Source organism: Poromitra crassiceps (assembly GCF_964638095.1).
Source record: "Poromitra crassiceps genome assembly, chromosome: 2".
NCBI lineage: Eukaryota > Metazoa > Chordata > Actinopteri > Beryciformes > Melamphaidae > Poromitra > Poromitra crassiceps.
In genome coordinates, this window is record NC_139624.1 from 18,482,525 (window position 1) to 18,554,613 (window position 72,089).

General features: G+C 43.7%; 1 protein-coding gene across 1 annotated transcript; it reads right to left on the minus strand.

The window, feature by feature from the left end:
• Nucleotides 1-4,170: 4,170 nt before the first annotated feature.
• Nucleotides 4,171-53,320, minus strand: braf (B-Raf proto-oncogene, serine/threonine kinase). The gene is made up of 20 exons (XM_083632047.1): nt 53,140-53,320; nt 35,686-35,787; nt 33,273-33,533; nt 31,685-31,788; nt 29,146-29,248; nt 27,449-27,597; nt 25,975-26,094; nt 24,930-25,089; nt 24,617-24,656; nt 23,316-23,438; nt 17,205-17,341; nt 15,204-15,321; nt 14,776-14,860; nt 10,532-10,708; nt 10,299-10,345; nt 9,283-9,401; nt 8,371-8,502; nt 7,321-7,455; nt 5,756-5,909; nt 4,171-4,295 (listed from the first exon to the last, which is right to left on the minus strand). The coding sequence occupies exons 1-20, from the start codon at nt 53,299-53,301 to the stop codon at nt 4,273-4,275; spliced, it is 2,451 nt and encodes an 816-aa protein (XP_083488173.1). The 5' UTR covers nt 53,302-53,320; the 3' UTR covers nt 4,171-4,272.
• Nucleotides 53,321-72,089: the final 18,769 nt, after the last annotated feature.

The following is a 72,089-nucleotide window of genomic DNA, read 5'->3' on the forward strand; positions in this document are numbered from 1 at the left end:
CCTCCGACAGGGAAAAGTGCGATGGAATTCCGAGTTTATAACTCAGGCATGGTCCACCAAGCTTCGAGTTTGCCGAGATAAACACGTCATAATCAACATGGCGGCGCACAGAGACATTACTTTTTCACCAATTTTTCACTTTATGTGGTGTTTGTGTTATGAAACAACTTTTAGTTGCCATTTCGATTCCCATACAGTTGATTTGTGCTTGATAGAAGCATGCGGTAGCCTACTAGCCGTCCATGTTTGTAGGCATCCCTGTTTTTTCCACGCACATGCACTGGAATGCATTTAGAGCGGAACGCGGACATACTGCGTCAGAACTTCCGAACACCCGACTTTCAATGGAAGGCAGCATTACTTACAAAAATTGCTCACGTTAGGAGTAATTCCTGTAGTTCTAGGGAGAGGGCATGACTGACTCCTGTGTATGGTGGTGGTGGACTGCAGCAAAACTGTAGGTGAGAACCCAGAGGCTGCATTTTCTTTCATTTATTACTGCTTTTACATTGTAATAAAACATCTTCACTTTAACTTGCATGTAAATAATATCTGTGGTGCTGGAAACAGAAGTTTTTGGGTGGCCAAAATGTTCCATGCCAGCAATCGCTGACAGCCATTTTGGAATACGGCTGCTATGGTCATCAGAATGCCAAACTGCAATATCTAGATTTGCTCTATATTAAGCTACACATGTATCAAATGTGGCGCTTTGATCACAAAATGAACAATAGGTTAGCTATGCCGGCCCACTACAGTATATACCTCTGGGACACCATTCTCATAGAAAATAAAGCTTTCTAAGGGGAATAAATACAGCGCTCTGAAAGACACCACTGTTTAATTCCTCAGTTCTGCATCATTGTGTGAGTCAGGTCAAATAACTGTTTAATTCCTCAGTTCTGCATCACTGTGTGAGTCAGGTCAAATAACTCAGTTATTCCAAAGTATTGTAATGGGAATAGATGAGGGATGTAACAAAAGGTGTAACATAGGTGCGGCTGGGGGATGACCGGGCGTTTAGACGGACGCACCAAGTGTGTGTTCCATGCCAAAGCCCTTGGATGTGCCCACAATGCCCATACTCCTACGATATGGTTTTGGATGTGTTCAAATAAGCTTATACTGCTGGAGGCTTTATAAAACGGGCTTAAATCCCTAACATCGATCTTACATAGATCTTCCTTAGCCCACACTTTGGCCTTCCCAGCAGAATTATTCACAGTTCAGCTCCTGCAGATGAACCTTGCATTGGAAATAGAATGTTGGGTCATCAACTCAGTGTGACTTTGTGTCACAATTTATTCTTCAATAAGAAATAAAATAAAAATAAAAAGGCATGTCGCTCATTTGTTTCGATCCATCTCTACAAAGTGCAAGTACACGAGTCACAAAGACCAAACAAGCATCAAAACAAAGACTGATAGCTCAAAATAACAAACTAAACTAAAAAAAAAAATCAATCAAACAAAAATTCACATAAATAAGTCGATATCTGCAGGCCTGCCTGTACAGAAAAAGGCAAACGACGAGGACAACAACAAAATAAAAAATAACCTTTAAAACACCTACGACCCTTAACACACACACTGGAATGAGAAAGTACAGGTGCGTGTGTATAAGAAAGTAAAAGTGTGATTGAAGGAACACTTTACAACCTTCAAGAAACAAAACCTCATTCTCTTGAGGACCACCAGTCTTTTCAGCAGGTAAGCTGCAGCCATTTTAGTTAGCAGCTGCAACCATCGATTTCTCCATTTTAAGCCAAGTGCAAATATTAAAGCCGCAAGAAAAAGCAACCCATCAAAAGAAAATGAAAGAAAGTAACAAGGTGACAAAAATAAGAACAAAGTGGGATGGCGTGCACTTGCTGTCAGTGAAGAAAAGAGGCAAAGGAAAGGCTTTGCTGCAGTGATCATATCAAAAATGTCGTGTAACAACTCCGCTCAAGCAGCCGAGCTTAGAAAGCCACAAGTGCACACACTAGGCTACTTACTGTATGTCATGACTGAATGCAATATAAACCCCAGGCTTGGTGGGACGAAATCTAAAGTAAAGAATAGCTTCTCCTGCTCTCAAACTAGTGATGTTAAACAGTTAAACACATATATATATATATTCAACTCATGGGGGCCACACATGGTACATAGTGTGTCATCCTCTTCAATTAAGTGTCCGCACTGCACTAATTTAAACTTTTGTGCATTGCGTAAATTGTCCGACTGAAAACTATCAAAGTTACTCTTTACCGTTACAAGTGAGTTCAGAGAAATTGTGGAATTTTATATATTTTTTTATATTTCTTTCGAACCCGATTAACATTTTCAGAATGGGAGACGGACTGCCGGGGTGAGTTACAGAGCTACTGCATCGTCTAAGGACATGCATCAGGTCAGGGATGGGCAACTTTGATGATAGAGGGGGCCACAAAAAAATGTCCTCGCTACCATGACCCTGCACTTCCACCAGTAGCCTACTGTAACACCATCACTCCCAATTATAGCTACTAATTTGATGAAAAGGACTGGTAATCAAAGTTTATTATACCAACATTTATATTTTTCATATTTAAATTGAGTAATGCTTACATTCAGATGACACTCGAAACTTTGCTCTAGCTTTAAAACAGCCCGCTACAGCAATTTGATGGGGTACATCACCCAAATATGTCATATTAATCAGATTAGTGCATGTGCAATGTGCATCCTGGATATAGTTTGTTACAATAGCGTTAGCTCAAATGCTAATGTTAAACAGTATGTGGATGAACAATGCTAACACCATTAGCACCATGTTCTGTGATGAATGAAATTGGAAATTGACCCAGGGGCCACACTGTGAGAGGCCGGGGGCCGCAGGCGGCCCGCCAGTTGCCCACCCCTGACATACATGATGTGATGCACACGTTAATCGCATTACTGAGCCATTTAGATCCATTTGTATAGAACCTAACTTTTTATGTTGTGGCACTGCATCCGCTGAAACAGCTGTCCCGGGTCAGGAGGCACAAATAGTGTCGCGCCAACTTCGCCAGCCAGGCACCGTCCATTTTAAATGTTTAATGAAGGTCGGCTATTGGTCAGAAAAAATCAAATCAAAATTAGCGTCCCTATTTCAAATGAACTTTTTAAACAACCTTTTTAACAAACAAGCAAAAAGAAAAAAAGCTTGTCAAGCTCGTCAAGCGGGCCTTTCTGTGTGGAGTTTGCATGTTCTCCCCATGCTCCCCTGGGGTTTCCTCCCTGCTAAAAGCACGAAAAAAAAATGCAGAAATAGAACAGTTGACATTTTCGTCATGGTGTCAATTTTGTCTGAGGCAAAGTGAGAAGGCAAGATACAGTACTGTAGAGTTTGGTCAGCGTGGAGCTCGCTTCATTTCAAAAGCAAAGAGCTACGAGCGAAATACCTGTTTGCTCCTGCGCTGCGCGAGGCAAGTCAATTCCGTGATGTGGTTCGCAGTTCGCAGGGAGGAATGCGTTCTCCTGAAAACCATCACAAACTAGCTACTGTCTCTTCAAAATGAAATCAACATAAAAAAAAACACACACACAAAAAGCTCGGAACGTCAGCGTTCCCCTGCTAGCTGAAATCGGAAATATGAGAAATAAGAAATGGAGAAATAAAAAAATATCTATCTTTCAAGTCATCTTCCTTTTAAGGGTTAACCCCATGTGACCTCCAGCTCATCTCGGGGGACTGGCTTAAGTAAGCCGACTCTCCATCTGATGCAACCAACAAAGCAGCAAGGGGGGAGGGGCCACTTCTTCCACAGCGCCCCCTTTGGCCGTTGGTCAAAGTGCAGTTCCCGGCTGAACCGAGCGCCTCCCTCTTCACCGGAGAGGAGATGGTGAGAAAAGTCTCGACCTCTCCCGACGTGTTCGTCTCCGCCTCCCGTTCCCTTTATCCGACTTGCTCGCTCGGTCCATCTATGCCGCTCGCAGTCTGGCTCCTCCTCCAGTCTGGCTCCTCCTCCAGTCTGGCTCCTCCTCAAAACTGCTTCGGTTCAGATATCTTTGTGTCTTCCTTTTTGTTGGTTTTTTAAGTTGTATTTTTCTCTCCTTTTGTGTCATTCAAGTTTTTTTATTTGATTTTTTGTTTGTCGGCGTGGCTTCATCAAAAACGGAGGCTGCCTTCTTCAGGTTGAGAGAGGAAGAAAACAGCACATTCTTTGAGACTAGATGTTTTTTTCAGTAATGAATGAATCCACCGCAGGAACACAGACTTGTTTTTGTGAGGTGACGAGGGATGGACTGCTGGAATCTTCCACAGCACTTATTTAAATGCCGAAAACTCCGCTGGAAGATAATACAGATTAAGAAGGAATTAGTAAGCAACTTTTTAACATCCTAATTACTGCTTATTGATAGATAGGAAGGAACAAACAAAGAAAATACATTTAAATTACAACACAGTGACAGCGTAGCTGCTACTTAACAAGCAAATATATAATATAATATAAGCTTTGAGTCTTGATCTTTACAAATCAAGACTCAATAGTCGAACAATGTCATAGCCATCTGTGCTGGGGGGGAAGTTTAAATTGAAAGTCAAATGGAATCGTGGATTTGAGGAATCATGACACCATTAGTATAAAGTGTTACCATACTCATATTACTGTGTGTGTGTGTGTGTGTGTCAGAGATGGGCACAAACTAAATACAAATACTTTGTTACTGTACGTAAGCAGGATGTGCAGGTTATCTGCACTTTACTGAGCATTTATTTTTCTGACAACTTTTCCACATTTATTCCCTACATTTTAACACAAATATCTGTACTTCTACTCCTTACATTTTCAAAACAGGCTAGTTACTTTAGTTTTAATGCACGGCAGACAAAAATGATGTAACTTTGTTTGTCTCTCTCGTCTCACGCTCTCCCAGCTTTCAGGCATTAAGTGCACCTTTTTGTGGAAGAACCCTATCACACAAATTATTAAGCAAAGTATAGTTTTTATACATCTTAAAACATGTTTGAGCAGGATTTTTTTTAAAGTTGAATAGTCTTCGAATTATATTACACAAGTTCGAGTTAGCTTTGCACAGAAACAGACGGTAGAAAAACGTTTGACTTTTATACTTAAATTTTTGAGAGTAGGGGTGGGAATCACCAGAGTCCCCACGATACTACGATATTATCACAATACCTAAGCCATGATACATTATTGCGATTTAAAAAGATATTGCGATATGTTGAGATTTATTACCTTTTTTCAACTGCAAATTATGTCCCCAAAGGAAACACGTTTTTTTGTTTTGATCATCTGTTTGATCGAATGAGATAGTTTCCAGTCTGTTCATCTCACTTCAATCATTTTTATTGCAGCAAAATGGGATTGGCAAGCAGACAGACTGACCAACACTGTCATAAAAACATGTAATAAATGTGTGTACGGTATACACCTGACAATTTATATAATAAAATATTGCGATACTTCCTATTTGTGTGATACGATATAATGCCACACAAAATATTGTGATACTATGCTGTATCGATTTCCCCTCACCCTATTTCAGAATGTCTACTTTTTTTTTTACTTTTACTTGAATAAACAAGTTGAATCAGTACTTCTACTTTTACCAGTTTTTTACACAAGTAGCCTCACTGTACTTCTACTTAAGTAATGAATGTGTGTATTTTTCCCATCTCTGCTCATGGGATCAGCACAGTGTGTGTGTGTGTGTGTGTGTGTGTGTGTGTGTGAGTGTGTGTGTGTGTGTGAGTGTGTGTGTGTGTGTGTGTGTTGTGAGCTGACCGTAGCCTCCGGCCTGGATGGGAGTTTTGGGAGAGGCGCAGGCGTACAGGCTGAAGTCGTCTGTCTGGAAGCCGGCCCGGTTCAGCGACGGCTCCGAGGCGCTGCGGTGGATCTTAGGTAAGGAGCGAGCCAGCAGCTCAATGGATGCCAAGATCTGACACGACACACCACAAGGTCAAAGGTCAAATCCGTCGTCATTACAAAAACAACCACACGCACCCTTCTATCGGGAGGCCATTGAGAAGTCTGTGTCTGTTTCTTTCCATTTGCAAAAGTCTGAGGCCATCTGGTGGCAAAGCCAGGTAAACGCTACCATGAGAAGCATGAAGAGAAGCCATGAAAAGACATGCTTTAAATCACAACTTACTTATTGCAGTTGACTATGACAGTAATTATTCACACTGCTGTATACATTATAGTACTATGTGTACACACCGTACATATTTGTCATTTCCTTATTCTATAGTACAGTTGATATACAGTATATTGTAGGATAATGCACATTGAGCACTGTTCCTTAGCCTAAATAAGCCGTCCACCTGACAGGTGTGACAGATCAACATGCTGATTCAACAGCATGCTTATTGCACAGGTGAGCCTGACAGGTGTGACAGATCAACATGCTGATTCAACAGCATGATTATTGCACAGGTGAGCCTGAGGAGGATGGCCCCTCAACTTACAAATCGATCGCAAAAAAATATTGTTAAAATATCGTATCGTTATCATGAACCCAATATCGTGTATCGTAAACTGAGTGTATCGTGACACCCCTAGTTGACAATGTATAATGTTAAAAAAAAATGTTTTAATCAAATTGGCCTATTTGTTCAAGAAAGCAGCCTTCTGAGTACCTTTACCTCTTTACGCATAGTCACAATCCACATAGAAAAGGTCTATGTCCAGCTCAAAAATTCACTATGTCGGCACTCGGCAGCCATATCAGTAATGGGTGAATATTGGCTGTAGTACCACCTCTGCCTCATCTTGAGCCAGGAAAAAGCCTGAAAATGTGCAGTTTGATCACACAACACAATGCTGCACATGTCCAACTGCTGAGGGAGGGTTCAATTGGCATGCTGACTGCAGGAATGTCCAGCAGAGCTGTTGCCCGTGAATTAAATGTTCATGTCACTCGTACTACCATAAGCCATCTCCAAAGTGTTATGCTGCCTTCTAATGCAACTGGTGAGCTTGTGTTTTTAACATGCTAACAACATGCTTACGACATGGGAAAACTTGTGACATCTGTGGCATTGAGTTGTGTGACAAAACTGTACATTCTAGAGTGGCTTTTTATTGTGACCAGTCCAAGGCTCACCTGTGCAATAATCCTACTCTTTCAGCATCTTGATATGCCACACCTGTCAGGTGGATGCTTATGTAGGCTAAGGAGACGTGTCACCAACAGATTTCAACACATTTGTGAATAAGATTTGAGAGAAATAAGCCTTTTGTTTGCATAGAAAATACATAGATAGATCTTTTATTTGAACTCGGTAAAGATGGGAGCAAAACAAAAGTTTTGCGTTTATATTTTTGTTCAGTCTGTTTGGAAGTCTCACCTGAGGGAAGAGGGGGCGCTCCTCTCTCTTCTTCTTCAGGCAGTCGACCATCAGTCTCTTCATGGCCTTGGGACAGTTGCTGCGCACCTTGCTCAGGTCAGGACACAAGTAACCTCGACCCACCATGAAGATGATCTAGAGGGGAAAGACGCTCATGGCTCATTTCAATATGCTTTGTAGGGATCCACATTATGGGCAAAATGATAATCACCATTATTTTTGATCAATATTGAGATTACAATGACTTAAAACGATTACTCTTTGACTTTGGGAACATCATACATTTATTGAACTAAAAAAATAATAAACTATATATTTTTGTCCCGGCCACAGCTATGCCGTTTTACATGCGATCGGGCTGAAACTTTCAGGGGGTGTAAAGAGCATACATATTTAAAGAGCATACCGTATTTTTTAATAGGTGATTGCCCTAATTAGCTACAGTAATGATCACAGATTACATCACTGATGACATCATCAGTGAGGTCACAATGCACAATTGCTCAAGTGACATCACTGGAATCACTGGAACATCATCAGTGGGACAAAAATTGAAACAGAACAGAGAATCATCAGTGATGTCATAAAGTCCCGGAAGTTATGTCATCAGTTATGTCACTTGAGCAGCATTGTGACATCACTGATGATGTCATAGGCATTGTGACATCAGTGATGTCATAAGAGCAAGGTGATGTCATCAGTGATGTGAAGTTGTGACATCATCAGTGATGTCATAAGAGCAAGTGAGCCCACATAGCGGGCGAGCTGAGCCCGAGCAGCTTGACCGCAGGGTGGCTACGTATGCGAGCTGCAGGGCTGAGCTGCAGGGTGGGCGGGCCCGCGCAGTGGGCGAGCCTAGGAATCAAGCGCAACGCGCTCGATGCCTAGTAGTGTAAAAGGAAGAGAGACTGACGATTGACAAGGATCTTGTGGTCTGTACGTGCCATTACCTGATCTCTGTTGTTGATGTTGGAATAGGCTGAGTGTTAATGCCTCTCTTATCTGATCTGGTGTTCATGTTAGAATAGGCTGTCTTAATACCTCTCTTACCTGATCTCTGTTGTTGATGTTAGAATAGGGCAGTGCTCCCGACATGAGTTCGTACAGCACGATGCCGAAGGCGTAGACGTCTGACTGGAAGCTGTAGGGATTCTTATCCTGCAGCCGGATCACCTCTGGTGCCTGAGGGAGGCAGACATGTCAGACACCTTTCCTCTATAGCCGTGTTTCTCAAAGTGGGGTCAGGGGACCGCCAGGTGTCCTTCTCTTTGGTTCCAGGGGGACCCCAGCAAAAAGGGGGATCATTTATTTTCACTACATTTCCATCCATAAGTAACACAGTGACATAATGTATCACTGTTTTGGGTCATGGGTTTCATACACTTTCTGAAATCTTATCAAATGCGGGTCCGCGGTCTAATTTGTATCAGTTTAGGGGTCCTTGACATGAAAACATTTGAGAAGCACTGCTCTATAGGACACTAAACACTCAGAGAATGGGAAGGGTGTAGCGGACACAGGGAATGTGTACGGTGCACTTTTGACAAAAAGAAAATCTGTCCCCTGCACTAGTTTTCCATAATTCCATAATTTATTATAACACACACATTGATTTGACAGTTCTGGGCACTGGCGTTGGCCAATCCTGGCTTGTTCCACCCCCAAATCGATTGTGTTCTGGTGCAAAGCGAGTGGGTTTCAGGACGAAACAGTCTCGAGCCACTTACGTTATCTTTAGAGCAGCGCGGTAAATACAATATTTCTGGAATGCGAGTTTAACTAAACAGTTACATGTCCTCTGCATTCTACAACAAATAAAGACAGTTTATTCTGCCAGGGTACAGAAGGGTACATCTTGCCTGCAGAGTTTTCAAATCAAGTAGAATACCGTTTTGCAAGAAATCTGGGGGGGTCAGTCCCCCTTTAAACAAGAATTGGTGAAAATGCATGAAGTCTCCTCACCATCCACAGTATAGAACCAGACAGCTGTTCAAACTGGTGGGAGCCACTCCAGCGGGACTTGACTGTGGCCAGGCCGAAGTCTCCGATCTTCACCGTCAGATCTTCATGGAGGAAGATATCTGGAGGGGCTGAAGTCAAGAAAAACCACCTCTGGCTCTTTCAATCGCCATCCACAGTTCTTTGTGCTATTAGGTTCTATTTTCTCCCTAACTGTCTACTAGAAAAATATCTCAAAAGGTTTTGGTCCGGGTGAAATATGGTCTCTCCTGATTCTAAATATGGCTGAATCGATTGGTTTGACCAAGTAAAACTATTTTTATAAGCATTTTACAAAATGTCTATGGAAAAATGAATGGCAAATGAAATCCCTTGTTGCTGCAGGTGGGAGAAATGGTGTATCATTAATGAGGAAAATTAATATTAATTACACTCTCTAGTCTATGAACATATTTTAAGCTTAATTCTTCGTCAGGCACTATCTTGGGACCAAGCAAGTTCTAAGATTCAGGAAATGGTAGCGGTAAACAGGGATGTGATTGGGATGCCTATCATGCCTTGAGTTCTTGGTCCATGTAAAGGCAAATGATGTCACCAGAACGTCAACAGGAGCAGGAGATTCCTTCGTTCTCCACTGATGGCGACAATGAGGACTACGACTAGGCCAATCCAGTCATGATAAGTATCCAGTGTAGCGTGTTTTAAGCTACATGAGGACCAGTCAAGTGCTGGACAAATAATCTGCAACAGCTGCCAAGTTTAGCCTACCTGCACTGCAGCAATCCCATGGCAGCAGAAACAGTAAGTTTGTCTTCCCAATGCGAGACTCGCTGCTTGACATAATTTAAAAGCAATATAGAGGTATGAAATGTCAGGTGCGCGGCGGGCGCAGATCTATAAATAGCAGAAGATCATTTGTTCGGATGGATGGGGGGTGGATGGTGTATTCATACATGCGGATTAGGATGGCGTCGAAAGCCCATGCACGCATTTCTATGATATAGTTATTGCAAGGATACTGTTACTCTTCAGATCTCTGTGGATGATGGATTTGGCGTGCAGGTAACTGGGGATGAAAATCCAAAACAGTGAGTCAAACCATCATACCAACAAACAACATATCTCTCTCTCTCTCTCTCTCTCTCTCGATATATACAGTATAAATATATATAAAATTATATATTTCAGTTCAAGGCATTTTTATGGTGATATTTTGTGTTGATTTGAGGTTTTGTGAAGCATAAGCACTCACTCCATGCCCTGAGCGGTCTGCCGGGCGATGTCGATGAGTTTGATCATCTCAAACTTGGTCTCGATGATGTGCAGGTGGTGATAGAGACTGGAGCCTTCACACCACTGGGTGACGATGGCCAGCTGGGGCTTGGTGGTGTAGCCCATGAACAGCAGGATGTTGACATGACGCGTTTTCCTGGTACCAAACGGGAAGAGGATACGATGTCACCACAACAACATGGATAGACTGTTTTCATGGAATTGTGTTGCTAGGGAACAGTTTGAAACCAAGCTTATTTCCTGCCAGCTATTGTATTAGCAAACACTGAAACAGTGAGCTAGTGGCAATTTAGAATGTTTATGTTGTCAAGTTAAAGGGATAGTTCGGTTTGTTTGAAGTTGGGTCCTATCAGCTAGTCACATACACTAACGTAATTAGGTACAGTGTTCTGGACGCTGAGCGCAGTGTCTAACGAGATCCGGCACCCAGAGGAGCAGCCTCGCGCAGCCTCACCAGCTTTTTCTCTCTCAGTACTGGGGGTCAACAACTAAAACTATAACTGTAATTTAGCCACCTAAAACACCTAAAACAACGCCCACCTAAACAAATCGATATCCGTGTACATGCACGCTCTATTTGGACAATTTTCAGCGCTTTACTTTTCCGCAAAACAGCAGTTTCATTCGGCACTGCTTTTTCTCCAAACCGTACAACTACCGTGTTCCTCCGCTAAAAGCCAGGTCAGAGCCGCAGCACTGGATTACTCCGCAGTTATTTGGGGGTAGGCTATTTTATTTCTCCCGGTTTGAAGACACAACAAATAGAATACACGGACGAAAATATGAGTGATTTTGATAGCGAGGATGATATGCCATTCACCTTGGTGACAAGAGGATACAATTATGAACCAGAGAGAATACAGAGGAGAGGAACTTTTGCAGAGAGTGAACAGGCAGAGAGATGCGCCTGCTGTCTAAATGCCTGGGTGCCCTGGCTGCAAACCTTATTCACCATTCCCAGGATAAATTGTGGAAAACGACCCAGACCAGAGAGGCCAGGTGACTTGTTGTCTCTAAAGTAAGTCAGTGTTTTATCTCTCTTCTTCCTGTTTTGTAAACCGCGGCTCTGTGCTCTGTGCTGGCTTTAGCGGAGGAATACGGTGGTTGTACGGCTGGGAGAAAAAGCAGTGGCGAATGAAACTGCTGTTTTGCGGAAAAGTAAAGCGCTGAAAATTGTCAAAATAGAGCGTGCATGTACACAGATATCGATTTGTTTAGGTGGGCGTTGTTTTAGGTGTTTTAGGTGGCTAAATTACGTTTTAGTTGTTGACCCCCAGTACTGAGAGAGAAAAAGCTGGTGAGGCTGCGCGAGGCTGCTCCTCTGGGTGCCGGATCTCGTTAGACACTGCGCTCAGCGTCCAGAACACTGTACCTAATTACGTTAGTGTATGTGACTAGCTGATAGGACCCAACTTCAAACAAACCGAACTATCCCTTTAAAACAGTTTACATTATTTATTTTTTTGTATTTAAAGAGTCCCTAAAGTCAAAACTGTGTTTTTCTTCTTGTTCCTTCAGTTGGACGTTTGAGCTTCACTGTGCAGAATGATGTGTGTGCAGAGCAGAGGCATCATGCCCATTGAATTGCCCCCTCAGATTTTTGGCTTACATGATGCCCCTGGTGCAGAGTTTGACACTGGAAGGTTGTTTTCACATTCATCTGCTGCAGTGTTAATTTTGACAGCAAATTTTGATTTAGGTTTAGTCAGTCTTTTGACTAAAATGCCATTTAGTTTTTGTCATATTTCAGTCATCTGAAATTGTTTTAGTTTTAGTCTAGTTTTAGTTGACTAAATAATAATATGATTCTAGTGGACTAAATCTATGCTAGATTTAGTTGACTAAAATCTAACAGGCCTGTAGTTAAGGTGTAATGCATTATTTAAATGTTTCTCTAGAATGTCCAAACTCATTGAAAATATCTATTAATAATCTGTTATTATGGAGTGGTATTAAGGTTTGAATGTGCAATACAGACACACATTCAACAGTTTAACTTATTCTTCTTCTCTTCTTAGTGGATCTCATCCCAATTTGTCCCTCTCCAACATGTTCATCTAGATTTTATTTGTTGACGAAAATGTCAATATATTTCCTCATAGTTTTTGTCATAGCATCTTTGTTTCTATTTAGCTAACATCTAGTTTTTGTCAGGGAAAAAGGGTAATTTTGGTAAAGTTTTAGTTTTACTCAAGTGTATTTTGGCATTTTTAAGAGATTTTATGTGTTGGTGAGTCATGACCTGGACCAATCGGAGCGTCAGCTGTACCTCCTGAGCTAATGCCGCCCTCAGTGGCCACTGATGCTGCAGTGGAACAAGCTATTAGTCCTTCGGTTTTTATCAATGCAAGTTCTTTGACGCAAATGATGAGGTGCGTTGATACAGCGTGCTGTGCACTCATGTACGTTTTCATAGAACACCCAACGGTTATACAGGGAGAAAAACTGACTGGAGTGGGCCTTTAAGTCGCGCACACAGTGACTTGAGACTTGACAAGTTGAGACTAGTCCTCAAAAGACTTTAGATTCAACTCTGACTCGAGATTTGGGACTTGTGAACAATCTTTATTTTTTAGGTGGATTAACATTGAGGGAATGTCTACTAATAATAATGTCAACTAATCAAAGCTGATACTGTATGCTAATAGATAAATGAGTGAGGATAATACAGTACATGCTTTGAATTTCTTATTTTTAGCTATGCAGTGTTCTAAGCAGACCAGATGGCATCCAGCAGATGATAGAACTCTTATCCATAAGAGACTTGACTTAGACTTGTGATCAAAGACAAGACTTGGACTCTAGCTCAAAGACTTCAGACTAGACTTGGACTTGCAAAAAATGACTTCTGAGCATCTTTGTCATTGAAAATCAGATTTTTAGGGGGTTGGCCTAGGGGCATGATTTGTGACATTAATAATAATAATAATAATACACTTTATTTATATAGCACAATTCAAACATAAGATGCCATTCAAAGTGCTTTACAGAAAGATAAAACAGTTGGATAAAGATAAAACAGTAAAGTAAACAGTTAAAAAAAAAAAAAAAAAAAAAAATGAGAACAAATGGGGCCCAGGATAGATATAATAAAACAAGATACAGATTAAAATAAAAAGAAGATAAATGTTAAGAAAATGCCCTTGTAAAAAGATAGCTCTTAAGATTTTTCTTAAAAGCATTAGTGGAAGAGGAGTTCTGCAACTCTAGGGGAAGGGTATTCCACAGTTTAGGGGCATAAGAGCTAAAAGCTTTAGCATTAGGAATAGTTTGGAAGCCAACATCATATGGACGACGTGTGGACTACAATTATGGGGCCAGATAATGTATTTATTGATTGATAAAAAGACAATGTAAATAGGGATGCACCGATATATCGGCCATACATATATCGGCAGGTATTCGCCTTGTTGACTGCCATCGGCCTATCAGCAAATAGCATGACATTCACCCATGGCAGTAGCCGATGTTTATCTCTCATGCAAAAGAAGGTAATATTAACAGTTGATTCATACATTTGTTTGAGGACCACAATGGAGTCCCTGGACTTTATTGTGTATTAATTCCTCGACAATTGTAATACTGGTGTATGGATTTTATCTGTTCATTGTGTATTTTTTAACATATGTCATAAGATAATAATAGAACAAGTATTCAACATTGAACAATTACATTTTTGCTTGTTCGGATAGTGTGATGAAGGGCTGAAATAGTTTAGTTATTTCTTTAATATAAAGATTTCTTTGTTTACCTGTCACGAAAGGGGGAAGCATCTCGTGGCTCCTTACAAATGCCGGTGCTTTGATTAAAAAACTCAATTTGTAACTTGAGTTACCGGTACTTGACAAAGTAACTGATATAATATTACTGAAATCATATAAGTAATAAGTTATATTACTGAGTTACTGCTAAAAGTAATATATTAGTAATATATATTATGTTACTTTTGTAATGAGTTACCCCCAACACTGGTCACAAATAAACAACTAAATAATAATAACAATAAGTATTGGCATCGGCTATCGGACAAATGATTTTAAACATTGTATCGGCCCAGAATTTCACCAGCAGTGCATGCCTAAATATCAACCCAAACATACAAATTGATAGATGTAACCCTAGTCATGATGTTAATTTGTACTGACTTGTAAATGAGGAAGGTACTGAGATGCTCCTGAATAAAAAGTCGATGCCAGAACTGACCTGAGGACGCCCACTTCATTCTTGAAGGCCTGAAGTTGCTGAGGCGTGGGAGCAGTGACGTTCAACATCTTCACAGCCACATCCCCTGTGAGGAGATGCCAATGTGATCAAGTTCTACACAAGAAACTTAACCATGTATGGGATGAACACATCTAGGAATCAGCTATGTGATGTCGAATGATTGACAGGAGAATCTACACTACTGCCCGACCCTAGCTGCTAGCCGTCTGCACACACAAGAGTATATTGGAAGCAGGAGGACAATCCAGGCATTCCAAAAGAAAGAAAAAATCAAAGAGAGGAAGGAGTATCAACTAAAAAACCTTTATTGTAGTGGCTCATAGATTAAAAACTTGCCAACATGTTTCCACCAATACATCAGGGCTAAAAAACCCCAAAAACAAACAAGAGTATATTGTTGGACCTACCGTGCCATTTTCCCTTGAAAACTGTTCCAAAGGATCCAGAACCTATCCTCTGGCCCAGAGTGATCTGACCCTCTGGTATTTCCCAGTCGTCACTGGAGTCTCTTCTTCCCAGGGTTTTCTGTTGCAGAGGAACTCAGTCAGCCAACCAGATTTCACACCACAGCAATGCTGACTACCCTGAGCTGTAGAAATGCTGATATCTGAGCACAAGAGCTGAAAAGTCTACCGTATTTACTCTAATAGATGGCAGTCAATTCTATTATTCAATTCAAATTAAATTTCAATTCCGCTAGTTAATTAAGCCAGGTCTCCGATAATGGCCTAGGCAGAGAGAAAAACAAAACAAAAAAACAAAGGTGAATACCAGTAAACTCCTGGTGCCTGCTATACAATGTGACTGTAGTTTGTAGTAACATATAAGTGCCACAAGATGGCAGTATGTCACAAGATGGCTCGCCCCACAGAAGTCTCTGGAGCATGCAGTCGTCATGATGCATCTCATCGCAAGAAAAAAGTCGGCTCCCTAACAAACGCCAACAGAAGCAGATCAGAAAACAATATCAGCAAAATACTTATCAAAGAGGCAATTAGAAATAAAGGCCTGGTTCCCTCTGCACTTGAGTTAAATAAAGGCCAATATTAGGCTGGTTTCACACAGTCTGCAGCGCTATGCAGTGGCCTCCCCACGCTCCAGTCATAGTGGATGGGGGAGATGCATCAGGCTGTGACAGTAGTAGGTGCAGCAGATGTCTGCATGAAAAACATGCACGCGGTCACGCAGCGAGAGAGTACAGATCGATCCTACTTTCGGGGGATACAACCCGAAATCACGCTCCATACTCCATACTCCATACCTAGCGCCGATCTCATTTCTAAAGGACGTCGATTCTGCCGCATTTTCATTCGGGACATCTGCTGCAACAAAACAAGCGCTCCTACTTTGGTGACGAAGTGAGAAGACGCTTTGCCGCGAGGAGGGCGAGCAGTCAGCAGAGACCGGGCAGCGACACACAGTGACACCGGGGCTGAGAGGAGAAGTTGAGTACCGGTAAATAATAGTAGGGCAAATAAAAACGACAAAATGAATCCAGCAGACCACCCGACCCGGGCAGGTCTGTCAGACCCTGGGCTCGTAGCGACAAACGGTTCACATTCCGCCGTGGTCTATACCAGGGGTTCCCAAACTTAAGAATGCCGCGACCGACTTTGAAATGTGAAAATCTTCCAGGGCCCACCCAACGCTTTAATCACAACTCTGATCAACACACCAGACTAAGATGATGTATTTCCCCATCATGTTTTTTATATTTATATATTGTTTATTTGATTAACAGAGCATGTGAACTTGGGCATAAGAGAAATTAATAATTCATCCACATACAAAAACATTTTGGCAAAATACCCAAAAGCAGATAGCCAACATTTTCTCCCGCCTTACACATCAGAAGTATTTGCATGCACAACACATTTGATGAGACAAAATGTGATGAGCAACAACAGAAGAAATCAATCCACAAGCTATTAATGCTAGGCTGTGAAAAATGCTACCTTATCTGTAAAGCGGAGACTCCTGGGTACCCATTGGACCAACTTTCATTCGGATAAATTGAGCTGAAAATTGTACCTAAGTTTGGAGCGTTATTTAGCCCGCTTCCCGACAAGGTAGCATAATATGCTTGGTACCAATGGATGCCTGTCTTCTAGTTTCTTCTGATAACAGGATCTCCTCTGTAACTTTAAAAATGACCCTGCTACAGCCATTTGATTGCCCGCGAAAATTGTGTTGACAGACCACTCGCGGCCCACCTGCAGTACCTCCACAGCCCACAGTTTGGGAATCACTGGTCTATACAATCAGCAGCCGATGTGGGAGTCCCCCATCAGCATGCTACAGCTGCACTACACGCAGCGGCCACTGCGTCTCACTGGAGTCTGTCTGTATGTACCATTAGAGGAAATCCAATATAATATGTAAGTTGCCCATGCTGTGTAAGGTCTCACCATCTTATTGCGGTCCTCAGATGAGGACGACGACTTGCGCTCCCTCTGTTGGCACGGCGACTTCTGCGGGACCTTCACATTGGTCAGTGAGCCAGGTAAGGAGGCGGGGGGTGTGGCCGACAGCCCTGCCGTGGACCCTGGGGGATGAGGGGAGGGAGAGACACACAGACATGAGAGAGGGGAGGTGGAGAGGAAGCGGCCAGGGCTCAACACTAACTTTGAAAAGTGGTTGCCAGGCTGGCAACCAGGCATCCGCTTTTGGTTGCCGAAACTGAAAATATGCTTGCCATTTTTAGTAACCTTATATTTAGAGTAATTAAGATGCAACATAAACTTGAATGTAAATGTCGGGTAATTTGAAAATGCAAATAAAACAACTTGGGTTATGTTATTCACCTCATGTAGTAGAGACAGTCTGGCTTGAGAGACTAACAGGAAGTGTAAAGACAATCGGAAGTTCCGATTGTGTTTACACTTCCTGTGACTCATAAACCTGAGTCAGACTAGTTTGAGTAGGTAAAACAGCCGGCGTTTTGAACATGAAGTCATGACACAATGGGTCAAGTGGGCAGGGCTACATAAGGTGAATAGGCAACTAAAACAACTTGGTTAAAGGTTTGCATTCCAGCATGCTCAAAGTAATTTCAACCATGACCCAAACCATAAGCCTAACCTTAACTCATTCAGTGCCAGCCACTTTTGGAGAACGGATGCTCCCAGTGCCAGAGTTTTCAGAGCGTTTTCAGTGATTTCTCGAGGCCCACAGAATATTGTGTGATATTACTATGTAAACACCGAACACGCACAAGAACGAGCTGGCTCTATTGTATCATCAGCAAAAAAAAGTTTATTGATACCATTTTCCGTTCTTTAGTTATGAGCCGGAGAAGATAGGTTGTTTTCAGCGTTTTCAGGCTTTTCAAATTATTAGCTGAGATAATCCGCCTTTTGTGAAATGCAGCATTTCAAGCACATTCACTGAGTCTGAAGATAATATTTTCTGATGTAGTGACGTAGTTGTTGTGTGATGCCCTGCGTGCACCACCCCCCTCCCCCCCTCCCCCCCTCCCCCCGTAAACTCCTCCCCACACTGCACACAGCCTCACGCAACCATTATATTTTCGGAGTGCTGCGTTTGTGTGCTGCTGTCGGCTCTCAGCGCCACAGCAGGGAAGAGCCAACCCGGATTGCTGAATGGTTTGGCGTCAGGGGCTGCTTTCCTGGCTGCTAATCGGTTGGAGAAACTATACAGACAGACAGACAGACAGACAGGGACAGAGGGGCTCAGTTGTGAGCGCGGATTGACTCCTGTTCGGAGCCAATTGTCAGCTCCCGCGACAGAGCAAATGGCTCTGGGAGCATGCATCGGGTTGTCTTTGATCCACGGCTTTTAGGCTGTTTCTCGGACCTGTCTCTAATCTGGACTGCACCGAGCAAGCACTGTCGCCACCTAATGAGTCCGTAAAATAGGTTATACACCTCCAATAGCTACTATAGTTGTACAGGAGCTGCGGAAGGCTTTGATCGACGTCCCACCGTCAAAAAACGCATTGGACGTCGAAGGACGTCCGTGGCATTCTACGTCACTATTTAATTGGACGTCGAAGGACGTCCATGGCATTCAATGAGTTAAAGGTATACTCTTTCATTAAAAAACATTTTTTATCCTTATAGAAAAGTTTCCCCTCAAAAACATAAATGTTCACGCACACAATACTGTGGCAGTGTGTTTATGGACAGACGCTGCCCCCTGCCTGATTTTGGTGCAGTTTACATTTGTTTGGCTCTGGCCGGGACGTTTTCAGGCAGCGGGCATTGTAGAGCTCCCACGTGGGGCCCAGCCAATAACATCGCTCACAGGTAGGAGTGGGAATCACCAGATGCCCACGATACGATACTAAAACGATACTTGAGTCACGATACAATAGTATTGCGATATCGCCGATATTGCGATATATTGAATATTGCGATATATTGAATATTGCGATATTTCGATATATTGGATTTCTTACTTTTTCAACTGCAAATGATGTCACCAAAGGAATACTTTGTCAACATCTGGTTTATATAAGAACAATTTTTCAGTCTGTACATCTGACTTCAACCATTTTATTGCAGCAACATTGTCAAGTAGACAGACCAACAACTTTCATAAAGTCATGTCATAGTTGCATGCACCTGACAAACTGAACTGTTTGTTACAGTCTACTTACAGTCCACCTTAACTGGATGTGTGTGTAGACTACTGTACTTAGGTAGTTTTTGAACAATGCAACTTCACTTACACAAAACATCTTGTGCAGCCCATTCAGTAACTGGGGAATTTGTAAATTACTGTTATGACAAAACTGTTACTGTTAAAACAAAATGAAAATATGCTACCGTTTGTTTACTGCTGGCCTTGGAACTACCGTAAATTCCGGACTATAAGGCGCACCGGTGTATAAGCCGCACCTTCAAAGTTGACTATTTTTTTTCTTATATAAGCCGCGGCTGTTTTAATGTTTTTTTTTTTTGTGTTTTAATGTTTAATTACCATATGTAATGCTCCCATTTATTAACATTTCAACAAAACAACATAACACAACACCACCTGTGTTGTTATTTACAGTGCACACAGTGTCATACAGTGTCATACAGTGTCATACAGTGTGGTGAAAAGAGGGCAAGAGAGGAAATTAAAACAGAAGTGGCTTTATAGTTAGAAAGAGTGCTAAAAAAAGAGAGATTTTTTTTTTTTTTTGGAAAAAATCCATAGATAAGCCGCACCGTTATATAAGCCGCAGGGGCCAAAAAAGGCCAAAAAACGGGAAAAAAGGTGCGGCTTATAGTCCGGAATTTACGGTAATGTTTATAGTAGCCCGGTGGCATGGCCTGCAATTTTTTTTTTTTTTTTTCAATAATCGATACAATATCGTCAGGCAAAATATCGCGATACTATGGTGTATTGATTTTTTCCCCCACCCCTACTCACAGGGCAACAGCCCACCCAATAGCGTCGCTGAGATGTTCTGAGGGAGATCAGCGCGGACTAAACAAGGAAGTGCAGCACCTTTGTAGAACACTCCAAACTGCTGTTTGGAGATATCTCCATGCTTTGAAGGTAGGTGTGCGTTTATTTGTGCCTTTATAACATAACCACTGTGAAACTATCAGAAAAAAACTTTTAATCCCTGCTTTTCTGGTGCAATGTCTAACCATGAAAATACACACATGGGGCTGTGTCTGACCACATAAACACACTGCCACAGTATTGTGTGCATGCAAATTGATGTTTTTGAGGGGAAACTTTTATATAAGGATAAAACAATGTTTTTTAATGAAAGAGTTGCATAGTATACCTTTAAGGTTAGGGTTGTGGTGGTTTGGGTTATGGTTGAAATGACTTTGAACATGCTGGAATGCAAACCACAGTCTCCAGTGTCAGAGGCTAGTGTTTTAAGACTGTAATAGCAATATGGTTCAGTAACAGCAATATTTAAATGTCACTAATGCAACAAATATGATACAAAAAAAGCAAATATATGCATTTATTTATTTTGGGGTACATGTTTTGCCGTTTGCTGTCCCTATATTTTACCATGTTAAGTGGTTGTCACTGATGGCAACCAAAGGCCAATAATTGGTTGACAATTTCTCAAAATGGCAATGGCAACCCTTAATGTCGAGCCCTGGCGAAGAAGGTGACAGGAGAAAGACAGGAGAAGGAGAAAGCAAGGGAGTTCAAAGAAAGAGGGGGAACAGGACAAGGACTGAGGCACCTGTGGCTGTTGTGTCTTTGCGTTTGGGTGAGGTGGGTCCATTAGAGACCGTGCATAAAATAGGCCACGCCCATTGTGTGGTGGTGGGCTGTACAGCCAACAAACTTAAGAACCGTGAATTCGTTATTTTTAGAATGAGAATTTCTGTATTTTTCAACCTGGACATTATTTTCTTTTTTTATGTTTAACTAGGTGATCAGACCAGAAATGTTTGAAATTGATGCAGTACTGAACAAGATCTAGCCTCGCAACGGGCTGGAACAGAGGCAGACGGGCCATCGTTGTACATCCTGTAAAAAGCGTATTTTTTGCCACGCACAAGCTCCTATTATTTTATTACACGTCCTAGTTGAATGCTCGATCCTGATTGGTCAATCACGGCATTCAGCATGGGTGTTCTGGATAACACACCACTGTGAGGAATATCAGACTGGTTCCATGCACACAAGCCACGTGACGTCAGTCATATCAATGCGCACAAGGCAAGGGAGTCCAGTCAATTTAACAAGCTCATTGCGACACCCTGTGGCAAAAAGGTTTAGCTAGCAACAACAGTCATGTTGTTGTTGAAATGGCAAGGTAACGTTAGCCTACCAAACAGCTCTCTCTTCGATAATATTGCTTTCTTCGTTAGAAACATCTCAGACGAATCCAGGTAACGTTAGTTGTTGTTTCTACCCAGCTGGTGTGTTAACATGTAGCATGTCCAAGCAACGCTGGTTAGCAAATCCATCTTGTTTCCAGGTGTGTCAAGTAAGTTAACTGCAATGCAACGCCGGCAAGCAGGAAACGGGATTTTGTTTTTGTTGGTAGAAGCAATGAAATAGTTTTCAAATCAATAAAATCATTGTTGTGGTTATATTTTGTGTCAAATAATTGATTTATTTAGTAGGTAGCCGTGTAATAAGCGGGATAATGTACAGCGAGCTGGTGATTACTGGAAAGTAACAGCCCGACAGGCTGACAGATCACCTCCGCTGTGATCCGTCAGCCTGTCGGGCTGTTAGCTGATCAGAAAAGCATGTCAACAGACCGTGTGATTAGTGAGAAAGTCAGTAAAAGAAGGAGAGAGCTGCAGGCGCTTATGCAGAACTACCGCACGTTTAAGTGTACAGCGGGTAATGAGCAACTGTGATGAAGAATGTAGCGAGATTAAGCAGATTGAGAGCAGAGAAAACACTATTGCAGCTGAGCTGCAGCAGCACCTCTAGGCTCCTAGCCAGACACACAACGCCTTCAGGGTCCCTCGATAAAGTCTGCACGTTACCTCGCATCTCTCTCAAAAAAAGAAGAGTTACGTGAGTGTGGCGTTTTAGGCCATCTGTAATCTGTCGCTACAAAAGGAAATAAACTGGGTGTGTGTTACTCATTGTATTACTGGACACGGACATATAACTAACTTTGCAGTCTGAGCCATCTTCTATGTGCTGTAACACAGTGCTGCAGTTTCTATTTTTCTGGTGTTTCTTTTTTCTATGTTTGAGACAGGCAACATAGACTGATATCACAGGATGTGGTGAAGAGTACATGGCTAAATAATTGGTAAAGATTTGATTATAAAAAATAGATATATGCTGTATTGTATTCTTAAAATGTTTTTCTAAGATAATTGTATTTCAAATTGTTTTATTTATTTTTAATATATTTTATATTTTAATATATTTCACGTATTTTAGTCTGTGATACGTGAAACCGTGGTATTTTTGTCCAAGGTTATCATACCGTCAGAAACTCATACCGCCACATCCCTAGATACTTTATTATATCGCAAATCGCAATATTGTCCACAATAATCGCCAATCGCACCTTTTCCCCAAATCGTGCAGCACTGATCTCAATAACTATCAAACTAAATGAATGTCTGCAAAACCGTTTAGTTTTTGGATATGAGCGAGATCATGTGGAAAATAAATCAGCATCCTGTTTTTGGTGAAATTATTTAACCACAAAAAGCTGAAGAATCAAATGCAAACAACTGTTACGGCTTAATGTGGATATTGTTGCACCATGCGTAGGCAGTTTAATGAGTTGATGCTCGGAAGCATTTTCAATATTCAAAAAGGCATACATGGAACCTGTCAGGGGACCAGTGAAGAAGACCCCTACAATCCCTCCCAGAGAGTGGCAAGCCATCATTGGGTGTGTGGTAGAGAGAGTATGTGAGGACATGGAGGGGGAGAGAGAGAGAGAGAGAGAGAGAGAAAGTGGCAAGCCATCATTGGGTGTGTGGTAGAGAGAGTATGTGAGGACATGGGGAGAGAGAGAGAAAGGGACACAGTGGATGTGAAACAGGGCTAGTGGGTGGTGAAGGGGGGGGTAAGGACACAGGAACACACAGAGGCCTAGCTACCTCGGAACACGGGCTCGGGCTCAAAATCAAACACTATGTCATTGGGGTAGGAGGAGTATAGGAGGGGGCTTGAGGTCCGGGTTCGGTGCTTCCTCAAGCAGCGGGCGGGGTGGGTCAGGGGGGCTGCAGAGCAGAGAGAGACAGACAGACGATCACTGCTACTCACCCCTCCCCACTCGCTCACCATGACTCATGTCTATGGTTTACAGCATACTGTAGCTCTCGGATGGCGTGTCCTACCACACTACACCGTTATCATCACGCTATCATTTCTTATCCCACCCACCTGGGGAGCCGGGGGGGGGGGGTGGGGTCAATATAACCGCAGCACTGGACCTCCTCCCCCACATGTGACATCTACTAGACATAATGTTCACCCTGACCCCCAAAGACCAAGATGTGACAGTAACATGACCAAGGATCGAGTCAACAATAACTAGCTGACCCTGCTTTAGTCTGTCTTGGTTTAGATTAGCTTTTTATTCGTTTTCGTATTTTACTTTATTGCTCGTTATGTAATGTGTATTGTTGTCTTGGACCCCAGGAAGACTAGCTGTCGTCTAGGCGTCGGCTAATGGGGATCCATTCAACAAACAGATAAACACATCTCTACCAGGCTATCTGCAGGTTTCAGAAGGCCAAATCCAAGATCTTTTAAGACCTTTTTAAAATGCGACCAGGAATTTAATTTATGACCAATTTAATTCCAAAATAAAGGGGGGGGGGGGGGGGTACTGGCAAAAGTATTTCTAATGAAAGAACTAACAAACTAATGAAAGAATAAGGGCAGAATATCAAAAATGAATCCCAACTGTGTGCGGATGCATATTTTACTAACCCTATTCTGCATTAATCTAAAAGTGGAAATGTAGTGCAAAGAAACCTGTCCTTACATGGAAAAAAGTAATCAATTAACTAATTATTATTTGAATTAATAAAATAGAGTTTCGGATCCTTTCAGACTTTTTAAGGACCCGCGGATTCCCTGTGTATGCAATGCAATTAATAACGATTGTGCTTGCAAATTCACACATTATTGCTTATTGTCCTTACTCGCCTTGCCATCTTTACATGATGAGGACCACAATGGACTGAAGTCCTTGTTTTTTTGATTTACACTTAAGCGGGTTAATCCAGGGTGTGTCTGATATGCTGTGTGATTGGTAGGGTAGAGAGATGGAGGCAGGACTAAAACAGAACTTCTATATAGCGCCTGAACTTCACAGACACAAAGAAAGAGCACGCAGACGCAGGACGGTGGGAAGAAGCTGTAGAATGAAGCAGGCTGCCACCAATCTTACCTCCATCTGACCTCTGTAAGGCTTGATCTCGAATCAGGTCCTGAAATGGAGAAATGGGAGAAACAAGCAGTATAGGTAACATGACTCTAAGACCTAGGATACCTAATTATCAGAACTGGACAAATTGATACAGCCTAGAGGGCTTTCGTGGACGTAGCACCCTCTCTGGCAGCCATATTCGAGGTTGATTTCTGTGCTGCTTTTTACTGGGTTCTGATCGTTAGCATATCGGATTGAATGTAGATATGGTCAGCGTGTTAGTTAGCCAACTATAGTTTCAGTTCAGCTACTGCAACCATAAGAAAAGACTCACGTCGATGTTGACAGGCTCGATGGTGTTGATATGGACATTGGGGGCAGAGGACGAACGGTCCCGCTGGCCAAACTGGTTGCGGTGGTCCTCCTCACCGGGCCGGAAATTCTGCGGGATGGGAATGGACTTGGACGGGGACACACTGGCATGGCACAGCGACCTGGAACGATCATCACAAACGGGTTATTGAGGACCAAAAACACAATTATAACGTATGATGCAAGACACTGGGAGGTGCCAATGTTGCCTCTCCTTAGTAGTATACTGAGAAAAACGCACAGAGTGTGCGACACAGACCCCGCATGAGGAAACCGAGGCAGCCCGGAGGAGACTAGACGGATTCACGTTCATATATGGACGAGATATTATAAGGATATGAACCGCTACATTGCAGAAAATACGTTATTTACAGTGTGTACTACGTATGCCCCGTTTTCTGCCGTTTTGGCCAGTTCGGACTCTACTCGGACCTGAATATCTTCTATGGCGAACAGAATGAAACCAAAGTTATCTGGGTGAGTAAAACATCATATTTTAAGCTGGAAATAAGGTCTGGGGTCTAAAAAAAACTGAATTTCCTTTAAAAAGCATAGTTGAATAGCATTGAGAGCATATACATTGCTGCTCCTAATTTTATATACTTAGCGACATTCAATTCAGTTCAAATTTGACTGGGTGGCTAATAATAAATCTTCCTGTGGTGTGACAAACTCAAAACACACATTTATGTTTGGTTTCCAGGGACTTTAACTGCTAATCGCTACTCGCTTGGGTGTTGTAAATTGTGGACTATTATTCTTATGTTAGATCGATGTAGATTTTTATTTGGTACTCAAGTAGTCTATAATAATTGAATGCGAGTACTCAATTATACATAGAGGAAGACCTAATCTGCTGTGGTGTTTGGTTGGAAAGAGAGCCTGCAGACTCATGGTTGAGAAGCATGGGGAAAGCACTTAAGGGAGTCAATGTAGCAAATTCAGCAGATGGTATGTTCTGTATGCTCTTGTTCCACTTGTGAGGAGCGAGAAGGTAGAGGACTCACCCGGTAGAGTCGGACGGGGGGAGAGACGGACAGGCCTCGGACACGAGGGTGGTCCCCTCCGAGTAAACCTCCTCCTGGGTGAGCGGGTGATGCTCGAAGAACTTGGACACGAGCAACAAGCTGAAGAACAAACATTTGCCCAAATTAATTAAGTCATTTTCTTTAATGCAGATGGACAGACATGGGGGGGCATTAACACTTCACAAGAGAAGCTGGACCAGATTATAACAGAAACAGAAAGATATTATCGATGACCATACCTGAAACACAAAATAAGTCTTCACAGACAGTCAGACACGGTGAGAAATTATCTGTACCCTGCGGAAGTACGTAAGTCAGCCATGTTTATGAAAGGGGTTTTCAGGGGTTTTCCTGGCTCAGAATGGGCCTTTGGGGAGTGACTATGCACGTCACTAAGCATCATCGGACCGATCATCATGCTTACCGTCATGTGTATGTGTAGGTGACGTTAGCAGTGGTTCCCAACCTTAGGGTCGCGACCCTAAGGTTGGACCTGGACCGAGCGGAGTAGTGGAAATCTGGTTGACTTGTCACCGTTGGTTATAACTGAACATGTTTGACTAGCATATATACGTTTTACCCAGGATAACTGGTCATAGTTAACACACATCAGAGGGACCTCTGTGCTGCGGCGCTGGTGGAACTTATAGGATGTGGACTTACTCTAACTGGTCGTAGTTAACACACATCAGAGGGACCTCTGTGCTGCAGCGCTGGTGGAACTTGTAGGATGTGGACTTACTCTAACTGGTCGTAGTTAACACACATCAGAGGGACCTCTGTGCTGCAGCGCTGGTGGAACTTGTAGGATGTGGACTTACTCTAACTGGTCGTAGTTAACACACATCAGAGGGACCTCTGTGCTGCAGCGCTGGTGGAACTTGTAGGATGTGGACTTACTCGAACTGGTCGTAGTTAACACACATCAGAGGGACCTCTGTGCTGCAGCGCTGGTGGAACTTGTAGGATGTGGACTTACTCTAACTGGTTGTAGTTAACACACATCAGAGGGACCTCTGTGCTGCAGCGCTGGTGGAACTTATAGGGTGTGGACTTACTCTAACTGGTCGTAGTTAACACACATCAGAGGGACCTCTGTGCTGCAGCGCTGGTGGAACTTATAGGGTGTGGACTTACTCTAACTGGTCGTAGTTAACACACATCAGAGGGACCTCTGTGCTGTGGCGCTGGTGGAACTTATAGGGTGTGGACTTACTCTAACTGGTCGTAGTTAACACACATCAGAGGGACCTCTGTGCTGCAGCGCTGGTGGAACTTGTAGGATGTGGACTTACTCTAACTGGTCGTAGTTAACACACATCAGAGGGACCTCTGTGCTGTGGCGCTGGTGGAACTTATAGGGTGTGGACTTACTCTAACTGGTCGTAGTTAACACACATCAGAGGGACCTCTGTGCTGTGGCGCTGGTGGAACTTATAGGGTGTGGACTTACTCTAACTGGTCGTAGTTAACACACATCAGAGGGACCTCTGTGCTGCAGCGCTGGTGGAACTTATAGCCACATGTCTGACAGCGGAAACCCTGGAACAGCAGTTTCCTGCAGAAGTCACAGAAGGCCAGCGTGAAGAAGGTCTTCCGCACCTATCAATCAAACACAAACAGACAAACAGCCTGTCAATCAAACACAAACAGACAAACAGCCTGTCAATCAAACACAAACAGCCTGTCAAGCAAACACAGACAGACAGCCTGTCAATCAAACACAAACAGCCTGTCAAGCAAACACAGACAGACAGCCAGGGATCAGGAGCAAGTTGAATGGATGTGGAAGGACCCTGTGCTGACAGGTGTTAGGAGGACTCCTTAAGGCTGGAACCACTGACCTAAATAATATGGACAAACTAGGGATGTCACGATACTAGAATTTCTACTTCGATACCGATACCCAGGAAAATATCGATACTCGATACCATTTTCGATACCACGGGAAGGGGGGATGATGACACATCAAGAGGCATACAAATAAAGTGAGACAGATGGACGGACAGACGCACACTTCTCCATAATCTAGGCCTGATCAACCTTTGAACTTGGACAGCATATTACCCCTGCTCTAGCCATCAGAACATGTTTAGCTTGTTGAAGCAACAGATACCCACCAATGATAGGGAGGGACAAATGTGTGATTTTTCATCAAAAGAAAGCACTTACGGTATCAAAACTGTTGAAATGAGTATTGTATCCATTTACCGTAAATCTTTTAGTAGTGATACTTTCGATACTATCGATACCTGTTGCAAATGAGTATTGTATCCGATTCAAATTTTCAGTATCGATACTATCGATACTTTTGACAACCCTAGGACAAACCCATCCACTATTTTTTGGACTCATGTTTTGTAGCAGAGTAATCCAGCACCGCGGCTCTGTGCAGGCATTTAGCGGAGGAATACGGTAGTCCTACGGTTGGGAGGAAATGTAGTGCCGAATGAGAGGGCTGTTTGACGGTAAAGTAAAGCGCTGAAAATTGTCAAAATAGAGCGTACATGTACACTGATATTGATTTGTTTAGGTGGGCGTTGTTTTAGGTGGCTAAATTACGTTTTAGTTCCTGGCCCCCTTAACTAGAGAAACAGACCTCTGGAGGCTGCTGCTTCAGAGTGCCGGGTCTCGATACACGGTGTGCTCAGCGTCCAGAACGCTTTACCTATTTCAGTTAGTGTATCGAACTAGCTGATAGGACCCCACTTCAAACAAACCCGAACTATCCCTTTAAACTATGGGACACCAAAACTCTACACACTGAACCCCATGATGATAATAATAATAATAATAATAATAATAATAATAATAATAATAATAATAATAATAATAATAATAATAATAATAATAATAATGATAATAAACAACAACAACATCCTTCCCAAATCCTTCCCTGAAGAGGCGATGCCGTAAGAAGGACCGGTGGAACTCGACGATCACTCGGAATCAACATCACCAATTCTATCGATTAGCGATATCATCAGTGACAATAACTAGAAATTATATTAGTAAGTTAGTAATACTACTTGTGTGAAATGTAATCAAAACAACTAATTAGAATCAATTCAGATGTAGGGCTGACGTGAGAATTAAATGACAGCAGCATTTTGAGTATTTACCATTAAACTCTAGTCTGATCATACTCACAAAGTTGTGTGTCGTCAGCGGCACATTCTCCAACACTTCAACATGCAACTCCTCTCCCGTCAGCCAGGAGATGTCTGTGTCCCAACCAAGGGGCTTCTTCTCTCTGAAACAGGAAGAGGAGAGTTTAGTACAGGACTGTTTGTACACTTTGCGGTACAGTATACACTGAGCTCCGCCTCCTTTTTTCTTATTCTCTGCATTGAGAATATTGTGCAAATATAGCCATGATGGTTTAACATCGCTGTTCATGATGACACGATAATAACATTTCTCGTGGGCTGATAACCGCATAGCTCCTTTAACTTCAGTGGTTGTATCATAAGCCATGTTCACATTACAGGCAAATCTGATTGGCTGATAAAGTCATTAATCATCATTATCTTGATTGGTTTCCCAAATCTGATTTGGGAGTGTGTCCGCACTGCCACAAATCTGATTCTCAAGTCGGATCTGTGTGTCCAGACCTAAACAGCCTATCTGCATGGGTTGCTATGGTAACGACGTGGGCGTCAGTAAATACGTTCGTTGGTGATGTGGTTTATCCTGCGCAGAAGCATTTGATGACGAGTTGTGAGTGACGTTCAAATCAGATTTGGTGGATCTGCGTGTCCACACTGAAGTCACATCAGTCGAAAGCAGATTGGAAACTATCCAAACCTCCATATGTGGTTTGGGACAAGTGACACAAATCAGACTTGGAGCATCCAGACTAGTGCTGCACGATTAATCGAATCGCAATCGCAATCGCAATGTCAGCACGTGCGATTACATAACCGCAAAAGTGTGCGATTATTTTATTTTTTTCACGTCTTTTTGAGTGTGTGTGTGTGTGTGTGAGAGCCTCCTCTAAACTAACGTTACACGCGACGCAGCAAACACACGTTTCTCTGCCATCACACTGGGCATCAATACTAGCGGGAGACTTCTCCCATGCACTCCCGCAAATAAGTAATGTTATGTGCAGCAAGGTTACATATTATCTACCGAGAGGGCGAGAGAGAACATCCATGATCGCTAACAGCAAGCTATGCTAATAACTAGCTAGCCGTTCGTTCAGAAACGCATGTAAACAGCCGTGTGATCAGTGAGAACGTCAGTAAAATAAGGAGAGAGCTGCAGGTGCTTATGCAGAACTAGTGCGCGATTAAGTACACAGTGGGGATGACCCGCTGTGATGAAGAATATAACGAGATTAACAAGGTTGATAGCAAAACACTGTCGCAGCTGCCAGCACTGGCAGCATCACCTCCAGGCTAGCTAACTAGCCTGTCACATGACGCCTTCATGGTCCCTCGTTAAAAGTCTGCAGATGCACGTTCTCACCTCTCTCTCTCAAGAAGCGTCACGTGAGTGTGGCGTTTAAGGCCATCTGTCGCTACAAAATAAATAAACGGGGTGTATCATTCATTAGTATTGCTGGACAGACATGTAACTAACTTTGCAACTTTGCTGAGCCATCTTCTATGTGCTGTAACACAGTGCAGTTTCTATTTGACTGGTGTTTCTTTTTTACATGTTTGGGACAGGCAAATGTCTCAAAATGTTTTATTTTTTTGTAAAGATAATTTAATTTCAAATTGTTTTATTTTTTTAGTTTTAATATATTTTAAATTGTAACATATTTCATGTATTTTAGTCTGTGATATGTGAAACCGTGGTATTTTTGTCCAAGGTTATCATACCGTCAAAAACTCATGCCGGCACATCCCTAGATACCTCTTGTTTATTATATCGCAATCGCAATATTGTCCACCCTAATCGCTAATCGCACCTTTTCCCCAAATCGTGCAGCACTAATCCAGACTCATAAAACCAATCTGGATAGAATCATTAATAGGTCACTAAAGTTCACAAATCAGATTTGGCCTCCTAGTCTGAACATGGCCATAGCTGCTTCTCTTACCAGAACTTTTTACTCTATTCATTACTTTATATTATTCTGTGTAACTTCATCGTGCACCTTTTGGCCTGTAAATTCCTATTCATCAGGTCTTTCTAATTTGTGTGTATATTGTATATACTGCTAAATGAGCAGGACAGCACAAAAGGTAAACGTACGTTTTGATAGGTCTTTTTTGTTCTTTTTCCATGTACACTAGTCGGGGCTATGGCAACCACCTGCATAGTGTGATGTGTAGTGTTTCTCTCTACTGGTGTGCGAGTGTGTGGGAGAGAGGGAGAGTGAGTGTTAGTGTGGGTACACTGGACAGAGGCAAACCCTGTTTTAAAAATGAGTTATGGTAAATGTAGAAAAACAGGAAATGTTTTTCTACATTTACCATAACATAGGCATGATTTTTTAGATTTGAGAATACAATCAATCCTGTATGCCAGTGGTCCTCAAACCTTTTCACGTCAAGGGCCCCTACACTGACACAAACAATTTGACCATCTGATAAGATGCTTTGAGATGTTTTATTACAGAAGGTGTATGAAGCCCATGATCAAAACAGTCCTACATTCTGTCATTGTGTTTTTTCTGGGGACTTCCTGGAACCCCACTTTGAGAAGCACTGCTGTATGCTAACGATGACCTCACCCATCCTGTATCCTGTAGACTGCACAGCATTCTGGGATGAGGCCGCGCATCATCAGAGCCTTCTTCAGCGAGTCTCTTACAGTCATCCCACAGCGGGCAGGGACCTGGCACAACAGACAAGCCAATAGAAGACAGCATTCACTACAGGGAGCTGTGGTACGAACTAGCATGGCAGACCAGAGTCAGCTAACGACAACAAAATGAAGTCACACAACCTGACAAGTTAGGATGTTGAAACATTGGCAAAGGAAGAGGTGGATTCTTCTTTGCATCCATTGGCATTGGTGAGCGTGGTTTTAAAGGCTCCGCTCGTAGCAAGGCTTTTCTCTGCAGGGCAGCAGCTAGCCACTGTGTAGCTAATCAAAGTGAAAGGGGGTCACCTACATTCACTCATTTCCCTTGGTCTCACACTGCTCACCAGTCTGTTGGAGAGCCAAACCTTTGAAAATAGGCTGTGAAAATAATGTCAACCTCGAGCCTTCTCCAGAGCAGCCCCGCGTATCTGCAACGCCCTCCCCCAGTCCGTCTTGAGACTCACCCTCACGCCATTTTCAAATCCCGCCTAAAAACCTACCTGTTCTCCCAGGCATACAACCTCCCCTATTCACCTTATGTTCAGACCTTACAGTGGGCCAAATTCTTCCGGGTCCTATTAACACTTCCGGCGGTCACGGCGCCAAATATGTAAGAACGTCATGAAGAAGATAGTTGTTTTTGTAGCGGACAGCGCAGGGTGTAAAACAAAGAACGTAGCCTACTACTTTGAGCTCAGTACACAGCAAGCAAGCGGAGTATCCACTGTTAGCCAGGTCAGATAACGTTATCGTCGACAATGACGAGCACTTTCTTGTAAAATATACCTGGACTCCAACAAAGAAAGCTTCAGAAGGTTTTCTGTCCTCCGAGCGCAGCTCGAGCCACTTACGTCTATAAGACCTGCAGATGTTAACGTAACTCCCAGGAATGCGAGAATTAACGAGCCAGTTACATGGCGTTGCATTCTTAGACATTGCAGTTTGCTTTTATTTGGTATGTTACATACAATTGGCTAAATTATTAGTTAATTCAGAGTTAGATTATATTGGAGCAGCCAGCCATTTTTTTTTCTTCTTCTTTTTGCCGGAAGTCGTCGAACGACCACACAACCAGGTCAAATGGGCGTGGCTACATAAGGTGAATACATAACCACATCTACCGCCCCTCCCTGCTGCCTCTCTCCTCGTCTGGCCAGCCCCTCTTATAATATGCACCCTCTTTCTATGTATCGCTGCTCACCTTCGCTATATATTTTCTATCTGTTCCCTGTTGCTCGTTTGTCTTTTTGGTCTTCTTATTTGTTTTTTTTGTCTACTCATATTGTCAGTGTCTTTGAAAAGTGCTTTACAAGTTACATGAATTATTATAACTTATATGTCATGACTCTGTAGACTCAGAGAGCCCTACTAAACCTAACTTCTAGGATCATCCATTTACGGGTACTATGACCACAAATAGGACACACCTCTTTCAAATTTGGATTTACGTAAACGAAAAAAATAAAATAAATTTGAACAAAAATAAGTGGCTCCATCCCCCACAATAGACATACCACTGTTCTCTGTTTGTTGGGCAGGAATACCCTGACGATGGGCTTCTGGGGGGAGCGAGGGTTGGCCCGGCCAGCATCGATGGGGGTCTGCAGGACAGCCAGGGTGTTGGGGGCCGAGGGGAAGGCCTGAGCCCCCCCGCCCCCCATTGCCCCACAGCCCCCCAGCTTCACATCCCCCATGAACTCTGTCCCGTTCCCCTCCAGGAGCTGCTGCTCCCTCTGCTGGAGAGCGTCCAGCTTACTGGTGTACTCCTCGTACGCCTGCAGCGGGAGAAGGCAGCGCAGAGGGAGGATGGCAGAGGTCAGAGGTCAAGGCAGTGGTCATCATGCTTGAAATGAGAGTCACAGCCAATAGAGAGCATATGAAACCAAGGGATTTCATCCTCCATTCTTTTTTCCATAGACATTTCTTAAACGAAATCTATGAAAATAGATTTACTTGGCCAAGCCAGTGGTGTAGTGGTCCCTGGAGAAGTGGGTAGACTGTAATCTATATATATATTAGGGATGGGCATTTCTAGCAAAAACACTATTCGAAATTCGCTGGCCAAAGTCGACTTTTAATCGAAATTCGAAAATAAAATAAAAAATGTAAAAAAAAAAAAAAAATGTAAAAAAAAATTAAAAATGTATTTTTTATTTATTTATTTATTTTGAGTGAAATGTTGTATTGTCTCCCCTGATTCTAAGCATAGTCGAATCGCATGGTTTGAGCAAGTAAAACAATTTTTATAAGCATTTTAAGCAAGGTTTATGGAAAAATGAATGGCGGATGAAATCCCATGAAGAGGGAGAGGTTGCTTATAAAAATGGTTTTACTTGCTCAAACCAAGCGATTCGACTATACTTAGAATCAGGGGAGACAATGCAACATTTCACTCACAATTTTTTTTTTTTTTTTTTTCCCAATAAACGAATTTCGACTTTCAATAATAAAAGTCGACCTTGATAATAACGATTATTCGAAAATTCGAAATTCGATGCCCATCCCTAATATATATATATCTATATATCTATCTATCTATATATATATATCTATATATATATATAGATATATATACATATACATATACAGATACATACATATAAAGCATTAGGTATATATATATATATATATATATTTTTTTTTAAGCTTTTGGTCTGAGTGAAATGTTCTATGGTCTCTCCTGATTCTAAATATAGCTGAATGGCTTGGTTTGACCAAGTAAAACTATTTTTTACAAGCATTCTACGAAATGTCTGTGGAAAGAAGAATGGCGGATGAAATCCCTTGGTTCGTATGCCTAAACGGGAAGAGGGCGTGACTTTGGCTGTTTACCGTTTGATATAAAATAACATTGCTGGCCTGGAAATAATTTGTGTTCACACCGACCTATTAAAGTTTTTCGCTGGCATCGAGTTTACATACAAAGTCAATGCAAACGAGCGATTGAGCGCATATTCACCTGGGAGAAAAATCGCTGGGCCTCCGAGCGACAGAGACAGAGCGATAGGGAGAAAATACGCTCGTCGCCCCAGATGAAATATCCCAACTCGAGCGAAAATACGCTGGCATCAGTCGCTTGCTGTTCAACGCTGATTGGCTGCCGTGTGAGAGCGAGTCAAGGATCACACTGGCTTGGAACAAACCGCTGGTTTATTGTGTGGCAACAAACCACATTGACAGTCTGACAGCTGACATGAAGTGAAGTCTGTCCTACCGGTATGGAGCTCGCATTAGAAGCACGTTGATAGGCTTTAGCTTATAAACAATGACGGTGGCTCGTAGTGGACAAATATGATGACATTGCGTAACGTTATAGCCCCCACATGTCCGTCAATTCTTGTGCCTGTTGATGAGCGATTTAAACAGAGCGACAGAGCGATTCCAAAGGGTTGAATCAAGCGACAGAGCGAAAAATAAATATCTCGGTGTGAACACAGCTTTACTGTCAGGGTTATCCTGAACACAAATCTATCAGTGATGGTCAGAAGTTATGGAGCAATGTGTTTTCACAGCACCCCAGGTTTCACACATAAAGTCATTTCAACGTACAAATGTGGGACTTTAACTTTGAAATGCACTAAATTCATACAGCAAAAAAAAAGCTTGATTTTGAGTTGGTGTGTGTAGTCAGGGTTGTCCTGATCTCAAATCAGTCATTGTCAGAACTTATGGAGCAATATCTTTTTACAGCACCTCGAGTTTTAGAACGGAAGACATTTGAAGATACAAATGTGGGACTTTAACTTTGAAATTCTCTAAAATGATACTGATTTTAGGTTAGTATGCAGTCAGGGTTGTCCTGACCATATCATATTAGTCATTGTCAGGATTTCCTTTGGCCTTTGGAGGGGTGGCTAAAACCTCTTTGGGGGGGACACACCAAAAAATCCTCTATTGCAGGAAAACCCCTGCTAAGCACTCTCTTACCTCCAGATATATGGAAGGAGGATTGTGTTCTCCTCCAAACTTATCCAGAAGAGCCTCTAAGTGTTCTTGCGTCAACTTGATCATCTGCTTGATATTCCAGATCTGTGGGGAAAAGGCACCAATATTATGAATGTTAACAACTACGCTATCCTGCAAGAAAGGAAGGGCAAACTGAATTGGGCAGACCTATTAGTAGAACCTTTCCCTGGCTGGCCCCATCCCAAAAAGTGACACAGAAGCATTGACAAGTGACAAGGTGGGAAGCTTCAACATTCCCCGGATCATTCCCAGGGTTACACTCAGTGACGAGGTGGGAGCTTCACAGCATTCCCAGGGTTACACAAGGTGGGAGCTTCACAACATTCACAACATTCCCAGGGTTACACTCAGTGACAAGGTGGGAGCTTCACAGCATTCCCAGGGTTACACTCAGTGACAAGGTGGGAGCTTCACAGCATTCCCCAGATCATTCCCAGGGTTACACTCAGTGTCAAGGTGGGAGCTTCACAACATTCCCAGGGTTACAGTCAGTGACAAGGTGGGAGCTTCACAGCATTGCCAGGGTTACACTCAGTGACAAGGTGGGAGCTTCACAACATTCCCAGGGTTACACTCAGTGACAAGGTGGGAGCTTCACAACATTCCCAGGGTTACACTCAGTGACGAGGTGGGAGCTTCACAACATTCCCAGGGTTACACTCAGTGACGAGGTGGGAGCTTCACAACATTCCCAGGGTTACACTCAGTGACGAGGTGGGAGCTTCACAACATTCCCAGGGTAACACTCAGTGTCAAGGTGGGAGCTTCACAACATTCCCAGGGTTACAGTCAGTGACAAGGTGGGAGCTTCACAACATTCCCAGGGTTACAGTCAGTGACAAGGTGGGAGCTTCACAGCATTCCCAGGGTTACACTCCGTGTCAAGGTGGGAGCTTCACAGCATTCCCAGGGTTACACTCAGTGTCAAGGTGGGAGCTTCACAACATTCCCAGGGTTACACTCAGTGACGAGGTGGGAGCTTCACAACATTCCCAGGGTTACAGTCAGTGACAAGGTGGGAGCTTCACAACATTCCCAGGGTTACACTCAGTGTCAAGGTGGGAGCTTCACAGCATTCCCAGGGTTACACTCAGTGACAAGGTGGGAGCTTCACAGAATTCCCAGGGTTACACTCAGTGTCAAGGTGGGAGCTTCACAACATTCCCAGGGTTACACTCAGTGACGAGGTGGGAGCTTCACAACATTCCCAGGGTTACACTCAGTGTCAAGGTGGGAGCTTCACAACATTCCCAGGGTTACACTCAGTGACGAGGTGGGAGCTTCACAACATTCCCAGGGTTACAGTCAGTGACAAGGTGGGAGCTTCACAACATTCCCAGGGTTACACTCAGTGACAAGGTGGGAGCTTCACAACATTCCCAGGGTTACACTCAGTGACGAGGTGGGAGCTTCACAACATTCCCAGGGTTACACTCAGTGACGAGGTGGGAGCTTCACAACATTCCCAGGGTTACACTCAGTGTCAAGGTGGGAGCTTCACAACATTCCCAGGGTTACACTCAGTGTAGGGTTGGCACGATGGTCGATGGCATCAACCATCGTGATTAGGAGTGGGAATCACCAGATGCCCAAGATACGATACTAAAACGATACTTGAGTCACGATACGATAGTATTGCGATATCGCGATATATTGAATATTGCGATTTTTCGATATATTGCGATTTCTTACTTTTTCAACTGCAAATGATGTCCCCAAAGGAAAACTTTGTCAACATCTGGTTTATATAAGAACAATTTTCCAGTCTGTACATCTGACTTCAACCATTTTATTGCAGCAACATTGTCAAGTAGACAGACCAACAACTTTCATAAAGTCATGTCATTGTTGCATGCACCTGACAAACTGAACTGTTTGTTACAGTCTACTTACAGTCCACCTTCACTGGATGTGTGTGTGGACTACTTGGGTTGTTTTTGAACAATGCAATTTCACTTCACTTGCACAAAACATCTTGTGCAGCCCATTCAGTAACTGGGGAATTTGTAAATTACTGTTATGACAAAACTGTTACTGTTAAAACAAAATGAAAATATGCTACCGTTTGTTTACTGCTGGCCTTGGAACTAAAGTTTATAGCAGCCCGGTGGCCTGGCATGGCATGTGGCCTGCAAAAAAAATAAATATATATATATATTTTTTAGGGATGCACGATATATCGGCAATCATATCGGTATCGGCCGATGTTAGTCATTTTTTAACATATCGGTCATATCGGTATCGGTCAGATGTTGCAATGTTAATATCGGTTATCATTATCAGCCAAATTCTTCACATTGATATGAAATAATGCAGTAAATCTATGATTTATGGGCTTTTCCAAAGGCTTTGCAAATAAAGAAATGCATAACTTTTTCAAATTCAGTGTTAACATGTGTTTTTCAGTATGTACAAAATGTGATGATCATAAAAATGTGGTTTTATACAGATCATATCGACATCGGTAAATATCGGTTATCGGCCATAACAGCAATGTTAATATCGGTTATCGGCATCGGCCAAAATTTTCATATCGGTGCATCCCTAATATTTTTGCAATATCGATACAATATCGTCAGGCAAAATATCACGATACTATGGTGTATCGATTTTTCCCCCCACCCCTAATCGTGATGGGCCGACCCCCCATCGACCTCTGAGCCTTCTACATCGGATCATCGTAATTCATTATCTGTTCGAATTAAAATTGTGCCGTTTTAATAATAAAAGAGGCCAAGTCCACTTACAGTGACGCGCGGGGGACGCGCCGGCGGCATTAAACAAGCGCACCCAGTTCAGTTCGGGGAAGCCTCCCCTCCCCCTCCTCCGCTCCACTGCTTCTCTGAACAGGGGGCGCTTGTTTAATGTCGCCAGGGCGTCCCCCGCGGGAGTTGGCTGTGTTGTTGTTAAAACAAAGAAGACAAAGAAGAAACGTTCTTTCCAGTTTTCAACCCAAAGTGAGTACAAGTCTTCAACCGTGAATTTAACTCGCCTGTTTCCAAAGTGAAAGTTGGAGTCGCTCCATATAGATACAGCAGCTGCGTTTCTCTAGCCATTTCTCCTAAACTCTCTCTCATCACATTAGGTTCAAATGCCCACGCGAATCTAACGTTATATCAGCCAGTAATTCAGTCGGTTTTCTGCCGGCTAGTTAAATTCAATACACACACGTTGTTGGTGAGGATCTGTAACGTTAACGTTATTAGTTTTGCGCCGTTCAAATTGCTGCTAGTGACAGCCACTGCACACTTCAGTCGCCTGGCTCTGTGCTGTAGCACAGAGCAGTATTCAAGCCCGCTGGTATCATGTAGAGCTCAGGCTCAGCTGTCCTGTTAACGTGAGCGCATTGCAGCGGCTAGGCAAATGGCATTAATTACAGCAACGCAGCGACTTAATAAATAATTAATTATTCCCCCAACCCCCACCCCCACGACGATGCCATCGTCCAAAACGATGTTTCACTGTAAAACAATCACGATGGGTATTTTGGTGACATCGCACAACCCTAACTCAGTGACACGGTGGGAGCTTCACAACATTCCCAGGGTTACACTCAGTGTCAAGGTGGGAGCTTCACAACATTCCCAGGGTTACACTCAGTGACAAGGTGGGAGCTTCACAACATTCCCAGGGTTACACTCAGTGTCAAGGTGGGAGCTTCACAGCATTCCCAGGGTTACACTCAGTGTCAAGGTGGGAGCTTCACAGCATTCCCAGGGTTACACTCAGTGTCAAGGTGGGAGCTTCACAACATTCCCAGGGTTACACTCAGTGTCAAGGTGGGAGCTTCACAACATTCCCAGGGTTACACTCAGTGACAAGGTGGGAGCTTCACAACATTCCCAGGGTTACACTCAGTGTCAAGGTGGGAGCTTCACAGCATTCCCAGGGTTACACTCAGTGACAAGGTGGGAGCTTCACATCATTCCCAGGGTTACACTCAGTGACAAGGTGGGAGCTTCACAACATTCCCAGGGTTACACTCAGTGTCAAGGTGGGAGCTTCACATCATTCCCAGGGTTACACTCAGTGACAAGGTGGGAGCTTCACATCATTCCCAGGGTTACACTCAGTGACGAGGTGGGAGCTTCACAACATTCCCAGGGTTACACTCAGTGTCAAGGTGGGAGCTTCACAGCATTCCCAGGGTTACACTCAGTGACAAGGTGGGAGCTTCACATCATTCCCAGGGTTACACTCAGTGACAAGGTGGGAGCTTCACAACATTCCCAGGGTTACACTCAGTGTCAAGGTGGGAGCTTCACATCATTCCCAGGGTTACACTCAGTGACAAGGTGGGAGCTTCACATCATTCCCAGGGTTACACTCAGTGACAAGGTGGGAGCTTCACAACATTCCCAGGGTTACACTCAGTGTCAAGGTGGGAGCTTCACAGCATTCCCAGGGTTACACTCAGTGTCAAGGTGGGAGCTTCACAACATTCCCCGGATCAGAGTCCAAACAGAAAGCAGGACTTGCTTTTCGTCCTGCAGAGTTTCTGATTTCCAGCTAAAGAACTGGGCCTGAGTCCTGACTATAAGTGTCTGTGGCAGCTCTCTCACGCCATTATAAAAAGAGGTGGATAAACTATAAACTTCAGTCGCCCACGAGACTAGATACAGTATGAGAGGAGACTAGATTCTAGTCTCCTGCTTCAGTTGTTCTAGCCACTAACTGAAATGGAATCATATAATTTATTATTACTATTATTATTATTATTATTATTATTATTATTATTATTATCATCATCATCATCTCACTACTGATAATAAGGCGAGGGGTTCCGCGGCCCACGGTTGCTCAGTTGAGCGGAGGAGCTGCATCTGCGAGCCCTCGAGGGAATACCAACACAAGGCACAGTACAAACGAGTGCTGCCAGTTGAGCGGGCGAGCGAGCATGCTGTGCAGTGAGCGAGGCAGTGAGGGATGCTAGAAAGGAGTAGCCTGGGTAAACGCAGCCTCCACGTGACCTGTATGAAACGTACGCTACAGGCATAGCCTGTGACGTCACGTTGAAGGCTGGGTTTACCCAGGCTAAGAAAGGAGCGCACCAGATTTCAGATTTCAGAATTTTTAGTTCTCCGTGTTATCAACAGTGTTGGCCCGCAGGATTTCCTAGATGGAGTAAAGTTCTCCCTGTTAACTCATTGAGTGCCATGGACGAGTATGTTCGTCATTTCGTTTAGTAACGTAGAGTGCCAAGGACGAGTATGTTCGTCAATTGCGTTTTTTGACGGTGGGACGTGGATCAAAGCATCAGGCATCTCCTGTACAAATATGGGAGCTATTGAAGGTGTATAACCTATTTTACGGACTCATTAGGTGGCGACAGTGCTCTCCAGATTACAGAAAGGTCCGGAAAACTGCAGGAAAAAGCCGTGATCAAAGAGAAACCGATGCATGCTGCAGCCAGAGCCATATAGATTGCTCTGTCTGCAGCTGACGCTGACGCGAACATCAGTCAATCCGCGCCCACAACTGAGCTCCTCTGCCTCTGTCTGTCTGTCTGCATATAGTTTCTCCACACGATTACCCGCCAGAAAGGCAGCACCCAACGCCGAAGGGCCAAACCTTTCCCTGCAGTCCCGTTTGGCATTTCCTTGTCGCGCTGGGAGCCGCCCGGCGCAAAAACGGAGGCTCCGAAAATAGACTGGGTGCGTGTGGGGAGGAGTTTGCAGCTGAGGGGGGTGGGGCACGCAGGCTCCACAGAACTACACCACGTCACTACATCAGAAAATATTAGCTAGAGTCAGTGAATGTGCTTGAAATGCTTCATTTCACAAAAGGCTGAATATCTCAGCTTATAATTTGAAACCTGTCTTTTTGCTCAAAACAGCCTATCTTCTCCGGCTCATAACTAAAGAACGGAAAATGGTATCAATAAACTTTTTTTTGCAGATGATAGAAGAGAGTCTCCTCGTTCTTTGTGCATGTTCGGTGTTTACATAGTAATATCACACAATATTCTGTGGGCCTCGAGAAATCACTGAAAACGCTCTGAAACTCTGGCACTGGGAGCTTCCGTTCTCCAAAAGTGGCTGGCACTCAATGAGTTAACAGTGTTGGCATGCAGGACTTCCTAGATGGAGTAAAGTTCTCTGTGTTAACAGTAGGGATGCCACAATAATGGTCCCACAATATATCGCGATATCAAAACGTGACAATATGTATCGTTGAGATTCAATCTCATATCGCGAGTAAAAGAAGCTGAACATGGTGGCACTGATCTGCATCTGATTGCATGCTCGCTCTCCTTTTCATTGCTTTGTTTGAACAGACGAGGGACGTTACAGGCACTGAGGATGAAAATGGTGAATTTACTCAAATTAGTGTGGAGGATGCCCCCTCAACTTACAAATCGATCGCAAAAAAATATTACTAAAATATCGTATCGTTATCGTGAACCCAATATCGTGTATCATATCGTATCGTGAACTGAGTGTATCGTGACACCCCTAGTTAACAGTGTTGGCCTGCAGGACTTCCTAGATGGAGTAAAGTTCTCTGTGTTAACAGTGTTAACCCGCAGGACTTCCTAGATGGAGTAAAGTTCTCTGTGTTAACAGTGTTAACCCGCAGGACTTCCTAGATGGAGTAAAGTTCTCTGTGTTAACAGTGTTGACCCACAGGACTTCCTAGATGGAGTAAAGTTATCTGTGTTAACAGTGTTGGCCTGCAGGACTTCCTAGATGGAGTAAAGTTATCTGTGTTAACAGTGTTAACCCGCAGGACTTCCTAGATGGAGTAAAGTTCTCTGTGTTAACAGTGTTAACCCGCAGGACTTCCTAGATGGAGTAAAGTTCTCTGTGTTAACAGTGTTGGCCCACAGGACTTCCTAGATGGAGTAAAGTTCTCTGTGTTAACAGTGTTAACCCGCAGGACTTCCTAGATGGAGTAAAGTTCTCTGTGTTAACAGTGTTAACCCGCAGGACTTCCTAGATGGAGTAAAGTTCTCTGTGTTAACAGTGTTGGCCTGCAGGACTTCCTAGATGGAGTAAAGTTCTCCGTGTCAACAGTGTTGACCCACAGGACTTCCTAGATGGAGTAAATTTCTCTGTGTTAACAGTGTTAACCCGCAGGACTTCCTAGATGGAGTAAATTTCTCCGTGTCAACAGTGTTGACCCACAGGACTTCCTAGATGGAGTAAATTTCTCTGTGTTAACAGTGTTGACCCGCAGGACTTCCTAGATGGAGTAAAGTTCTCAGTGTTAACCCGCAGGACTTCCTAGATGGAGTAAAGTTCTCTGTGTTAACAGTGTTGACCCACAGGACTTCCTAGATGGAGTAAAGTTCTCAGTGTTAACCCGCAGGACTTCCTAGATGGAGTAAAGTTCTCAGTGTTAACCCGCAGGACTTCCTAGATGGAGTAAAGTTCTCAGTGTTGACCCACAGGACTTCCTAGATGGAGTAAAGTTCTCAGTGTTGACCCACAGGACTTCCTAGATGGAGTAAAGTTCTCTGTGTTAACAGTGTTGACCCACAGGACTTCCTAGATGGAGTAAAGTTCTCCGTGTTAACAGTGTTGACCCGCAGGACTTCCTAGATGGAGTAAAGTTCTCCGTGTTAACAGTGTTGGCCCGCAGGACTTCCTAGATGGAGTAAAGTTCTCAGTGTTAACCCGCAGGACTTCCTAGATGGAGTAAAGTTCTCAGTGTTAACCCGCAGGACTTCCTAGATGGAGTAAAGTTCTCAGTGTTAACCCGCAGGACTTCCTAGATGGAGTAAAGTTCTCTGTGTTAACAGTGTTAACCCCGCAGGACTTCCTAGATGGAGTAAAGTTCTCTGTGTTAACCCACAGGACTTCCTAGATGGAGTAAAGTTCTCAGTGTTAACCCGCAGGACTTCCTAGATGGAGTAAAGTTCTCAGTGTTAACCCGCAGGACTTCCTAGATGGAGTAAAGTTCTCTGTGTTAACAGTGTTAACCCCGCAGGACTTCCTAGATGGAGTAAAGTTCTCTGTGTTAACTCATTGAATGCCAATGACGACAGCTGTCGTCAATTCAAATACTGACGTAGAGTGCCAAAGACGACGATTGTCGTCAATTGCGTTTTTTGACGGTGGGACGTGGATCAATCCCTGATACAACTCTGGTACAACTATTGTAGCTATTGGAGGTCTATAACCTATTTTACAGAACCCTTAGGTGGCGACAGTGCTCTCCACATAACAGAAAGGCAAGGAAAAAACAAAGAAGAAGTCGTTATGGAAACGGAAATCGCATCGCATCCGTATGCATCGATATGCTGAAGCACGTTACTGCAGCTGTGCCTGCAGCAGCCAATCTGCTCCCACAATTGAGCCGCTCCGTGTCGGTTGCGACAGCACATCTGCACATCCACACCGTGGAGTTGTTATTATTCTCAACTGGAAGCATCGTTGCCGGTGACAAACACACGCGGAACGCTGTAAAAAAGCCTGGCTGTTCCGCACCCTTCACTGTGCGCACAGCAAACTCAGCAGAGAGCCACCACAGACAGGAGGAGGAGTGTGCAGTTGAGGCGAGGCGGGGCGGGGCGGGGGGGGGGGGGGGGGGGGGGGGCACGCAGAGCAGCACGCAACACCCAGACAGACCCAGGCAGCAGGACAGGATTGACAAACGCAAGCCAGAATATCCGATACCCACCAGCAGCAAATCAAAACCAGCAAGAAGCTGCAACCAGCAGCGCACGCAGGGGCCAGCGCTGCTGGTTGTAGCTAAAAATATTATTCTGCCAAACAAAATTCCCTGGCCTAAACTGTTTTATTGAAGGAAATTATTTTTGAGGTGTGACTACATTAGAAAAGATTAGCTTCAGAGTCAGTGATGTGCTTGAAATGATTAATTTCACAAAAGGCCAATTATCTCAGCTTCTAGAAAAAAATTGCTGTTTTTGGATGAATCAAGCTATCTTCTCCGGCTCATAACTAAAGAACGGAAAATGGGATCAATAAACTTTTTTTTGCAGATGATAGAATAGAGTCTCATCGTTCTTTGTGCGTGTTCAGTGTTTACATAGTAATATCACACAATATTCTGTGGGCCTCGAGAAATCACTGAAAACGCTCTGAAACTCTGGCACTGGGAGCGTCCGTTCTCCAAAAGTGGCTGGCACTCAATGAGTTAACAGTGTTAACCCGCAGGACTTCCTAGATGGAGTAAAGTTCTCTGTGTTAACAGTGTTAACCCTGCAGAACTTCCTAGATGGAGTAAAGTTCTCTGTGTTAACAGTGTTGACCCACAGGACTTCCTAGATGGAGTAAAGTTCTCCGTGTTAACAGTGTTGACCCACAGGACTTCCTAGATGGAGTAAAGTTCTCTGTGTTAACAGTGTTGACCCACAGGACTTCCTAGATGGAGTAAAGTTCTCTGTGTTAACAGTGTTAACCCCGCAGGACTTCCTAGATGGAGTAAAGTTCTCTGTGTTAACAGTGTTAACCCGCAGGACTTCCTACATGGAGTAAAGTTCTCTGTGTTAACAGTGTTGACCCACAGGACTTCCTAGATGGAGTAAAGTTCTCCGTGTTAACAGTGTTGACCCACAGGACTTCCTAGATGGAGTAAAGTTTTCTGTGTTAACAGTGTTGGCCTGCAGGACTTCCTAGATGGAGTAAAGTTCTCCGTGTTAACAGTGTTGGCCCGCAGGACTCCGCCCAGCCAAAAAACTAGAGACTGTGTCATGAAGAAAGAGAGAGGTGGGGAGGAACGACGCATCGATTGCTGATTTGAGTGTCGATTACCATGGCAACGAGTTAAATTGTGGACCAGTGATGTCATTGATGCACAAATTACATCACTGGTCCACACCTTGTGCCTTCTTAAAGCAGGGTATATGCAGCAATCCTGAGGTTAAATTCAAGACTTTTTCAAGACCCTTCCAATAAATTTCAAGACCCCATCGCCACTTTGAGCTGTGACCAATTACATCAGCGACACACCTTTAACTAACACTTACTATACATTTTGAGTTTGAGATTGCAAAACTAAACGATGTAATGCCGAGTGTCCACCTAGCGTCTTTTCATCAGCTCTGGCGTCTGTTTTCAGTTGTTTCCAATGGGGGGAGAGCATATGCGGGCGCACACGGACGTCTAGAGAAAGTGCGCAGCGCCCAGCATGTATTTTCACAGCGCTCCAGCGTTTTTGTGCGCCCGACTCCCAGCGCTTCCAGCTGAAAATATTTTAACTTTTCAGAAAGACGCTGGTGTCGGTTGCTCCTTTTCTGGCAACTAATCATATGGAGAAACTATCGCAACAGAGACAGAAAGGCTCAATTGTGGGAGCAGATTGGCTAGACACTTAATATTTCTGGTGAGTGTTGAGCTAAATCACTGTATGTGTGTTGTTAGCTAATGTTAGCTGTCAGCTATCAAGCTACTACCGCACTGAACTAACGTTCAGATGTTAATTGTGCGCGGAGATCAGCGCTTCTCAGCGTACTTCCAGCGTTTAACGGTCGGAAAAAGACGCTAGGTGGACACAGGCCCTTAGTTTGCCATAACTTCTATGCACTGTATCAATACAACAGAATTCAGATAGGCCGGGGAGGAATCAAGCTCAAGAGTATAAATTGAGTGACTAACCCAAAGGCAAACTTAAGAATATATATAAAGTATATTTATAACAATAACATGCTTGCTCACTCACTCACACATGCACACAACAGTGTTTCCCTGAGGATCAATCTGGTGCACTCTGAGAGCGACCCCCAGGTATTTTCACATGATCAAATCTGGCCCCCATTCAAAAAGGTTTGGACATCCTTGCCATATACAGTCTCATATCACAATATTGATATAAAATCGATATATTCCCCACCCGTAATGAGTGCCAGAATCAACCTCCAAATGATGCAATTTGCAGAAAAAGATTAGATTTAATTGATTATCAATCACTGCTTTCAACGTCTTTCTGATATAAATGTTTTATTTTTACAACCAGATCACCCATTGTTTTATTTTTACAACCAGATCACCCCATTAAATAAACAGCGTCATGACTCAATAACGTTACTTGGCAGAGGGTCGCTCGTACTGAGCACATGTCCTCGTCAAACTGAAGGTGAAAAATGTTTGCGGTCACAAAATAAAAATCGTTTGACGACTTATTTGAGGGAGTGTAATTATGTTATCGATCACATTTGCTACCTGTTGCTCTTTGAAGTCGCGATGTTTGTCGGCGTTTGATCAGCTCCCTTCACCAGTTCGCCTCCGCACTTTTAAACATTGTTTACAGACAGGCTACGTAGTGTCCATCCCTGTCAGCAAGCAAAATAACTCCATATTTCGCTCTCTAGACCGGACAAGACCGCATGCGCTCACAGCAGCGCTCACAGCAGCCATGTTTCTCCCACACGGAGACACTGTCACATGCATGTAACGTTACAGTATTTCTTTTAAAAGCACGCAACTTATTTTTAACTCGGCGTAAATGAACGTCATGAAAACACATCTATTCACATCGAAAAAATAACACATGTAAAAGGGTCTTGAATTTGAAATCCACCTAAGACTTTTCAATACTTTTCAAGGGTCTTGATTTTCCCTAAATTGAATTCCCAACTTTCAAGACTTTTCAAGACCCCGCGGATACCCTGTAAAGTTAAGTCTATTAATATTAAGAATCTCATCCAATTAAATGAATAGCAGTTTAAGTGGATTATGGGCTTAGTCCCAGTCATAGTAAAGAAGTGGGCTATCGCCGGCTCGCCGCATGATTTAATAGCCACATGGACTGCTACAGCTGGAGGAATACCATTCAGTGGCTTTGTGTTTACATGAACACTGTGTGTGTGTGTGTGTGTGTGTGTGTGTGTGTGTGTGTGTGTGTGTGTTTGTATGTGATGCGTGTGTGTGTGTGTGTGTGTGTGTGTTTGTATGTGATGTGTGTGTGTGTGTGTGTATGTGGTGTGTGGATGTGATGTGTGTGTGTGTGTGTGTGTGCGTGTGTGTGCGTGTGTGTTTCACAATGAATAAGCCAAAATAACATTAAAGACCTGGCTTTGTTGTGGAGATAAGTGACTGACAAAGTATTGGCTGGCTGCTGCATACCACAATCACACTTCAAGGATTTTCCTTTTCATTCAAACGAGAATGGCGGCAAAATGTGCAATAGCCCATCAAATAAGTAGAAGTACAGCCATAGCCCACAAAAATGTATTTGCTCATATTTAGGCATATACAATGCAGTGTTTCCCATACATAGGAGAATTTATGGCGCACCGCCACAACAGGATTTTGACCGCCACAACAAGATGTTGACCAAAAGTTTTTTTTTTTTTTTTACAGTGCACCTGAACGCAACATGCAAGATACCCGCTGAATAAGTGTCCAAATGTTCATGTCATTCTGGCCAATACTCCACTTCTGTTATAGCATTTCAGTCTGGAATATGGAATATCTTTCAAAAATCTATGATTTAGCTGCTAAATTGTCAAATACCGCCACCTGCTCGCTACCCAGGCACTTATGTATGTACTTAACCTAACTAACTTAACCTAACTATCCGGTGTGCACAACATTGTCAGCCTAAACTCCAGCTGACACCCCAAAAACCTACAAACCGCTACAGAAAAATGTATATTGTTTATTAACTGGCCCCTGGCCTTCTATCATTTCACGAAAGTGGCCCCCGGGCAAAGCAAGTTGAATATCCCTGACGTATAGGGAGAAATGTAGTTTGTCATTGTAAACCCACAGCACAGTAATGATTAGAGCCCGACCGATACTGGATTTTTGAGGCCGATGCCGATACTGATATAAGGGAGTAAAAAATTTCCGATACCGATAATATCGGCCGATATTCTTTTTTTCTTTTCTTTTTTTAAATCAAATTTTTATCCCCCATTAGTGCTAATTTTTTATTTATTTATCCTGGTTGCTGCTCCACCCTCTGCCGATCTGGGGAGAGCCGAAAACTGGCTCCATGCTTCCACATGGGCAGTTAGCCAGCCGCTTCTTTTCACCTGACAGGGGAAGCTTCACCGGTAGGACATAGCACGTGGGAGGATCACGCTATTCCAACCAGTTCCCCTCCCTCCGAACAGGCGCCCTTAACGACCAGAGGAGGAACCACATCAGCAACCCTCAAATATCAAACACTTGACAAAGATATGAGTTGACATGAATTTAAATATGTAATGTAGGCAGGATATTTTACAGCTTATTAATAAACTCAATGCAATGAAACAGTAAACTTAACTGGGAATTTAATAATTATAAATAACTAGAAATACAAAAACACAATAGAACAAATAATTAAGAAAAAATATCAAATATACACAACATGCTGTCTATAACTTGGTCGGGCTCTAGTAATGATGACATGTTCTTCATAGATCTAGCCTTTTAATTTTGCTCTTAAGTGCTTTCTCAAAGTACACCAAATTCATGCATTTTACTTTAAAATGTAAAAAAAATTCTTGCCGGGGAGCATGCCCCCGTACCCCCCTAGGGGGTCCCCCACCACAACAACTCAAAATCCTGTGGGAAACACTGCGTGCATCACTGCTAAATAGCTTAGCACTACAGTGGCAGTCTATAGCCGCTTTCACACACAGATCGCGCAAAATTGCAGTTCAAAAGGCCCGCAAAACCGGCAGCCTCGCCACAGAAATTGCTTTCACACACAGCCAAGCAGCACCGCCACATTCCCGTCCTGGGGTGTGCTTTCAAGTGACAGCCACCGCTCCCGGATTGAAAGGCGTTTCAATAATTAAATTAAATAACGTATTACTCGCTTGATTTTACACAGCAGAGCAGTCAGACAAAGAGGAGTGCACAGACACTCCCCCAGCCACACAGTCACACACAGACCCTCACGTGACGTTAGTCTGCCAGGACTCATGTCATGACATGTAGCTTTCCGCTCAGTCAACGACAGACAGCGTGCTGTCAGTATGTAAAAAACAACGAAACAAGCCGTGTGTGCCGCGTGTCCGTCGGTGTACAGAGCAGTGTAATTTCATAACTCATTCGGGCCGGATCGGGCACGGGTCTGCATGTCACGGGCCGGGGAGGGCTCGGGCCGAAATTTCAGGCCCGCGCAGCTCTCTAAGCGGAGGGCGACAGTTGAGACTGTCACAGCTCTTGTGTTTCTCATTCTCAATACATGAGTCAAGAGGACTTTGGAGGCGGGCTGAAGCTCAGTGCCCACCCAATAAGAAGCTAGAATCGCTACTGGTATTTTCTGTGCAATTTTTCCATTGGCTGGGGGTGAAAATAAACACATTTTCCTAACTTTTGATTGGGTGGGCAAGACTCATGTCTGGGTGGGCATTGCCCACCTCTGCCCATAGCTATAATCGGCCCCGTCTGAAGCTATTATTATTATATCCGTTAATTTTACCTACTAATGTCAACATTGTTTGAGCATTAAAGCCTAACCTACTTACAGGCACGGAGCATTCCCCCTGGCGTCCCTGCAGTCATGATTGTATAGGCTACTTTTTTACTTTCACTCATGCACTTTCTTGCTGCATGAGGTGATTACCCCTGTAATCTTTTTATGAATGAGCTGACCATTCGCACTGTTCCGGCGGGTTACCTGGCAAGCCGCCGCTGAGACTAGGTCGGCTGGCGGAACGAAAGGCGTACAACAATTAGCCACCAACCCGCGTTCACGACTTTCACATCGGAGGCGCGGATCCTACTTTCCGTGCATTTTGCGGCTTTCAAGTCCGGTGTGAAAGCGCCTTATGGTACCGCTGCCTACCCCCTTTCAGTTGCCCAAAATACACATTCCAACAGCGCCAGAAACACTCACATGTACATGGTGTGACTTGTGTACTCACCATGTGATGAAATAAGATTCCAAAGTTACGGGGAACAGTCATTTCTCAAGTAAATCCAAAGCGAGAACAAACAAAGAGGGTTCCCTCTCTAACCAAAGTTACTTCCTCATTTGCATGAGGCGCATGCGCTGTGTGCAGTCATCAGTACAGCGCATGTGCCTCAGGCAAATGAGGAAGTAATTTGGTTAGAGAGGGGAACCCTCTTGTACTCTTGAACCCTCCTGTATATTTTAGGGCTGGCACGGATCAGAAAACCCACGGATCGGATCGCGTGACGGATTTAGAGCCACGGAGCACACCCACTGGAACACGCCCCCTCAATCGGGAACGAGTGTCAAAACGAGTGTCAAATTCCTCCCTGAGCAGCAGGTGTCACTTATCTAGGCTGATTACTGCATTCAAGCTCAGTCTTGCTGTGACTCAGTGGGCGTGACCCCACAGTGACTTCTGCCTCTGTGACATCACATGCATACCCTCTATAGGCTATATCAGATTTTTTCTCTCAAAATTAGATTTTCGATTTGATTTTTTAATACTATTATACTTCTCTAACCATTTGTTGCCCTGCACAGCTCAAAAAATATTTTTTTGTCATGACACAATTTATGCTTTTACTCTGAAGGCAGAACAACCCAACTTCCTGTTTTAGGTGGCACTGCACCTAACTTCCTAGCTGTTGCTTGCTAACGTAGTCACTTGACACGGGTACAGACCAGACCGGGTGAGTCTGGAAACATAACGTTGATGCTACGTTAAGCTACTCGGTGGCCCCACGTGTTGTTTTGTTGTTATGTGTCCAAGGCAACATTTCACCGTCCGGTGATAATGTGTTCGTGAAACGTGTGCTACGTGAAACGTGTGTGTGTGTGTGTGTGTGTTGTGGCTCTCGTTATCTTGTGCAGCCCGCAACACGCTGCTCGCATTCCTGTGCTTTTTCAGAGGTGTTGAAATAAGTTTGTTGTCTTTAGTAGCCACTAGCCACAGCCTTCAGAGAGACTTTACAGCGGCGACAAGGGATGAGGAAGCTCACTTGTGCTTGCCATGATGAAGCCTGTCTGTGTCTGGCTGCGCTGCAGGCGATCTCATACACTAACGTTAAACATTAAAGTAAACTAAAGGGGGGGGGGGGGGGGACCATTGACATTCCGAACCACGTTCCGAACCGTGGGGGCTGATCCGTATGGGTCACGGATTATCCGTGATCCGTGCCAGCCCTAGTATATTTGTTTCGGATCGAGTTCGGATCACTTTCACACCACAAACCAAGCGTACTAGAGAAGCGCACTAGAGTTGGTTTGGAACCACACCGAGCCCAGCTCTTTCAACAGGTCTCGGGGCGCTTGTTTGATCCGCTTTTGGTGGGCACAGAGTTGATTACTGCTGCATTCACACCCGGCCAAACAAACCGCACCAAGGGGCAAAACAAACTCTAGTGCCATTCAACCATACCAGACAAGGTAGGTGTAAAGCGCCCTAAGTGGGTAAAGATAAATAATAGAACAGCTAGAACAGTTTGGTAAGTTCAGAAAATGACATCAGTTTACTGTAATGCAGCATTTAAAACTGGGAAAAGACACTTATGCCATATCATCATATTCCAATATCCAAAATCTAAGATGACAGATAGATAGATGATATCTCGTCTCATATCACGATAATGAGATCCAGATAATATTGATATATTGCCCTAATAGAGCTACTTACAGTAGGGCTTGCTTGCCAGGGTGCAGCTCCCCAAAACAGTCCTAATGGGACCAAACGCTCCCACAGTCTTTTTCAACATACTGATGCCCACTCTGTATGAGACATGTCTATATTTAATTTTTCTGTTTATCTGGCAACTTTCACAATTGATCCTGCACTACTTTACACAGTGCATGTCGAGAGAGGCTGCCATCGCCGGCCTGCAAAGAGACAACAAGAAGTGCCAAAGAAATGGCCAAGGTAACATGAAAGAGCTGAATTGAGATCATTTTGACATCTTTTGACCGATACGATTCCGTCATTGTTAGAGAACAAACAATGTTGAAAAAGTATTCTTTGGGCTGGCTGTGAAAAGGTCCTGATAATAAGCCTATAGATTTTTTTTCAGCTAAACACACACACACGACTTGAGTTAGACAACACCACCACAATCATCATCGCTTTGAGGCTAACACTGAATTTGTGTTTGTGTCAATCTGTGTGTGTGTGTGTGTGTGTGTGTGTGTGTGTGTGTGTGTGTGTGTGTGTGTGTGTGTGTGTGTGTGTGTGTGTGTGTGTGTGTGTGTGTGTGTGTGTGTGTGTGTGTGTGTGTGTGTGTGTGTGTGTGTGTGTGTGTTCGGTTGGCGCACCAGCCAGGCTGCAGCTGCAGTGAAGCCTGGAAAACCAAGCCATGGGAGCGAGTGGGATAAAGCAGGCCTGAAATAAACACTGGCTCTGCCGTACAAAACCACCTACCTACCGCTCGCATGTGTCTGTCGCAAACGCACGTTCCGATCAGATGTGATGTGACGTATTGGATGCAGTCGTTTACATTGTTTTTGCATCGTCTCGCCCCCCCCCCCTGCAACGCATCCCCCACGACCCGTGTTCCAGCCGGTGTTTCCTGAAGATACCTCCGCTCTCTGTCAGCCCGTGTCCCCGGCCCCCGGGCCTAACCTTACCTCCTCGTCCTGCGGGCCTCCGGGACCCTCCTCCGCTGAGCAGGAGGGGTCGTGCAGCTCGTCCAGACCCGGCTCCCTCTGCCTCTCTGCCTGCTCCGTGCTGCTGCTGTCTCCGTTGAAGACGGGCGGTGGGGACTCGGCGCTGCTGCTCAACGCCGCCATTTTAAACTGCTATAGAAACTGAGTGTGTGTGTGTGTGTGTGGGGGGGGGGGGGGGGGGGGGGGGGGCTAGAGGGAACGAAGAAACGCAGACAGGCTCGTGCTGAGGACACGAGGGGGCGACAGAGACGCAGCCAGGAGATGCCGAACGCACAGCATCAAATAACTTGCATTGATAAGAATTGACAAAATACATCGTTCCGTTGCAACGTCAGCACACAGCAAATCCGCCATTTTGGCCAGGATAAATGGCAGATCTTGCTTTCAAAACTCTTTGGCAGTATGGACAGATCTCGCGAGAGAGACAAGCAACCACCAGTTCTTAAAAGCTCCAGCCCGGCGTCTGAGGCCCGGGTCTGGCGGGTCCCCGGGCCTCTGAGCCGGGGATGAAGTAGGTTGAACACCTGGTTGCGTGTTTCTCTCGCGAGATCTGCAAACTGCTGCCTCTCTTCTAACAGGCTGGATGTGTGTTTGTTTATTAAAGGAACACTCCGCCCATTTTCAACCAGCTTTGTATCATTAGAACATCAGTAGTATATCAGAAAACTGTAAACGGTTTTGAAGTCTGTCATTTAATTTGACAGTTATTGAGTGTTAAAGTGTGGACCAGTGACATCACTGGTCCACACTAACTCAAATTAATAACTCATTAACTCAAATCAACTCTCAATAACTGTCAAACTAGATGAATGATGAATAGTTTGACAGTTATTGAGAGTTGATTTGAGTTAATGAGTTATTATACGATATGATATACTACTGATGTTCTAATGATACAAAGCAGGTTGAAAATGGGCAGAGTGTTCCTTTAAGGATCCCCTTTAGCCGACGCCGGTACGACAGCTAGTCTTCCTGGGGTCCAAGACCATCATTACACGATAGACACGCAATGGGGGGGGAGGATATATATATATATATATATATATATATATATATATATATATATATATATATATATATATATATATATATATATATATATATATATATATATATATATATATATATATATAATGTAGCCTATGATTCGGGGGGGGGGCATATATATATATATATATATATATATATATATATATATATATATATATATATATATATATATATATATATATATATAATGTTATACGAGGAATTTGTCTTAGTGTCTGTATGCAGCGTAGCGGTCACATCAATATACATAGATAAGAAGTAGGAAGATAACTAAAGACAATCACAAAGTTGCAAGTGCAATCAAATCGAGTAAATATATACAATATGTGTATAGGTGAAGTGTTCTGTGGATAATAAATATGAATTTACGTTGAATTTACATGAGATTTACAGACTGAGTTCAATAGACGTTAAATAGGCAGTGGATTTACATGAATTTACAGTCTGAGTTAAATAAGAGTTTACATTGAATGTACATGAAATGTACAGGCTAAGTTAAATAGGCATTAAATGTGCAGGGAATTTACATGAATTTACAGTCCCAGTTAAACAGGCATAAAATTAGATATGAGTTACAGTTTTTTGGGGGGGGCGTTCAGTTGAGTTTAGTATATATATATATATATATATATATATATATATATATATATATATATATATATATATATATATATATATATATATATATATATAAACAAAAACACTAACAAATAAGAGAGACCACTGTGTTCCAGACTGTGGGGTCAGGGGCATTCATACTATACACACGGTTACAGAGTTACACATGGGCCACATGGGGACACAGTTGCCCAACTGTGATTTGCCTAACTGTGATGTATAATTGGGCAAATGCACAATTGCTCAACTCACACTCACTCACAGAGCCATATAATAGAAGAGTTGCGACATCTCCATTCACTCCAATGGACCCGTTTGGATTAAGCAGCACTGTCAAGTTGCAGCAAAATGGACCATGTGTGATGTAGCCTACTTTGAAAGGGTCAGACATTTAAAGAGTCAAATTGCATTATCAGCTTTATTTTATGCAAGCCCCATTCCTGGCTATTCATTGGCTACACGATTCATACATTTTGGACCTCCGCTGGCACCACTCTCTTACTAGATTTAGTCCATGGGCCAAACACCAAAATTTCACATATCGGTACCACTCAAGTGGGCAAATTCTAATCATGATTTTTGAACATGTATATATCCATAGATGATATTTTAGTATGATAGCCTTTCCAGAATGGTAGCTTTCTCACGGTTATCAGCTCATGAAGTTAGCCAGCCCCTACAATAATTTGGATTCTAGGTGCTGATGCATATCCTATTCTAGGCTCTTTTTAGGACCTTTACTCATGTTTGATGAGAATATCTTTGATAGAATTTTAAAGGGTAGCTTCATAGCTTTCATTTAAGCTCAGTTTTGTGTCTCTCTGACAAATACAGAGGTCACAGGAGCTCCTCAAACTGTCAGTGACATTCGTTTTTCCACAATTTTCGTCTAAACTATAGTTTTATTTCAGCACTGTGGCATCTAGGAACATCAGAGATACAAACAACAAACACTGGAATACTCACAGGACTATAAGGATTCAGAAAAGGTATCATGTGCCCATACTATCCCATCGTGAGGGGTGAATGTGGCCCTTAAGGTAGAAGAATGACTTCTCAAGGGAAATGAGCCAGAGCCCTAAATTTAACAAATCGGTACCAGCCAGGTGGGCAAATTTTACTTGTGATATTTTTAAATTCATATACATCCCTAGATTATGTTTTTATATGATAGACCTTGATGACTGGTAGCTTATTAGTGCTTATCCCCTCTTAAATTAAGGACTGCTGTCGTTCAAAACTAGGAAAGTGCCCTCCCTGGAAATCATCTTTCTTTCATTATCCGTTGCCTAGGGTGTGTCTGGACTACTGTTAATATTACATAGATATAGGCAAACTATCCTATGATATTGTACATACTATACTATACTATACTATACTATACTAGATATACTATGCTTGTCTACTAAAGTGGCACATTTCTCAGTCAAAAACAGAGTAAATTGACACGTTTCTCAGTCAAAAATAGTTTTATTTGTGTTACATTATATGAACAGCCACATTCAAAATGTTTCCAGTCTTTCAGGACAATATTAGGACAATCTACCCTTCCTGAGACACCATGCCACCCACAAGGGCAACACCATCATCGTCATTCACATCTGAGTGTGCTGGTTGGCACATGTTTGTAGTTTGCACAGGTTTGTGCACTTCAGACCATTATTGAGACCTGTGCACTCTGGTGGTTTGCACGACCTCACACACTTGCAGGAGAGCAACTGCAAAACGGTCTGGTGCTGGGGAACCGCACATCCACTGGATTTCAAGCTGCCCCTCATCGTCTGTGGTCCACCCATGGTCCTTGGGGCTTGGTACAGATGGCTGGGTTTGAAGAGACCGTCTAGAGATTGCAGTCTGATCTTTTGCATGAATGGAATGCATTAATAGCCAATCCTCAAATGGTGGAAGCTGGCTGGACTCGACCTCCCCACCACGTCTGGTGCAGAAAAGTTGGTATCGGAGGAGGTTGACATCTGTAATGTGTGTAGAGGGTACATATACGTAATACATGTGGCACATGATTTCCAGCAGCTTCTTGAAGAGCTCATTAGAGACATCCCAAGCACGGCCGAGCTCAAGGAAGGCTTCTTGATATGTCCTGTCTGTTCAGGGTGCCCACTTTTCCGTGTCCTGCAAATACGCTGACAGTGTTGCAGCCAGTGAACGTGTGCATGCCAATCAAGGCGCCAGCAATACTATCGCCGCATGATTTGCATAGTTTGGTGATGTCCTGGAACATTGTCTTGTTCTGTGTTCCACATTTTTGGTACATTGGGCATGGGATGTCCTTGCTCCAACCCAGAGTCAGTAGCAGGACATCTGTGTCTGCCATGATGATCACTGCCTTGAAGCCAGACTCTGCTACATGGAGAGCATGCATTAGCATGCAGGTGTCAGCTTCTTCCTGAGAGGATTTGAGCTGTGTTACCTCCTCCCATTGGTTCCTGTTGATTTTGAAGCAGACTACTTCACAGGTAACATATAAGGCCTTGTCTTGTAGTTTCTATCTGTGTTTGGGTCCTTTCCATTCCTCAAACAAGAATTTGATCAGACTGACTTTGCTGGCAGCGCTGTAGAGCAGTTTCCTCCACTGCTGGATGTTGTGGCTGGAATCATGCAGGTTAGCTACATCTGGCGGGGCAACAGTTGCAGTTGACAAGCTGACAAACTCATATTGATCTGGACTGAGTGGATTCACAAAGGAGTTTCCCATGATATCAACAATGGACTGTACTTTAAGGACCATAGGTGGACCACAGATGATGAGGGGCAGCTTGAAATCCAGTGGATGCACGGTTCCCCAGCACCAGGTGCCGTCTTGCAGTTGCTCTCCTGCAAGTGTGTGAGGTCGTGCAAACCACCAGAGTGCACATGTCTCAATAACGGTCTGAAATGCACAAACCTGTGCAAACTACAAGCATGTGCCAACCAACACAGTGAAGAAGAGCTTGCTGCACAGCTGACAGACTCAGATGTGAATGACGATGATGGTGTTGCCCTCGTGGATGACATGGTCTCAGGAAGGGTAGATTGTCCTAATATTGTGTTGAAAGACTGGAAACATTTTGAATGTAGCTGTACATATACCGTAACACAAATAAAACAATTTCTGACTGAAAAGCGTGCCAATTTACCCTCTTTTTGACTGGGAAATGTGCCAATTTAGTAGACAATTAAGTATAGCATATATATCTATCTAGTATAGTATAGTATGGTATGGTATGGTATGTATAGTATCATAGGATAGCATGCCTATATCTAGACATGTAATATTAACAGTTAGTAGTCCAGACACCCCAGGGAGAGGATATAATGAAAGAAAGATGATTTCCCATAATCCCCATAAATCCATAATTTAAGAGGGGTGGTTAAGCACTAATAAGCTACCATGGTCATAGGAATTAAAAAAAAATCACAAGTAGAATTTCTCCACCCGGATGGTACGGATATCTTACATTTTGGGTTCTGGCCCATTTCCCTCAAGAAGGCATTCTTCTACCAAATTCAAAGGGCAAAATTCACCCCTCACGATGGGATAGTATGGGTTCATTATACCTTTTCTGAATCCTTATAGTCCTATATGAGTATTCCAATGTTTGTTGTTTGTGTCTCTGATGTTCCTAGATGCCACAGTGCTGAAATAAAGACTATAATTTAGGCGAAAACTGTGGAAAAATGAATGTCACTGACACTTTGAAGAGCCCATGTGAGCTCTTTATTTGTCAGACAGACACACAACTGAGCTCAAATGAAAGCTAAGAAGCTACCCTTTACAATGTTGTCAAACATGTTATCATAGAACATGGTTAAAGGTCCTGAGCCTAAAATAGGTTATGGATCAGCACCTAGAATCGAATTTATTGTAGGGGTTTGCTAACTTCATGAGCCGATAACTGTGACAAAGCTGCCATTCTGCAAAGGCTATCATACTAAAATATCATCTATGGATATATACCTGTTCAAAAATCATGATTAGAATTTGTCCACTTGAGTGGTACCGATATGTGCAATTTTTGTGTTTGGCCCATGGACTAAATAGGGGAAAATAAGAAAATGTCCAATAAATATGAAAAGCTACTCCTGTGGAAAGGCTATCATATATTAATTTACTTATATTGACCCTATAAACAATTTAGTATAGGTAAAGTTTTGCCCACCCATATGGTACCGATATCTGGTCTGGCCCATGGACTAATTGCTCTGGTCACTCAGGCAGCTGTGATGTCATCAGTGATGTCACGTATAGACCTTATTCGATTGACGTCACGTACGGGCACGCCCACCGCCGCCATATTCTCGACATAGCGCTGCAGCTTTAAGTGACAACCAGCAGCGTTTATAGGAACGCCGTTAGCATTACCTGTATCGTTCCAATTGTGTTCGGATGGTGACCTGCGTTAGGCACGGCTGTAGTAATGACAGCAATAAAGTCCCCGTGGTTTGTTTCTATCTCTACCGTCCTCAGACGTGAAGGGAGCGAGACTGAGGATACATCAACACAGGATAGGTGTGTGGATAGTTGGGAGAGACAGGTGAAACTTTCTGACAGCTCCTCACAGCAAAGTCTGTTCACCTCGTTTTTTCTTTTGTTTATTATTACAGGCATTAACGGCAGCATACAAACAACAACTCTGAGGTTTTTATTGCTGTCATCACCATCGCTATTTTGTAATGGAACAGAAACGACAATAAGGCCGTTACTATAGTTGTCAGCTGCAGGACGGTATGTCAACAATATGGCGCTGTCCGGGGTTAGCGAATAAGGTCTATATGAGCCAATGGTGCACAGTTGCACAGGGAGACAGTTACTTAACTGTGAATTGCCAACTGTGATGTCACTCAGGCAGTTGTGATGTCATCAGTGATGTCACTTGAGCAGCTGTGATCTCATCTCTCCGTACTATAATTGGACAGCCGATGGCACACAGGTGCATAGGCGCACAGTTGCCGATGGCGCACATTTGCTCAACTGTGAATTTGCTCAACTGTGATGTCAAGATTCAAGATTTTTATTGTCACTCCGTAGTACAAGTATCACGTGTGAAATTCTTGTGCTGTGAACTCCGTTTACAACATAGTACAAATATAACAGGGCATATGAGTGCAAAAACAACAAGAGACACAACAAGCAATAAGGCAGTAGAGTGATAAGACAAGTCAGAGACAGTGGCATATTCACTGCACATAGGTAGGTGCACATGTCATGTGCATGGACGTACTTAAACATTTTAAATTCGACGTATTTGATGTACAGGTGCAAATAGCATATACCTAATTAAACATACAATTAAACATTAGACATACATAATGGTAGCAGCTACAGTACGGTACAGTACAGCTACTACACTATTTGTGTATGTTAAGGAGCAGGGGCGGACTGGGATCCTAATTCAGGCCGGGCATTAGATACCAAGCAGGCCAGGCTGATACGGGCCGACGTGCGTGCCGGCATCCGAAGGGCGGCGGCAAAAAATTTGGGCCGTCTGAAGCTCAATTTGGGCCGTTTGAAGCCCAATTTGGGCCGTTTGAAGCCAGATTTGGGCCGTTTGAAGCCCAATTTGGGTCGTTTAAAGCCAGATTTGGGCCGTTTGAAGCCCGATTTGGGCAGTTTGAAGCCCAATTTCAACAAAAAAAAAAAAAAAAAAAAAAAAAAATTTGCAGGCCAGGCCAGGCCAGGCCAGGCCACCGGGCATTTGCCCGACGTGCCCGATTATGCAGTCCGCCACTGTTAAGGAGTCTCGTGCCCTTCGGGAAGAAACTGTCCCTCAAGCGATTTGTGCGTGCTTTTGGGACCCTGTATCTCCTCCCTGAGGGTAACAGGGAGAACAGGCTGTTGTGGGGATGGTTTGTGTCTTTGATGATCTTCAGGGACCTCCTGAGGCACCGCTGGTTATATAGTTCCTGCAGTTCTGGCAGCTCACATCCTGTTACGTGCTGGGCCGCGCGCCTCACTCTTCGTAGCGCCCTGCAGTCCATGGTGGTACAGTTCCCGTACCAGGTGGTGAAGCAGCCAGTCAGCAGGCTTTCAATGGTGCCTCTGTAGAAGTCTCTAAGGATTTCTGGCCTTAGCCCAAATTTCTTTAGGCGCCTGAGTCCGTGTAGTCGCTGTTGGGCCTTTTTGACAACAGTGGCGGTGTGACCGGCCCATGTCAGGTCCTGGTGGATGTTGACTCCCAGGTACTTGAAGCTGTCCACCCTTTCCACCACTGTGCCATTGATGGTGATTGGGGGGTGTGCCCCCCCTCCTGTAGTCTACAATGATCTCCTTGGTCTTGGAGACGTTCAGAGAGAGGTGGTTGTCCTGGCACCACTGTTCTAGGGCCTTCACCTCCTCTCTGTAGGCCGTCTCGTCGCCCCTGGAGATCAGCCCCACGACCAGGGCCGTAACCAGGGTTCCGAAATAGGGGAGGCCCAGCAAGGGGAGGCGGATTCGGTGGCGAAAAAAATTTGAGTTTTTTCCCCCCCCTTTTTTAGCCATATTTAGAGTAATATATCATTTTAAATCAACATTAGGATTATACTGTTGTGATGTCATTATTCAGTATATTCTATTTCATGTCACCACCTGCTCAGCTCTCCTGTCAACATAATTGTAACTAACAAACACAAACTGTTTTAGCCAAATTCATATCAAAATGACACCTACAAACACAGGTACACAACCCAAGCCGTACACAACACACAAAGTCATCATCGATAATAAAAAAAACATACAGAGGGACATTTATTTATTCCTGATAGGAACGATTGAAAAATAAAATAAAATATATTATGTTGTTTTTAACTTTACACCACCTCTTTTTGTTACTTATTGGGTCATGAAACTGAAACCATGCATATAGCCACCTGCATACCTGACTTCGGGAGCTTGGCAATTGGCATCATGCATGATTAGCCAGTAGCATCCCAACGTGTCACACAGGTAACATTACTTAAGAGACAGACTAGACACTTACTTTCTTGGTTGTTGCTAAAAAATCTGTCAGTGTCACTCACTGTCTGTCGTTCACTTCGCTCACTGTCTCGCAGCTCGCTCACCTTCAATTATCTCGCCAGGCAGACAGACAGTCATCACTCACCACCATGCTGCTGCTCTCTCGGAATCAAGTTACCGTGGACGCGGCGTCAGATGACTTCCTGCCTGACCTGCCTTTCGTTTAAAAATAAAAGCGATCCCGTGTTTTTCATGCTTTTCCATGCAGATTGTTTTATAAAAAAAAAAAAAAAAAAAATTCTTGCAGGCCAGGCCAGGCCAGGCCAGGCCACCGGGCATTTGCCCGACGTGCCCGATTATGCAGTCCGCCACTGTTAAGGAGTCTCGTGCCCTTCGGGAAGAAACTGTCCCTCAAGCGATTTGTGCGTGCTTTTGGGACCCTGTATCTCCTCCCTGAGGGTAACAGGGAGAACAGGCTGTTGTGGGGATGGTTTGTGTCTTTGATGATCTTCAGGGACCTCCTGAGGCACCGCTGGTTATATAGTTCCTGCAGTTCTGGCAGCTCACATCCTGTTACGTGCTGGGCCGCGCGCCTCACTCTTCGTAGCGCCCTGCAGTCCATGGTGGTACAGTTCCCGTACCAGGTGGTGAAGCAGCCAGTCAGCAGGCTTTCAATGGTGCCTCTGTAGAAGTCTCTAAGGATTTCTGGCCTTAGCCCAAATTTCTTTAGGCGCCTGAGTCCGTGTAGTCGCTGTTGGGCCTTTTTGACAACAGTGGCGGTGTGACCGGCCCATGTCAGGTCCTGGTGGATGTTGACTCCCAGGTACTTGAAGCTGTCCACCCTTTCCACCACTGTGCCATTGATGGTGATTGGGGGGTGTGCCCCCCCTCCTGTAGTCTACAATGATCTCCTTGGTCTTGGAGACGTTCAGAGAGAGGTGGTTGTCCTGGCACCACTGTTCTAGGGCCTTCACCTCCTCTCTGTAGGCCGTCTCGTCGCCCCTGGAGATCAGCCCCACGACCAGGGCCGTAACCAGGGTTCCGAAATAGGGGAGGCCCAGCAAGGGGAGGCGGATTCGGTGGCGAAAAAAATTTGAGGTTTTTTCCCCCCCTTTTTTAGCCATATTTAGAGTAATATATCATTTTAAATCAACATTAGGATTATACTGTTGTGATGTCATTATTCAGTATATTCTATTTCATGTCACCACCTGCTCAGCTCTCCTGTCAACATAATTGTAACTAACAAACACAAACTGTTTTAGCCAAATTCATATCAAAATGACACCTACAAACACAGGTACACAACCCAAGCCGTACACAACACACAAAGTCATCATCGATAATAAAAAAAACATACAGAGGGACATTTATTTATTCCTGATAGGAACGATTGAAAAATAAAATAAAATATATTATGTTGTTTTTAACTTTACACCACCTCTTTTTGTTACTTATTGGGTCATGAAACTGAAACCATGCATATAGCCACCTGCATACCTGACTTCGGGAGCTTGGCAATTGGCATCATGCATGATTAGCCAGTAGCATCCCAACGTGTCACACAGGTAACATTACTTAAGAGACAGACTAGACACTTACTTTCTTGGTTGTTGCTAAAAAATCTGTCAGTGTCACTCACTGTCTGTCGTTCACTTCGCTCACTGTCTCGCAGCTCGCTCACCTTCAATTATCTCGCCAGGCAGACAGACAGTCATCACTCACCACCATGCTGCTGCTCTCTCGGAATCAAGTTACCGTGGACGCGGCGTCAGATGACTTCCTGCCTGACCTGCCTTTCGTTTAAAAATAAAAGCAATCCCGTGTTTTTCATGCTTTTCCATGCAGATTGTTTTATTAAAAAAAAAAAAAAAAAAAATTCTCTGAAATATTAGGGGAGGTCCGGGGGACCTCCCCGTCCTCATAGCTAGTTACGGCCATGCCCACGACTGCTGTGTCGTCTGCAAACTTCACGATGGTGTTAGAAATTTGAGTCGCCACGCAGTCATGGGTGTAGAGGTCATACCAGAAGGGGCTGGAGACGCACTCTCACTCTCTCGCGCCACTCTCACCACCTGGCGCCGGTCTGTCAGAAAGTCCAGGATCCAGTCACACATTGCTGTGTTTAGTCCCAGGACCTTGAGCTTGCTTACCAGCCTGGAGGGTACTATGGTGTTGAATGCTGAGCTGTAGTCCACGAACAGCATTCTCACATAGGTGTCCTTCCCCTCCAGGTGTGAGAGGGCAGTGTGGAGCATGTGTGCTATGGGCTACATGCACAACTCCACTACTTCCTGAAATTAGTACAGCTTCTTTATTTCCTGTCATCACTATTGGATGAACTGATTAATGTCAGGTGTGCTGCAGTCACAACAATGATCAGGCACACCTGATTAATCAGTTCATCCAATAGTGTAGGACAGGAAATAAAGAAGCTGTACTAATTTCAGGAAGTAAAAAAGTTGTGCATGTAGCCTATTGCATCCGCCGTGCTCCTGTTGGGGCGGTATGCAAATTGGAGCGGGTCGTGGTCCGGAGGAAGTGTGGGGCGGATCTGTGATATGACCAGCTTTTCAAAGCACTTGCTGGCTATGGGCGTGAGGGCTATTGGGCGCCAGTCGTTTAGGCTGGTCACTTTCTGCTGTTTGGGGATGGGGATGATCGTTGCCGCTTTGAAGCAGGAGGGAACTTGCCGGAGGGAGAGGGACTGGTTGAAAATGTCTGTGTATATGCCTGCCAGCTGGTGGGCGCAGGCCTTAAGGACCCGCCCGGGGGCGCACCTCATCCTCAGTGATGATCAGGCAGTTGTGATGTCATCAGTGATGTCACTTGAGCAACTGTGACCGAAGGGCCGATGGATTGCTTAACTGTGATGTCACTCGGGCAGTTGTAATGTCAGTGATGTCACTCAAGCAACTAAATGCGCAGTTGAGCAATTGTGCGCTGTGCATACCAATAGAGCAGGCGAGGCCGCACAGAGGCAGAGCTGTGTCTGCGACCCCGCGGGGCGCAGCGCAAGCGATTTACATAACTGCAACCATGGCGCATCATCTCCAGAGTCTCCACCCTATAGATAATATGTAATACATTTACATCTGTGAAGCACTATAATGAAGAGGGGTGCGTGGTGCACAATTTTCCCACAATTTCTCAACTGCAAATTTACTTTAGTTCTGCACAGTAATTTGTGATACTCATAGAGCTGCAACTACTATTTTACTAACCAATTAATCATTTAGACTAATTTTTAAGAACAAAATAACCATTTTGTCAGTAGCATTTCTTTTATTAAAAAAAAGGAATAGGATTGATGATGGTTTGTATCATTCATCCTGGAGTTTGCAACCATGTTCAGATAATGATTCCTGACAAATTACAGTAAAGCAATAAAGGTAGATATTTGAAGGTTTTATGACATTTTATTTTTCTGAAATTTTAGTACTACCCAAAAGTGCCCGGAATCAACGAATCACCCTTATATGGCTGCTTTGCTGGTTGATCCTTGCCATGCTGTAGTTATTACCACAACCGTGTACTGTAGTGCATGCTGCAGACAGTAAGCACTTAATTTCACAGATTCACAGAGTAACTCACTCTCAGTGGATGTAACTTCAGTGACTTATGCCTAGAGAGGTGGCACACATGCTCACATATGCCACTTGGTGGTTGTTGGTGCGCACTGCAGCTAGTGCTGAAATCAGCTGGAAATTCTGCCGCCATTCAGCTTTTCAAACAGCAAACAAGTGACATGTGCAGTCACAGTGATGAGCATCATGAAGCTGTATTCAACGCGCGCATACTTAACCCCACAAGATCTATACCACAATAGATGCTTTTTGAATACATGACCTTTCTCCTGTTTCCAGGGTAACCATCGATGGAGATGAGAGGAAAAACACAAGAGTTGTTTCGTACTACTTTGACCTGTGCTGCTCTATTTATTGTATCAGAGTATAGGCTGTCAGGCCAGTGGGTCAGCTGCTGTTGGGATTCTAAACCAGATCAGACTGATTGCTGGTGCCTGGTGCTGATTGAATAGAGAGAACATAGATGAGATATGTCATGTTTGAGATGGGACAGCATCAGTCACACAGTGAGAGTGGACCTACTGGGGCTCTCCATCACACAGGCCAGACAGGAACTGATGGCAGAGGTTTGAATTACAGTACGGCCCAAATAACAAACTGCTGTAAGGAGACTTACCTCAGCAGAGTCCTTGAATTGGAGGTGTGATAGATTTTTAAAGAGCGAAACAATGAGGAGCTATAGTATATTTTACTGACCTGAAAACCTATACAATGGCAATGACATATATTTACTAGGATCTTAAATTATGAGATGACACAGCATCTCATCCAACGCACTAAAAAAAGGGCTCCAAAATGGTTCTGTACAGGTGGTGTGAACACATTCTCTCTCCAAACTGGCCAGGAACACTTTGCTTTCAATTTATAACAGGTGTGGTACCCCCCCCCCCCCCCACCCCCCACATTTTTTTTTATCCCATTTGTATCCCCTATTAGTGCTAATTTGTATTTATTTATCCTGGTTGCTGCTCCACCCTCTGCCGATCTTGGGGGAGCCAACTGGCTCCATGCTTCCAGCTTCCTCCTAGACATGGGCAGTAGCCAGCCGTTTCTTTTCACCTGACAGGCAGTAGCGGAGGGTACACCGGGGCAGAGGGTGCACCCGCCCCGGGCCCACTCCACAGTGGGCCCCCATTTTTTTTTTTTTTTTTTTTTTTCCAGGCCAGGCTAGGCCAGGCTAGGCCAGGCCACCGGGCATCGGCCCGACTTGCCCGATTATGCAGTCCACACCTGTCTGTGTGTGAGAGAGAGAGGGAGACAGGGGCAGACAGGGTGCTGTCTGTGACAGCCTGTCGCTGTCCATCTGCGGTGGTGCTGAACCGAGGGCTGTGCCTCGGTGCTGAAACATCTGAAGAGGCCTGGCTGGCAACCTGTGTTTTTCTTTTTCTTCTTCAGAACAAGCTTGTCTGTAAAGTGGCTTCACTGTAGGCTTTCTAATTACTTGGCTCAATGAGTGACAAATTGTGTTTTCGGATATAGAGGCTATCAGCTATTTTACAGTTGTGACTTAAAATGATTTTATTTAATAAAGTCAGTAGTGTGAGTGTGAGAGGAATTCAATCAATAGACAATAACATTGGTGTGTTTAAAATGAGATATTCCACTAAATATGGCTAAAACATATTCAAACATGCAAAAAAGGCCAATTCTTCTTCATGCTGCGGTGAGGTTTTTAATGATTATTGTCATTGATTCAAGAAAAAAGTACAACACAAACTGTCCATTTTGCTGCAACTCGACAGTGCTGCTTAATCCAGGACCTGACTTCCTGGAACTCTTGAGCGTAAAAAACTGGAGTGAATGGAGATGTCGCAACTCTTCTTACACGGCTCTGGGTCGTATGTATTCAAGTTAAATGTAGCCTATATGTGCATAGTTTTTTCTGTTTAATTTCCAAATTCCCTCCAATTTCAGTCCATTTCTTCATTCACCTTTCAAATTTTGAAAGATGCAGCGTTTGAGGCTTCATGAGGTTTTATCATGAGTGGCCTTTGGAAAATTCTTCAACTGCTGGAGCGCCTCCTGATGACATCACTCTTTTAAAAATCAAAAGCCTGATGAGCCAGGTTGTTCCTCGCCGGGTGTGGTGGCGCACGCCTGTAATCCAAGCTACTGGGAGGCTGAGGCTGGCGGATCGTTTGAGCTCAGGAGTTCTGAGCTGCAGTGGAGTATGCCGATCGGGTGTCCGCACTAAGCTCGGTATCGATATGGTGGAGCTGGGGGGGCTCGGGACCACCAGGTCGTCTAAGGAGGGGTGCATCGGCCCAAGCCGGAAACGGAGCAGGTCAAATCCCCCGTGCCGCTCAGTAGTGGGATCGCGCCTGTGAATAGACACTGTAGTGCAGCATGAGTAATACAGCGGGACACAGTCTCTTATGCTGCTTTTTCTTTTTTGAGTATGTTTATTCAGTTTTTAGTTATCAGAGGGGGAAACAGTTAGTGTTGAATGGGATAACACAGCCAATCGAAAGTTCTGGAGAAAGGGTACACCTTTCCCATTTTTTCGTGATGACCGACTCCGACTCGGCCCCGTAACATGTCACGGGAACCACAGCTTGACTCGCCAGTTAAGTTTAGACAACTAAACCAACTTGGTGAAGGTTAGGGTTATGGTTTGGGTCAGGGTTAAAAACGGTTACAATGGGGTTAAAAAGTGGACATGTTGGGGCTTCAACCAGCTCTCTTGTGACGAGAAGTCGAGACCGCTATAGGTCTGCCACTCCCACGCCTTGATCAGTAACGTACTTAAAAATCGTCATTATGTTTCTTACATTCAAGACGGTTGGCTCGATCACCCGCAACGGAGATGTCTGACGAGACAGGGTAATGTCGTCACATGACTAGTGGTCACCTTGCCAACACCACTATGATTTCTGATGACAGGGGGCTAACTTACTCATCACCGGCAAGGGTTCCTGACTGATCTGGGAGGGGAAAGCGAAATTACCACCACTGAGGTGCCCTTGAGCAAGGCCCTTAACACCTACTGCTCCAGTGGAGCTGCTCAGTGGCCAGCAGATCAGACTGTGGTTGTACTGGTCAGCTTCCAGGTATGAATGTGTGTATGAAGGCGCTCCTGAAAAAGAAAGCATTGCTCTCAGTGAGACTCCCCCTGTAGGAATAAAAGTAAAAAACTAACTATTTTACATCAAAATTGACATAAACAGAACATATATTAGGGGGGGGAATTGCCAGATGGTCTGCATACCAAGGTTTACCAAGGTACCAATCATACAACCAGTCCTACAGCCTCTTAGCTGGTCAGGTAGTGCATCCATGTATTCACCTTATGTAGAAGAGACAGTCTGGCTTGAGAGACTAACAGGAAGTGTAAACACAATCAGATTATTATTATTATTTTTTTTGCTGCGGTGAGGTTTTTAATCATTATTGTCATTGATTCAAGAAAAAAAACAATTTCAAAAGTACAACACAAACTGTCCATTTTGCTGCAACTCGACAGTGCTGCTTAATCCAGGACCTGACTTCCTGGAACTCTTGAGAGTAAAAAACTGGTCCATTGGAGTGAATGGAGATGTCGGAACTCTTCTTACACGGCTCTGGGTCGTATGTATTCAAGTTAAATGTAGCCTATAGCATATGTGCATAGTTTTTTCTGTTTTATTTCCAAATTCCCTCAAATTTCAATCCATTTCTTTCAAATTTTGAAAGATGCACCGTTTGAGGCCTCATGAGGTTTTATCATGAGTGGCCTTTGGAAAATTCTTCAACTGCTGGAGCGCCTCCTGATGACATCACTCTTTTAAAAGTCAAAAGCGCTATGAGCCAGGCTGTTCCTTGCCGGGTGTGGTGGCGCACGCCTGTAATCCAAGCTACTGGGAGGCTGAGGCTGGTGGATCGTTTGAGCTCAGGAGTTCTGAGCTGCAGTGGACTATGCCGATCGGGTGTCCGCACTAAGCTCGGTATCGATATGGTGCTCCTGGGGGAGCTCGGGACCACCAGGTCATCTAAGGAGGGGTGCATCGGCTCAGGCCGGAAACGGAGCAGGTCAAAGCCCCCGTGCCGCTCAGTAGTGGGATGGTGCCTGTGAATAGACACTGTAGTGCAGCCTGAGTAATACAGCGGGACACAGTCTCTTATGCTGCTTTTCTTTTCTTTTTTTAAGTATGTTTTTTCAGTTTTTAGTTATCTGAGAGGCAAACAGTTAGTGTTGAATGGGATAACACAGACAATCGGAAGTTCTGGGGAAAGGGTACCCCTTTCTCATTTTTTCGTGATGACCGACTCGGCCCAGTAACGTGTCACAGAAACCACGGCTCGACTCGCCGGTTAAGTTTAGACAACTAAACCAACTTGGTGAAGGTTAGGGTTATGGTTTGGGTCATGGTTAAAAACGGTTACAATGCGGTTAAAAAGTGGACATGTTGGGGCTTGAACCAGCTCTCTTGTGACGAGAAAACTGGAAGTCGAGAACGCTATAGGTCTGCCACTCCCACGCCTTGATCAGTAACGTACTTAAAAATCGTCGTTATGTTCCTTACATTCAAGACGGTTGCCTCAACTGCAACGGCGATGTCTGACGAGACAGGGTAATGTCGTCACATGACTAGTGGTCACCTTGCCAACACCACTATGATTTCTGATGACAGGGGGCTAACTTACTCATCACCGGCAAGGGTTCCTGACTGATCTGGGAGGGGAAAGCGAAATTACCACCACTGAGGTGCCCTTGAGCAAGGCCCTTAACACCTGCTCCAGTGGAGCTGCTCAGTGGCCAGCAGATCAGACTGTGGTTGTACTGGTCAGCTTCCAGGTATGAATGTGTGTGTAAATGTGAACAAGGCGATCCTGAAAAAGAAAGCATTGCTCTCAGTGAGACTCCTCCTGTAGGAATAAAAGTAAACAAAAGTAAAAAAGTAACTATTTTACATCAAAATTGACATAAACAGAACATATTAGGGCGGGAAATTTCCAGATCGTCTGCATACCAAGGTTTACCAAGGTACCAATCATACAACCAGTCCTACAGCCTCTTAGCTGGTCAGGTAGTTCATCCGTATTCACCTTATGTAGAAGAGACAGTCTGGCTTGAGAGAACAGGAAGTGTAAACACAATCAGATTTCTTTTCTTTTTTTTTGCTGCGGTGAGGTTTTTAATGATTATTGTCATTGATTCAAGAAAAAAACCCGGTAACCCTTTATTTTACAGGTACCCTAGTTACATACTATTTGTAATTACACATGAACACCAAATGTAATTACACAGTAATTACCAATAGTTATAAATGATGTTCATATGTAGTTACATTGTAACAGACCTGTAAAATGGAGTGAGTCTGTTCAACTGTAGTTCATATGTAGTTACATTGTAACGGACCTGTAAAATGGAGTGAGTCTGTTCAACTGTAGTTCATATGTAGTTACATTGTAACGGACCTGTAAAATGGAGTGAGTCTGTTGAACTGTAGTTCATAGTTACATGGTAACAGACCTGTAAAGTGGAGTGAGTCTATTTAACTGTAGTTCATATGTAGTTACATGGCCCCGGACCTGTAAAGAAGCTCTGGCCTGGGACAGAGATTGCTAAAAGCCAGTGGTGGATTCGAACCACTGAACTTCAGATTGCAAAGCAGGCAGCTTTAACCACTCAGCCACGAGGGCTTTCCAACTTTCCTAGTGGAGTTTGGGAGGATGTAGTTGTCACTTCCTAGCTTTGTTATAAGCATAGACTTGGGGGAAAATGTTGATACTTTGTTAGTTGTAGCTTGAAAGACAGGCAATATTGATTAATGTGAATGCATTTCTGTAGTGTGACTGTGCCCCCCCCCCCCCCCCCCCCCCCCATGAGCTGTAAATGGCTCATGGGTCTATTTACACCACAATTCAGAAAATTATTAGAATGTATTTTTTTATTTAAAATCTTTAAATATAACTAAATGTTTCTAGAGCATAGTGCATACAATTTATTTAGCAAATAGGGGGGAGTTCCCCCCTTATGCGGATTAGGAGATTTATAGACTTGAGGGGTGGGGGAGGGGGATATAGACTTTGGGGAGAGATGATCCGGGGGTCTGGTGACCAAAGGGGTCTTTGAGGGGCTTCGACTGGGTCCCCAACAAATTGAGAAATTGGGAAATTGATGGGGAAATGACTCATTTACAATAAGCTAACAATTAGAATGTAGAAGAATGGCTATTTTGATTATAGTTTCACTGTTACCTCTATACCTACAATACCTTTATTAGAATTTTTGTATGGGAATTCTGGACAAAATCATACCTACAACTAAATAAAGTATCAATATTTTCCCCCAAGTCTCTGTGTATAATAACAAAGCTATGAAGTGACAGCAAGTACATCTGACTGACATACAGTTATCCTCTTAAACTCCACCATGAAATTTGGAAAGCCCTCGTGACTGAATGGTTAAAGCCGCCTGCTTTGCAATCAGAAGTTCAGTGGTTCGAATCCACCACTGGGTTTTAGCAATCTCTGTCCCAGCCGGGAGCTTCTTTACAGGTCCGGTACCATGTAACTACATATTACTGGTCCATTGGAGTGAATGGAGATGTTGCAACTCTTCTTACACGGCTCTGGGTCGTATGTATTCAAGTTAAATGTAGCCTATAGCTATTATGTGCATAGTTTTTTCTGTTTAATTTCCAAATTCCCTCGAATTTCAGTCCATTTCTTCATTCACCTTTCAAATTTTGCAAGACGCAGCGTTTGAGGCTTTATGAGGTTTTATCATGAGTGGCCTT

Excerpts from the sequence above, each read along its gene's own strand:
- braf (XM_083632047.1), bottom strand. The coding sequence starts at position 53,301 with ATGGCGGCGTTGAGCAGCAGCGCCGAGTCCCCACCGCCCGTCTTCAAC. Across the intron at positions 35,788-53,139 it reads GAGGCCCGCAGGACGAGGAG|ATCTGGAATATCAAGCAGAT; the intron begins GTAAGGTTAGGC and ends TTTTCCCCACAG. Across the intron at positions 25,090-25,974 it reads CCCCCGTCCGACTCTACCGG|GTCGCTGTGCCATGCCAGTG; the intron begins GTGAGTCCTCTA and ends TGATCGTTCCAG.